This window comes from Ranitomeya variabilis, chromosome 1, assembly GCF_051348905.1.
Source record: "Ranitomeya variabilis isolate aRanVar5 chromosome 1, aRanVar5.hap1, whole genome shotgun sequence".
Classification (NCBI taxonomy): Eukaryota; Metazoa; Chordata; class Amphibia; order Anura; family Dendrobatidae; genus Ranitomeya; species Ranitomeya variabilis.
The window spans coordinates 205,130,320-205,202,408 of NC_135232.1; positions in this window are offsets into that span (position 1 = coordinate 205,130,320).

A 72,089-nucleotide genomic window follows, 5' to 3' on the forward strand; every position below is an offset into this window, starting at 1 on the left:
AGGAAAACCGCTTTTGAAGCTGGAGCAGCAGGAACAAGTATTGGCTTTCATTGCTGACTCTGCCTCTAGCTCTTTCGCCTCCTCCTCGTAAAGTGCCAAATGTCAGAGCAGTGCGTCGTCAGTGGATGCTCCCGGTCAGGAACAAGTCACTTCCTTGTGTCCTTCACCCAGAACAACAGTGAAGGATGCATCAGGCGACACAACTGGTTACTTCATGGAGGTCTTTACACATACCGTGCCTGGGTTAGAAAGGGAAATTGTTAACAGGCCATGCCCATTACAAGATGAATCGGACATGGAGTGCACAGATGCACAGGCACAGCCAGATTATTATACTGTTCCTTTGACTCAGATCAGAACATTGCCCTCGCAGTGTACTGATCCAGAATCTGACCCCGATGAGACTATGGAGCCCCGTCATGAACGCTATAGCACCGGCTTACACGGTGACCCAGAGGAAGGTGCACAGAACATAGAAGAGGAGGTCATAGATGACCCAGTTGTTGACCCCAATTGGCGGCCATTGGGGAAACAGGGTGCAGGCGGCAGTAGCTCTGAAGCAGAGGAGGAGGTGGCGCAGCAGGCATCAACCTCGCAACAGGTTCCATGTGGCAGGCCCATATCTGGCCAAAAACATGTGGCAAAACCAAAACCAGTTGTAGGACAGCGTGGCCATCAGGTTAAAGTAGCTCAGTGTGCAATGCCTGAAAAGGTATCCGATAGGAAGAGTGCAGTCTGGAATTTTTTTAACCAAGATCCCAATGATCAGCACAAAGTCATCTGTAAGAAATGCTCAAGGACCTTCAGCAGAGGTCAGAATGTTAAAAATTTAAATACAAGTTGCATGCATAGACATTTAACCACCATGCACTTGCAAGCCGTGACAAACTACCAAACGTCCCTTAACGTTGTAGCACCCTCTCACAATGAAGCTAATCAGCAAGGCGACATCCCTTCTCTCACTGTAAGCCCACCGTTTACCACACCACCTGCCGGTAATGTTGCGGTTTCGTCGCAAGGCCAAAGCAGTCAGGGAATCACCAGGTTCGTGGTCGGAAAAACTGTATGTAGGGCACCATCAAGAATACCATCACCAACCCTCTCTCAGTCACCCATGTCCACCGGCACCCCCGCTAGTTCCACCGTATGCAGCTCTCCAGTCCAGCTCGTTAGGAAAAGGAAGTACTCATCCTCGCATCCGCGTACACAGGGTTTGAATGCCCACATTGCTAGACTAATCTTGTTAGAGATGATGCCCTACCGGTTAGTTGAAACCGAAGCTTTCAATGCCCTGATGGACTACGCTGTACCACGCTACGAGCTACCCAGTTGACACTTCTTTTCGAGAAAAGCCATCCCAGCCCTCCACCAGCATGTAAAAGACTGCATTGTCCATGCGCTTAGGCAATCTGTGAGTAGAAAGGTGCACCTGACAACAGATGCATGGACCAGTAGGCATGGCCAGGGGCGTTACGTCTCCATCACGGCACACTGGGTTAATGTGGTGGATGCAGGGTCCACAGGGGACAGTAATATTGGGACAGTTCTGCCTAGCCCACGGTCTAGGAAACAGTTGGCTGTAGGCGTTCGTCCCCATTCCTCCTCCTCGTCCTCCAGCAGAAGGCGAGAGCTCGTCCACAGACCGCAGTCGCACGACCACTCCATCCGCAGCTGCCACTGTTGCACACGAGGTTATGGAACAGCTAGTGGCAAGCGTCAGCAGGCTGTATTGGCAATGAAGTGTTTGGGCGACAACAGACACACCGCGGAAGTTCTGTCCGAGTTCTTGTAGCAAGAAACTCGGTCATGGCTGGGCACTGTACATCTGGAATTTTATGGCTGCCATAGCCCTTTCACAACTGAAACACATTCCTTGCCTGGCTCACACCTTAAACCTGGTGGTGCAGTGCTTCCTGAAAAATTATCTGGGGTTACCCGACCTGCTGCTGAAAGTGCGCAGACTTTGCTCTCACATCCGCCGTTCGCCCGTACACTCCAGCCGTATGCAGAACCATCAGCGGTCTTTGAATCTTCCCCAGCATCGCCTAATCATCGACGATGCAACAAGGTGGAACTCCACACTGCACATGCTTCATAGACTGTGCGAACAGAGGCGCGCTGTTATGTATTTGTGGGAGGATACGCATACATGGGCAGGCAGTTGGATGGCAGACATGGAGTTGTCAGCTGTGCAGTGGTCGAAGCTCCAAGACCTGTGTCAAGTCCTTCAGTGTTTTGAGGAATGCACACGGCTGGTTAGTGCAGACAATGCCGTAATAAGCTTGAGCATCCCCCTAATGCATCTGCTGATGCAAAGTTTGACGCACATAAAGGAACAGGCGTCTGCAGCCGAGGAGGAGGGAAGCCTTGATGACAGTCAGCCATTGTCTGCTCAGGGAAGTCTACAGGACGAGGTGGCGGGCGAAGAGGAGGAGGATGAGGAGGATGATGGGGATGACTATTTTTTGGATGAGGAAGCTTCTCAGGGGGCAATAGAAACTGCTGGCGGTGCAACGCCGGGTTCAGGGTTTTTGAGGGAGACAAGTGACGTTGATTTGCCAGAAAGTGCTCCTCAACCCAGCATATGCACTGACTTGACAACTGGAACATTGGCCCACATGGCGGATTATGCCTTGCGTGTCCTCAAAAGGGACCCACGCATTATAAAATGATGACAGATGACGATTACTGGTTGGCCTGTCTCCTTGATCCTCGCTATAAAGGCAAAATTGCAAAATATCATGCCACATGAGAACCTCGAACAGATATTGGCAACCAAACAAGCTACTCTAGCAGACCGTTTGATTCAGGCATTCCCAGCACACAGCGCCGGTAATAGTTCTCACATGAGCTGCAGGGGGCAACAGGGCAGAGGTGTTAGAGATGCACAGATCAGAAGTGGCGTAGGACAGAGGGGTTTTCTGACCAGGTTGTGGAGTGATTTCGCAATGACCGCAGACACGACAGGTACAGCAGCATCCATTCAAAGTGACAGGAGACAACCTTTGTCCAGTATGGTTACTAACTATTTTTCCTCCATTACCGATGTTCTCCCTCAATCGTCATTCCCCTTCGATTACTGGGCATCCAAAATAGACACCTGGCCTGAATTGGCTGAATATGCATTGCAGGAGCTTGCTTGCCCAGCAGCTAGTGTGCTATCAGAAAGAGTATTCAGTGCTGCTGGTTCAATACTGACCGAAAAAAGGACTCGTCTGGCTACCCAAAATGTTGATGATCTAACCTTCATTAAAATGAACCACTCATGGATTTCAAATTATTTTGCCAAACCTTTCCCGGCTGACACCTAGCTTTCCTGTAAAAAGGTCTTGCTTTTGGACTGGTGTTACTGACTGTTCCAATCTCTTAATTTGCAGCTGCTGTTTGTCCAGCATATGACATGTTTACACCTCCCTAAATGGCCTAACTCCCCCCACGGGGCCGTGGTCTCGCCACTTGTCGCAAGCACCCGTCAGAGTGCCGTTTGTCTGAAGAGGTGGGTGTGCCCACTTTTGGTCGACGGCACTGGCACTAGGTCCCTCATAGTACAATGAAGTGTCTCTGGCGCGCACCCAACATCAGACACACCATTGTAACATGAGGAGCCCTGGGCTTGTACCGCCGGCCAGGAGAGAGTGTCCCCCCCCCCCAAGGTCAAACAGTGCTCTACCACTTGCAAAATTATCTGTCGCTGCTCCACCATTGCTTAGTCTATGCGCTGAAATCCTTCCATGCCTGGCACAGACAATAACAATTTGTTGACATGTATGATGCTAGTTAAAATAGTCAGGGGCCCTGTCCTACATTTACACCAGTAAATACTTTGCGCCAAATTACAATGTCTGAAAGTCAGCATAGGAGCACACCCCTGTACCTAAGTATGCCACCCTTTTTTTTTTTTTTTTTTGGTTTTGTTTTTGTTTGGGATACATTAACATCAATTTAGGTTTTGGGACTCGGAGTACTTACTGTGTCAGACACTCCTTCCAATTGTCCTCCGCTGACCACACCAATGCTGCCTGTGTACCCCTGCCACCTAATGGAAGCTGCATAGAGCCTATTTTATTATTTTAGGCCTAGGAAGTCTGTCTGCGGTCCCTCCTTCCAATTGTCCTCCACTGACCACACCAATGCTGCCTGTGTACCCCTGTAGCCAAATTTAAGCTGCATAGAGCCTATTTTAATATTTTGGGCCTAGGAAGTCTGTCTGCGGTCCCTCCTTCCAATTGTCCTCCACTGACCACACCAATGCTGCCTGTGTACCCCTGTAGCCAAATTTAAGCTGCATAGAGCCTATTTTAATATTTTGGGCCTAGGAAGTCAGTCTGTGGTCCCTCCTTCCAATTGTCCTCCACTGACCACACCAATGCTGCCTGTGTACCCCTGTAGCCAAATTTAAGCTGCATAGAGCCTATTTTAATATTTTGGGCCTAGGAAGTCTGTCTGCGGTCCCTCCTTCCAATTGTCCTCCACTGACCACACCAATGCTGCCTGTGTACCCCTGTAGCCAAATTTAAGCTGCATAGAGCCTATTTTAATATTTTGGGCCTCAGAAGTCTGTCTGCGGTCCCTCCTTCCAATTGTCCTTCACTGACCACACCAATGCTGCCTGTGTACCCCTGAAACTAATTTAAAAATGCATAGAGCCAACGTTTTAAGTTAACACATACTACCTTTGTCTGTCTGCGGCGCCACTCAATCACGCTGTCCTCCACTGAAAAAGCTGAACTTCAACCTTCAGGCTCTCATTAAGTAGTTGTTAATATAAGACAGCAGTTGTCCTACTACTTTGGTTGGGGCCTAGTAACGGTGTCTGCCGCTCCTTGGTGTTCTCCTCCTCCTTGGTGTTCTCCTCCAGGTTTCCTTGTCTGAGCTTCAACCTTCAGGCTCTCATTAAGTATTTTTTAATGTCACACTGCAGTTGGCCTACTACTTTGGTTGGGGCCTAGTAACGGTGTCTGCCGCTCCTTGGTGTTCTTCTCCTCCTTGGTGTTCTCCTCCAGGTTTCCTTGTCTGAGCTTCAACCTTCAGGCTCTCGTTAAGTATTTTTTAATGTCACACTGCAGTTGCCCTACTACTTTGGTTGGGGCCTAGTAACGGTGTCTGCCGCTCCTTGGTGTTCTCCTCCTCCTTGGTGTTCTCCTCCAGGTTTCCTTGTCTGAGCTTCAACCTTCAGGCTCTCATTAAGTATTTTTTAATGTCACACTGCAGATGGCCTACTACTTTGGTTGGGGCCTAGTAACGGTGTCTGCCGCTCCTTGGTGTTTTCCTCCTCCTTGGTGTTCTCCTCCAGGTTTCCTTGTCTGAGCTTCAACCTTCAGGCTCTCATTAAGTATTTTTTAATGTCACACTGCAGTTGCCCTACTACTTTGGATGGGGCCTAGTAATGGTGTCTGCCGCTCCTTGGTGTTCTCCTCCTCCTTGTTGTTCTCATCCAGGTTTCCTTGTCTGAGCTTCAACCTTCAGGCTCTCATTAAGTATTTTTTAACGTCACACTGCAGTTGGCCTACTACTTTGGTTGGGGCCTAGTAACGGTGTCTGCCGCTCCTTCCTGTTCTCCTCCTCCTTGGTGTTCTCCTCCAGGTTTCTTTGTCTGAGCTTCAACCTTCAGGATCTCATTAAGTATTTTTTAATGTCACACTGCAGTTGGCCTACTACTTTGGTTGGGGCCTAGTAATGGTGCCTGCCGCTCCTTGGTGTTCTCCTCCTCCTTGGTGTTCTCCTCCAGGTTTCCTTGTCTGAGCTTCAACCTTCAGGCTCTCATTAAGTATTTTTTAATGTCACACTGCAGTTGGCCTACTACTTTGGTTGGGGCCTAGTAATGGTGTCTGCCGCTCCTTGGTGTTCTCCTCCTCCTTGGTGTTCTCCTCCAGGTTTCCTTGTCTGAGCTTCAACCTTCAGGCTCTCATTAAGTATTTTTTAATGTCACACTGCAGTTGGCCTACTACTTTGGTTGGGGCCTAGTAACGGTGTCTGCCGCTCCTTGGTGTTCTCCTCCTCCTTGGTGTTCTCCTCCAGGTTTCCTTGTCTGAGCTTCAACCTTCAGGCTCTCATTAAGTATTTTTTTTAATGTCACACTGCAGTTGGCCTACTACTTTGGTTGGGGCCTAGTAACGTTATCTGCCGCTCCTTGGTGTTCTCCAGGTTTCCTTGTCTGAGCTTCAACCTTCAGGCTCTCATTAGGTATTTTTTAATGTCACACTGCAGTTGGCCTACTACTTTGGTTGGGGCCTAGTAACGGTGTCTGCCGCTCCTTGGTGTTCTCCTCCTCCTTGGTGTTCTCCTCCAGGTTTCCTTGTCTGAGCTTCAACCTTAGGGCTCTCATTAAGTATTTTTTAATGTCACACTGCAGTTGGCCTACTACTTTGGTTGGGGCCTAGTAACGGTGTCTGCCGCTCCCTGGTGTTGTCCTCCACTGTATAAAGCTGAGCATCAGTCTTTAGGCTTTCGGCCTATAGTAGCAGATATTAAACTGCATTTGGCCTTCAACTTTGGTTGGGCCCTACTAACGGTGTGTGCCGCTCCCTGGTGTTGTCCTCCACTGTATAAAGCTGAGCTTCAGTCTTTAGGCTTTCAGCCTATAGTAGCAGATATTAAACTGCATTTGGCCTTCAACTTTGGTTGGGCCCTACTAACGTTGTGTGCCGCTCCCTGGTGTTGTCCTCCACTGTATAAAGCTGAGCTTGAGTCTTTAGGCTTTCGGCCTATAGTAGCAGATATTAAACTGCATTTGGCCTTCAACTTTGGTTGGGCCCTACTAACGGTGTGTGCCGCTCCCTGGTGTTGTCCTCCACTGTATAAAGCTGAGCTTCAGTCTTTAGGCTTTCGGCCTATAGTAGCAGATATTAAACTGCATTTGGCCTTCAACTTTGGTTGGGCCCTACTAACGGTGTGTGCCGCTCCCTGGTGTTGTCCTCCACTGTATAAAGCTGAGCTTCAGTCTTTAGGCTTTCGGCCTATAGTAGCAGATATTAAACTGCATTTGGCCTTCAACTTTGGTTCGGCCCTACTAACGGTGTGTGCCGCTCCCTGGTGTTGTCCCCCACTGTATAAAGCTGACCTTCAGTCTTTAGGCTTTCGGCCTATAGTAGCAGATATTAAACTGCATTTGGCCTACTAGTGTGGTTGGGCCCTTAAAACGGTGTCTGCTGCTCCTGGGTTTGCTACTCCACTGAACAAAGCAATGCCGCCTGTTTAGTCCTGTTACCAATTTTGAACTGCATTTAGCCTACTTTATTCTTTGGCCCTGTATCTGTGTTTCCTCCTCATCCTGCCCATTGCCCAGCCACTGCTAGGTGAGTCTGCTGGTACATTGACCCAGACCACTACATTCCCCTTGCACTCTTCACAGCCAGAATCTGACCCTGCTGAAAGTAAGGTTCCCCTTCCCGCATGCTATACCACCTTACACAGGGACAAAGAGGAAGGTGCAGATGAAAGTGCAGGTTCCTTCATCAGGTGGGGGGGCATACTCATTGGTGACGTCATTGGCACAGGGCCCCTCAGAGTACGCAAAAGTGTCGCTGCCGGTGGGAGGCGCCCCCGCCATGCAAACACACCGCTGTACTTTGAGGGGCCCTGTGCCAGTGCCAATGCCAACGAGTGGGCCCCCCTGCTTGCTCAGGATCACAGCACTTGCAAACTTGACATACTTACCTCTCACTGCTCCACCGCCGTGACGTAGTCCACGTTTCCTGGGCCCACTAGAAACTTGAACCAGCCCTACCCCCCACAACTTTAGCCAAATGACCCCCAATTTCCAATGCCTATCTATTATTATAAAGTAAATTAAGATTGACAAGCTTGAGTAACAAGAATGGATGTTTTTGCCATTAAAATGGGTACTGTAGGTGTTTTCCTGGCCTCCACTCACTGCCGACTATGCTTCCCCATTGACTTGCATTAGGTTTCATTTTTCGGTCGACCCCCGACTTTTCGCGATCATCGGCCGACTTCACTCGACTCGACTTTTGACAAAGTCGGGTTTCGCAAAACCCGACTCGACCCCAAAAAAGTGAAAGTCGCTCAACCCTACTTATCAGAGCTCTCGTGCCTGGCGTTTTTTCCACATCCCCGTTCGCACACCCAGCAGGCGCCGAAATTTGATAAGTGACGCGGTTCACTTATCAGAGCTAGGGTCTGCTGTTTTAGACTTTTCCTTTCACAGGTATTTTTTTCTCCCCATTTGCTTTTTTTTTCCTTTAGCTTTTTCTTTTCAGAATAGTTTGCACCAAACACTATCCCCCCACACGTACACATAGTTACCACATAGTTACCAATAAAGTACACAAAAGCACCATACTCAGCGGAGGAGGCATATTCTTTCCTTGCCTCCGACACTGATAGCGAGGGAGAGGATCCCACTTTTCTTTATTTTTCTGATTCTTCCTCATCCTCTTCCTCATCCTCTTCCCCCTCCTCATCTTCCTCCTCCGGCTCTGCGGAACTGCCACGCAGACGCCGCAGGACAGAAGCAGTGCCCATCATTCATGAAGATGAAGATGAGGCAGGGCCCACTCCTGAAGATGAACCAGCGCGCCACTCTTCGGACCCCGTATGGACCTTGCCGCCTGAAAATTGCGAGCCACTGATTCCTGATTTTGTGGCAGAATCAGGAATCAGGTTTAACACCACCGGCCTCACAGAAATAGACTTTTTCAAAGTTTTTTTTCTCTGAGGATTTTGTTAACCTCATGGTGGAGCAAACTAATTTGTACGCTCGTCAATTTTTGGAGCAAAACACCGGTTCATCATATTCTAACTGGTCTCCTGTAGACGCAGTTGAAATGATGCAGTTTTGGGGCCTGATGCTTCATATGGAGCCCCTGAAGAAGCCAGAAATTTGGCAATATTGGAGCGTTGATATTTTATACAACACTCCAGTGTTCCGAATGGTCATGGTCCGAACGCGTTTTGAGGCCATCCATAAGTTCCTGCATTATTCCGATAATGCACAGTGTCCCGCATGAGATGACCCCAACTTTGACCGTCTGTTCAAAGTTCGGCCGGTCATCGAACACTTCAACAAAAAGTTTGGTGTAGTGTAGTGTTGAGCATTCCGATACCGCAAGTATCGGGTATCGGCCGATACTTGCGGGTATCGGAATTCCGATACCGAGATCCGATACTTTTGTGGTATCGGGAATCGGTATCGGGATTAATATCAATGTGTAAAATAAAGAATTAAAATAAAAAATAGGGATATACTCACCTCTCCGGCGGCTCCTGGACTTTACCGCCGTAACCGGGAGCCGTTGTACCTAAGAATGCGCGCTTGAAGGGCCTTAGATGAGGTCACTGCGCTCTGATTGGTCCGTAGCGGTCGCGTGACCGCTACGCGACCAATCACAAAGCAGTGACGTCACCTAAGGTCTTTCAAGTGCCTGAAATACCTTAGAAGACGTCACTGCTTTGTGATTGGTTGCGTAGCGGTCACGCAACCGCTACGCGACCAATCAGAAGCTGCGGACGTCTTCTAAGGTATTTCAAGCGCTTGAAAGACCTTAGGTGACGTCACTGCTTTGTGATTGGTCGTGTAGCGGTCACGCGACCGCTACGGACCAATCAGAGCGCAGTGACCTCATCTAAGGCCCTTCAAGCGTGCATTCTTAGGTACAACGGCTCCCGGTTATGGCGGTAAAGTCCAGGCTGCGTCGGAGGGTGAGTATATCCCTATTTTTTTTTTTTATTCTTTCTTTTACACATTGATATGGATCCCAGGGCCTGAAGGAGAGTTTCCTCTCCTTCAGACCCTGGGAACCATACAGGATACCGTCCGATACTTGAGTCCCATTGACTTGTATTGGTATCGGGTATCGGTATCGGATTAGATCCGATACTTTGCCGGTATCGGCCGATACTTTCCGATACCGATACTTTCAAGTATCGGACGGTATCACTCAACACTAGTGTAGTGTATGTGCCCAAAAGGGACATCTGCGTGGATGAGTCCTTGGTTCATTTTAAGGGGCGGCTCAGATTCCGTCAATACCTGCCCAGCAAGAGGGCCAGGTACGGAATCAAACTCTACAAGCTGTGTGAGAGTACCTCAGGGTACACCTACAGATTTAGAGTCTACGAAGGGAAGGACACCAGGATTGAACTGCCTGAGTGTCCCCCTGTCCTGGGAGTGAGTGGGAATATAGTGTGGGATTTGGTGCACCCACTGCTGGATAAAGGTTATCACCTCTACACTGATAACTTTTATTCCAGCATCCCACTCTACAAATCCCTCACCGCAGCCTGTGGTACTGTCCGCAAAAATCAGAGAGGCCTCCCAAAGACGCTACTTGGGCAGATGCTCAGAAAAGGTGAGAGCAGAGCCCAATGTAGCGACCACCTGCTGGTGGTCAAGCACAAGGACAAGAGGGATGTCCTTCTCTTGACTACCATGCACGGTGATGGCAGTGCCCTCAGCACTGTATGGGGTACCTCTACACAGGTCAGCAAACCTGACTGTGTACTGGGGTACAACAAAAACATGGGGGGCGTTGATCTCTCTGATCAACTCCTCCAACCGTACAGTGCTTTGAGAAAGGCCAAGGTGTGGTACAAAAAGCTGTCCGTGTACATCGTACAAATGGCAATGCTAAACGCTTTCCTGCTGTCACGATGTGCACGCCACACCGATACGTCGTACCTTCAGTTCCAGGAGGTAGTGATTAAGGCCCTGATATTTGGCACGAGGGAAGGAGAGGGCCCCAGTACTTCCGGAACTGAAGGTGCTCGTATCGTACCAGGTCAGCATTTCCCGGGGGAGGTCCCGCAAACTGGAAAAAGAGATAAGTCGCAAAAAAGGTGCCGAGTGTGTTACAAAAGGGGAATACGCAAGGACACCATTTATCAATGTGACACCTGCCCCGAAAAACCTGGCCTGTGTATGAAGGATTGCTTCAAATTGTACCACACCTCCATGCACTACTAATTTACTTTACAGGAAACAGTAGATTAGTTCCAAAAAGGGGGCACATCTATGTAAGTTCATTGGGGGTCTAGTTTACAAAATGTCACTTGTGGTTTTTTTCTCTGCAAACGGAACATGATGCCTGCAGACCATTCCATCAAAGTCTGCTTTCCAAATGTCACCACATCCCTTCCGAGCCCCGATGTGTGCCCAAACAGTATTTTTTCCCACATGTGGGGTATCAGCATTCTCAGGTCAAATTGGACAACAACTTTTGGGGTCCAATTTCTCCTGTTACACTTGGAAAAATTAAAAATTGGGGACTAAATGATCATTTTTGTAGGAAAAAATAGGATATTTTATTTTCACGCCCGGGCATTATAAATTTAAGTGAAACACTTGGGGGTTCAAAATTCTCACCACACACCTAGATAAGTTCCCAATTAGGTCTAGTTTCCAAAATGGGGTCATTTGTGGGGGATTTCTACTGTTCAGGCACATCAGGGGCTCTGCAAACGGAACATGATGCCTGCAGACCATTCCATCAAATTCTGCTTTTCAAAACGTCACTACTTCCCTTCCGAGCCCCGAAGTGTACCCAAACAGTAGTTTTCTCCCACATGTGGGGTATCAGCGTACTCAGGACAAATTGGACAACAACTTTTGGGGTCCAATTTCTCCTGTTACACTTGGGAAAATTAAAAATTGGGGACTAAATAATCATTTTTGTGGGAAAAATAGGATTTTTTTTTCACGCCCGGGCGTTATAAACTTTTGTGAAGCACTTGGGGGATAAAAGTGCTCACAACACATCTTCCTTAGGGGGTCTAGTTTCCAAAATGGGGTCACTTGTGGGGGTTTTCTACTGTTTAGGCACGTCAGGGGCCCCCGGAAGAAGCTACTTGCGAAACGCGCGTTGGGGTGAGGTGGGACGCAGAACCAGCTACAGGTAGATGTGGACATTGCTGTTACACGTTACATGTTTGGTACTTATAGGATGTAATATCGGGTGCACTATGTATGTTTAGACCATGGTTAACTATTCTTATGTATACAGCGTTATTTTGTCTCGCACTACAGGTGCTTTTTAGCATGATATATATGGTGGTTCCCCACCTCTTGTTTAGGTGCTTGTGCACTATGGCATGGAAGATGTATTTCCACTAATAAAGCCTTGTTTTAATTAGCCCCTGGATCTCTTCATGTGTTTCGGTTGCCCAGAAGGGCAGATCGAAGTTTTGTGTATAAGCCCTAAAAATTATGTTTCAAAAATGTACTGATGTAAAGTAAACATTGGATTAATGTAGTTTATTAGCTATTTTGTGTGATATTACTCTCTGATTTAAGAGCATATAAATTAAAAGTTTAAAAACTGAGATATTTTCAAAATTTTTACCAAATTTCCAATATTTGCACAAATATATGCAATTCCTATTAAACATATTTAAAACTATCATGAAGTACAATATGTCGCAAGAAAACATTCTCAGAATCACAAGGATCCGTTGAAGGGTTCCATAGTAATAACCTCATAAAGTGACAGTGGTCAGAATTGTAAAAATTTACCTGGTCAGGAAGGTGAAAACATGCTTCAGGGTGAAATATTGAAAAAAGAGAGTCAGAAATTTGTTAAAAACAATTTTCGCTTTTCTCATCATTTTCTGAGACCTTGCTCATTTTTCAGAATCTAAGGCTTATATTTTGCGCTCTGAGCTGACGTTTTTACTTACACAATTTTGGGGTAGATATGATGTTTTGATCACCTCTTATTGCATTTTATTGCAATATTGTGGAGACCAAAAAACATAATTCTTTTTTTCTTGTTATGCCAGTTAGGCCGGTTTCACATTTGCAGTTGTGTCCGCAGCAATTCTTCCGCAAATATCCGCATGCGTTGTGTATTCCTATATTTAACATTAGGAAGCAGCTAAGGCTTGTAATATAACTTGCCGTGTCCAAACCCTCAGAATAAATATGAAAATAGCTTTGGAGGATGTTCACTAAATTAAAACATAACTTTTAATAAATATGTAAAATACTTGGGCCCTTAACAAAACACATACATAGACAGTGTAACAAGGTGCTAAAGTGAACCAGTGCTGAAGATATAAAAAAATTGGAACAGTCTTACCAATTTAGACGGACTAATGGAGGAGGTCTCACCAATTCTGTGGGGTAGGTGGTTCCAAAACGAAGAAAAACAAGCCAAGGGTAGGGAAATGTAATATTGTCACTATCTTCCCTGTGAACCCTTGAAGAGCTCCTGTCCTCACAAGGACAGGCCCCAAGTGAGTCCTGCTATGGCCACCCACCAACCACAGTAAGCCCTAATTGTCTCTTATCGCGTTTTGCCGCGTTTGACGACGCATGCGTCATTCCGTTGTCTGTGGTTTAGCACGGAAATGCAACATGTAGTAATTTTTAGAGGCGTCAATTTGCCGCCTGGAAACGTATGCGGTTGATTGCGGCAAGAAAGCGCCAAAAAAACGCATTGCTGTCTACGTTTGTGAACGAATGCGTTGCACCAGAGAAAAACATGTCTAGACACTAATTAGCCACCCCCCACATACAAGGTGATAAAGGGAGGGAGTGGGCATTTGCAGGTCACTACTCAGCAGACAGCCAAGAAGACGAGATGCAGGCTACATCCTTGGAGGAAAACAAAACACTGAACAATGTGAGTATATCCTAGCCAATGCCAATATTTTCTATTTTCTGTCTCTACATGTCCTAATTTCTGACATTTCTTTCTTTCTGCATGCATCAGAATGTCTTCTTCTTCTGATGGGGATCAAACGCCTGGGCCTGCACAAGCGGAAAATGTCAGCGAAGTGAGTATTCACCTCCTCAGATTGGTAAGTATTCACTGTCACATCTACACATATGACAATTTATTTTTTCCTTTTTTCAGAGCACTTCTTCTACTGCGGCAGAGACTGGGCAGGAGCAGTGGAGTCACGGTCGGGTGACACGGCGGCAGCGTGTAATTATACCTGGCTGACTGTTTATTGTAGCCTCACTTTACAATTCCTGAATCTTCATTTCTTTACTTTTCTCTTTCTTTACCTTTTGCTTCTGCACTCCTTTTTTTTGCATGTCAATATTCATGCCATTTCTCTGCTTCTGTTTTCTTTCTTCCTTCTGTTAATGTCTCCAACATTAATGTCCTTTTTTTTTTTTTTAGGTTCCAGAACGGGATGAGGACCTCATAGACAATGACCACCTCATCTCCCTGGTCCAAGAGCGAGTCCCGTTGTGGGACACCCGGGTTCCCCAGCACTCGGACAACGTGACGATCCGGCGCCTATGGAATGAGGTGGCCAAAGTGATGTGGGTTGGCTGGGACAACGCCCCGACTCAGGTCGGAAATGCATTTGGTAAGTATTGCAATGCAGTGTGATGCAGCAAAGACCTTGGCCATGCTCACACAACTGTGTATGATGAGAGAAAGTCATGAGATTTTCTCTCAGCACACACAGTTGTGTGAGCACGGTCAAAAGACCATTGTCTAACCATTATGTTTTGTTTTTTCAACAGTGGCCAGAGTCAAAACACGTTGGCGATCGATGAAGGACCGCTTCAACAAGGACCTGCGTCAAGAGAGCCGGCTTCCTAGTGGTTCTGGAGCAAGGATCCGAAAATACAAATACCACCGCATCCTTGCATTTTTGAGACCGGTCCTTGCCCAGAGAACGTAAGTATATTTTTAGAGAAAAAAAAAGATGTTTTGTACTGCATTGGGCTACCTGTCACACTAGCATTTGTTGGTCACTATTTTGCATCAGTATTTGGAATCCAAACCCAGGAATGGTTGATAAATGCAGAAGTGGTGCATATGTCTTTATTATACTTTTCCTCACATTGTTCCACTACTTTTTTTGGCTTCCAATAGTGATGTAAAATACTGAGCAAATACTGTCAGTGTGATGGCAGCCTACACAACAGATCTATAGTCATCAAGTCAGGTGACAGAAATAATGAATTCATGATGCACAAATAAATGCCTCATGAAATCATTATTTCTGACACATGTCCTGGTGAGTATAGATATGCCTTGTATCACCTCCATCGTCCCTTCATATTTTACATCAGTATTTTGGAATCCAAAACCAGGAGTGGGTGATTAATGCAGAAGTGGTGCATATGTTTCTATTATACTTTTCCTCGTACTGTTGTACTCCTTGTTTTGGCTTACAAAGTCTGATGTAAAACTCTGAACAAATACTGCTAGTGTGACCTCAGCCTTAATCTGTATGTTTATATTCCACAGGACTTTGCGTTTTGTAAATCTTTGGTATTAATTATTTGTCTTCTTTTTTCACAGCACATGGAGCACCACTGTTGGCCCAGGTTCAGGAGCGGTCCTTCATCAGACAGCCACGGACCCGTTCCAGCCATCCTCCAGTGCTGCAGCAAGTGGGCCTGCCACACTAACTGGAGACCAGGAAGCTGGTCCATCAGGTGATCCCCTTCCCCAGTCCCCTGCCTCTGCCCATTTTTTGGGGGCTCCTCCCGGCAGCAGCAGAGGGCCGCGGACAGGTCACTCATGCCCGAGTTTTTGCACTTGAGCTCGGTTTTCCACGAGGGACTCAAGGCGATGGGTGACCGACTGGATACTGCCATTAGCCATATGAGTACACGTATCCAGGAGGTTACCACAGCCCTTGTCCAAGTGAAAGCCGACCTCCAGAGGCCAGCACATCATTTTTTTTATCAAATTGAACAGGGCATGTCGGAACACCTTACTCCCGATCTCCAGATTAGTGTTATACAGGCCTGCAATGCTCCTTACGTGCAGGCTATGCAGCAGAGTCATTTTTTTCAGCAGACAGTGGAGGCATTTCCACCTGTGCCCACACTGTCATGCCTTACCTCTATGCCGACCTCTGCTGCAAACCACTGCACGGCCACCTCCATTCCAAGCACTGCCGGACACCGCTATAGCACCACCACCATGCCAAGTGCTGTAGGACAGCCCTCCACTGCCACCACCATGCAGCAGCCGCAGGACCCTGGCATGGCCTTCACTACCGCCACCACAAGAATGCCGCTGCCGGACCCTGGCATGGCCTTCACTACCGCCACCACAAGAATGCCACTGACGGACCCTGGCATGGCCTTCACTACCACCACCACAACAGCAATGCTGCTGCCGGACCCTGCCCTGGCATTCCCCGCCACCACAACAGCAATGCCACTGCCGGACTCTGCCCTGGCGTTCCCCGCCACCACAACAGCAATGCCGCTGCCAGACACTGCCCTGACTTTACCAGCCACCACAACAGCAATGCCGCTGCCGGACACTGCCCTGACTTTACCAGCCACCACAACAATGCCGCAGCACAGGCACACAGACCGTGACAGGTCGGCCACCACGGCCAGGCCAATACCAATGAGCCCAACGAGGCTCCCAGGACAGCTGCGCCAATCCAAGAAAGGGAAAGGCAAAAAAAAACAAAAGACGATAGCTATCCCTCCCCCCTCACCTCCCAATGTGTCTGTAATGTCTGGTTTGTCTCACCCTTCCAGTGTGTCTCTGCCCTCTCATGTGTCTAGCCCAATCCCCGAATTTCCAGACCCCAATAATTTTATACCACCTTCTCCAGCCACCCCTGCATCGTCGACAGTTAGCCAGCCCTCACAGCTCCACACCCCCCATTTCCGTCAATCAACCCCAAGCAGGCGCAGTTAATTTTTTATTTTGGTTTGTTTTGTAAAAATAAATATTCATGTTTTTTGCTTCTAAAAGGTTTGGTTAATTGTGTATTTCGAAGCCTGCAACACACACCGTGCGCCAAATAAATAAAATGCGCCAAACACTTTTTTGGGGGCCACCTCCTAGCTCCAGTAGTTAGTTAGTACAACACTGAAGCTTTGTGTGTGTTTGGTATAGAGCTATGAGGTGACCCAAAAAAATAATACTTGTATTTTCTCCAAAAACTCTTCTTTTTGTTTACTCTGTGACTTTTTGTTGCAGACTGAAGATAAAATGGTGGGAACTATACTCAGCAGGTCATGTGTTCAAAAAATGATTAGTTATGACACCTGACCTGGTCAGTTGAGAAATCCTTGTATTATCTCCATTTTATCTTCTTTGTACATTAAATCTATTTCACACAAAGTGAAGGGACGATGGAGGTGATACAAGGCATATCTATACTCACCAGGACATGTGTCATAAATAATGATTTCATGAGGCATTTAGTTGTGCATCATGAATTCATTATTTCTGACACCTGACTTGATGACTATAGATCTGTTGTGTAGGCTGCCGTCACACTGTTATTATTTGGTCAGTATTTTACATCACTATTGGTAAGACAAAACCTGGAATGGAACAATGTGAGGAAAAGTATCATAAAAACATATGTACCACTTCTGCATTTATAAACCACTCCTGGTTTTGGCTTACAAATACTGATGTTAAGTACTGCACAAATACTGCTAATGTGACGGCATCAAACAGCCATCGTCTCTTCAGTCTGCATCAAATAGCTACTGGAGAACAGAGTCAGGACGCAATGACGTCAACAACCTAAGCCCAAAAAACCAAAGTGGTTTGTAAAGGAAATACATAGGAGACATGGTGAAGATAATAAAACACTTTTTTTTATTACAACAAACATTAGTAACATTTAAAACATAACTGTTACAGACCAGAAGCCAACAGGACATTTTACACAATATTGTCCTGCCATGCCACACGTCCATTCTCAGAATCAAAAAAGGCAGCAAATTGGTCTCCCATGTGGCCAACTTCAACAGTTGATCGCAGCGGGTGATGCCGGTAATCAGGCAAAGGGTTTGCAACTTGTTCATCAAGTTCAATGGTGGGTCGCTCCTTAGCCAGAATGTAATTGTGGAGAACCACACAGGCTTTTACCACCTCATCGACTGTCTCCATTTTTAGATTTATGGCTGTTGCAAGAACGTGCCATTTGGACACCATAATCCCAAAGGCACACTCTACTGTTCTGAGGGCCCTGGTTAGTCTGTAGTAATAGATCCGTTTTGTGCGGTTCAAGTCCCAACTTGAATAGGGCTTCAGTAGATTTTCACTCATCTGAAATACCTCATCCCCAACCATTACAAATGGCATCGGTGGGCCTTGAGTGTTGGGGAAAGGTCGTGGCTGTGGAAAATTAAAATTTTTGCCATAAACACGTCGGCCCATATCTGAGTTTTTGAAAGTCTGGGAATCGTTGCCACGGCCAAAAGCACCAATGTCCACGGCAATGAAGCAACAGTCCACATCGGCTATTGCCATGAGAACTACTGAAAAATATTTTTTGTAGTTGAAGAAAGGTGATCCCATTCTGGATGGTTTGATAATCCGGATATGATTCCCATCCACCGCACCTAAACAGTTGGGGAAATCACACACAGTCCAGAATTTATCAGCTATTTCCATCCACATGTCCTCGGTGGGTATGGGTATAAATCCTTCATGGAGAACATTCTACAAAGCCGGCAGGTGTCTAAAACTATTCCGGACAGGGTGGAAATTCCAAGCCGGTACTGGAAGTGGAGGGAGGGCAAGCTCTCTCCGGTTGCCAGAAATCTGTAATAAAATTAAGAAAAAATAAATTACAATCAATTCTATTTATGGTGTTACTCCGCTAAAGACATAAAGGAAAATATAAAAAATACATGTCAGACTAACAATAATTATGACTGGCATTTGTTTAGAATTATTACGCACATTAAGGCAACCAGGAGACGTTCCTCTGCTGGAAATGCTCTATGGAGCTGGGTGTCCTGTCTCCGGATCACTCCCTGAATACGAGCAAGCAACTCCAAAAAAGAGTCTTGCGACACCCTGGTATATCCTGGGAATTTGTCCGGGTTGTCATTGAGCTCACCATACAGTGTGTGATATGCACCACGGCTCTCCTGCAGTTCTATAATGGGGTGTTGCCAAAAACGCCTACGCTGTGTCCTTCTCCGTCTTTCACGGTTTCGGTGTTCCTCCCAAGCAAACGCACAGGCAATAAAAAGCTTGATGCTTAGATCCAGGTTGAAGTAAAAGCTATCCATGTGAAGATCCATCATGACACAGGATACAGTAGCACACTGGTAAGATTTCAGCAGTCCTAGGGTCTACATATAGATATCCCATAATACACGCCCTCTGTAGTCCCATTGGCAGGGTCTGGTTATCTAGATTTTTCTCCTGTAAAATTATCCACCATGCGCACTAAAATGCAAACGCATGAAAAAATGCATGAAAAAGCATGGAAACGCAGCGTTTTTTAACCGCATGCGTTCACGCATGCGCCTAAAAACCGCTGCGTTTGTACGCGCTTCTATGTGTTTTCCGGGACTTGCACATGCGGATTAAACGCTGCGGATTTTAACGCAAATGTGAAAGTAGCCTTACAGATCAAATTAATTTATTTTATATTTCTGAGTACGGACATTTGTTTGTTTTTTATTTTCTTTATTTTAATGGGGAAAACGGGGGTGATTTCAACGTTTTGTGTTTTTTATTTTTTTATATTTTTAACCTTCTTTTAGTATTTTAACTGCTTTGAATAGGCCTCTTAGGAGACTTGAAGCTGCAATCATCCAATTCAGCAATGCTATGTATAGCAGAAATTTATGATCTCCTATAAACGCCGGCTACGGGCAGACCCCAGGCTGTTAAGACAACCCACGGCGCCCCGTGATCACATAATGGGCACACTGATGGGTGGGATCATTAAAATGCTTCCTGTCTATTAAATGTCAGTGATTAACAGCGACATTTATTGGTTAACAGCCGCAAGTGGATTTTCAATCCACCGGTTGCTTTGAGAGACACTTGATGGGTGATTAAATCAGCTTCCAAATGTGGGGAAAGATGCGGGCTCAGCATGTGAGCCCGTGTAAAAGGCTTGGGCATGTGAAGGGATAAAACTGTACACATGATGATATAGTCGCTGCAGAGCAGAATAAAGTGTTTTGATTTATTTTTATTTTCTCATATTCGTCTCTCCATTGCAGAGATATTAGCAATTAAAGTATTTGGCACATAAACAGTTATTTTTTTCAAGTCCAAGTGGGAATTACTAGAGACCTTTCATTGGTCTGGATTAGTGATGAGCGAGTATACTCGGTACATGAGATTTCCCGAGCACTCTCGGGTGTCTTCCGAGTATTTGTAAATACTCGGAGATTCAGTTTTCTGCGCCGCAGCTAAATGATTTACATCTGATAGCCAGCATAAGTACATGTGGGGGTTGCCTGGTTGCTAGGGAATCCCCACATGTACTTATGCTGGCTAACAGAAGTAAATCATTCAGCTGCGGCGCAGAACACTAAAACTCCGAGTACTTACAAATACTTGGAGGACACCCGAGCGTGCTCGGAAAATCTCGAGTACCGAGTATACGTACTCGCTTATCACTAGTCTGGATCAGTTTTTGTAGACTAATTTCACATCTGCATTTGGAATTAGCTTTTCTCTGTTCCATAACAGACAAAGCTTTACCAAATTCAACAGTTTTGCTTTGTGATGCTGAAATCCTATAATTTTAAAAGTGCTAAGTAAAAAATAAAAATTTTAACATGTTTACCATCCATCTTCATCTATAGTCTAACTTCATACAGTATTTTGGTACAGCACTCAATATTATGATTAATAGCTACCATACAAAGACTGAAGTTCCTGCCTTTACCAATAATTCACATGTCCATAATATAACTTTAACTCTATATTTTCAATTACACTGTGATAAATGGAGAATGTACTATACCTGCCGCAGCAAATTAATGTTATTAAATAAACTACTGCTACTGGCAGTAATACCAAAATGTACATAGCGCAGAGCCGCCTGGAAAATTCTAATTCCCTGTGGTTTTATTTTCACCAGAAAGTTATGGTCCACTCACTTCTACTACAGTGAAAATGGAATGTAGCCATTAAATATACAGTATATATATAAATATATATATATATATATATATATATATACATATATATATATATATCTTGCTAATAAGCAGATGTTAGGAGCTTGACATTCGTACAAGTACCTATTCTATTTTCAGTATGTTCTCAAATTATATGCATGACAAAGATTAACTACAAATATAATAAATCCAATTTAAGAACCAAATGTATTCATTATACTAATCTAGACTTTTTGTGACTAAAGAAAATATACATAAAAAACAAAAAAAAAAAGTAGGTACCAATGGAATAACTGTTGATTCTCTCTAGCAAGCTGCTATAAACATTTGCAGACTTCTAATGTCAGGTATTTTTTTTAAATTGGTGCATGAAATTGTAAAACTGAAATAAGATTTCTTCACTTCATTAAGATTCATGTTTTGTAGGGAACTTCTCAATAGAGATCTTGCTGATCTTGCAATAGAGATCTCATCTCCCAAGATCTTGGTAAAGAGATCTCCATCTGCGCATGCGCCGTTTCCCGGCGGCCATTTTCCTGGAGTCCACCACCCAGGAAACCATGGAACTGTGGGGGGCTCTGGCCTTTCACAAAATAGAGGCAGAGCTCCCTACAGCACCGGAGACACTGGCAGCAGCACCGGACACCCCCGCAGCACCGCCGGGCACCCCTGCAGCTCCAGGTACCAGCAGCAACACCGCCGGACACCTGCAGCAGCACCGCCGCACATCAGAACACCCCCTCATCCCAGCCCGCTGCCTGCCGCATCACCCCACTCCTGCCTCCTCCAGCAGCGACCCTGGGACCCCGCTTCACCGCAGCCTCCACCTCCGGTAAGCAATAAGATGCATGGATTATAAGAAGCACCACCATTTTATTAAAAAACACTTTTTTTCCGATTTTTTTCCTCAGAATTTTGGGGTGCGTCTTATAATCCGGAGTGTCCTACAATCCGAAAAATCTGGTACGTCTGCTCGAGACAAACATCAGGTGAGGGCAGTCCTGTAAGGTATCATGAATTCGCATTCCTCTGTTCATCAAACCAGACAGGACAAGCGGAGGAGCAAGTGCAGATTAAAGCAGGAGATAATCTTTCTGTCTGACTGAGATTCAACATTTATCTCATCAGCCTGACATGTTAATTGGAGGGCAGGAGAATGCTGCGGAGCTGCTGGAATAAACCATACAAACTGTCTTCAGCCTATCCTAACTAAAAATGTATGTCACACTGTATATGCTGCCACACCACTTGGTGTGTGTGTATGTGTATGTGTGTGTGTGTGTATATATATATATATATATATATATATATATATATATATATATATATATATAAAATGTATCAATAGACAACCTTGGCACAATAACACCACTAAAAAGCTCCGGCAAGTGTCCAGGGTTGCAGAGCGGCGTTGGAAGAAAACACACTCACAAGATGACTTCACTGTATTCAAACAAGCAACAATCGCTTTTAAATCTGCTCTCACCTCTGCTAAACAGGCCTACTTCACAACCCTCGTATCTTCCCTATCCTACAATCCCAAACAGTTATTCAAAACCTTTAACTCCCTCCTCCGCCCCCCACTGCCCCCTCCAACCTCCCTCATCTCTGCTGAGGACTTTGCCACACACTTTAAAAATAAGATCGACCAGACAAGGCAAGTCTTCATTTTCAACCATCACAACCCCTTTGTATACCAGACCAATGCCCAAATCCCTTAACCTCCCTATCCAACATCACTGAATGGGGGCTTAATTGTCTCCTCTCCAAAACGCACCTCACCACCTGTGCGCTCGACCCCATCCCATCCCACCTCCTCCCCAACCTCACCACCACACTTATACCATCCCTAACCCACCTCTTTAACTTATCACTAACTTCTGGCACCTTCCCTTCTGCTTTCAAACATGCCACAATCACGCCTATCCTTAAAAAGCCAACCCTCGACCCAACTGCTATGTCCAGCTATCGCACAATATCGCTGCTCCCATTCACTTGCAAACTCTTGGAGCAGCACGTCCACTCTGAACTTTCCTCCCACCTCTCATCTAACTTGCTCTTTGACAATCTACAATCTGGTTTCCACCCCCATCACTCAACTGAGACAGCCCTGACCAAAATCACTAACGACCTACTTACCGCCAAAGCTAACGGACAATACTCTGTACTCCTCCTTCTAGACCTGTCCTCTGCTTTCGACTTAGTTGACCACTGCCTCCTACTACAGATCCTCTCCTCCTTTGGCATCAAAAACCTCGCCCTATTCTGGATCTCCTCGTACCTTTCCACTAGCACATTCAGAGTCTCCCACTCCCACGCTACCTCCTCATCCCACCCTCTCTCTGTTGGAGTCCCCCAAGGCTCTGTTCTAGGACCCCTACTCTTCTCAATCTATACACTTGGCCTGGGACAACTCATAAAGTCCCATGGATTCCAGTACCACCTCTATGCTGATGACACTCAGATCTACCTCTCTGGCCCAGACATCACCGCTCTGCTGTCCAGAATCCCAGAGTGTCTATCAGCCATATCCTCCTTCTTCTCCTCTCGCTTCCTCAAACTCAATGTGGACAAATCTGAACTCATCATCTTTGCTCCATCCCATAGATCTTCCATACCTGACCTATCTATCGCAATCAACGACATCATGCTTTCCCCCGTACCGGAAGTCCGCTGCCTCGGAGTAACCTTTGACTCTGCCCTGTCCTTCAAACCACACATCCAAGCTCTGTCCACCTCCTGTCACCACCAGCTCAAAAATATCTCCAGAATCCATCCTTTCTTCAACCGTGAATCTACTAAAATGCTTGTGCATGCCCTCATCATCTCCCGTCTTGACTACTGCAACATCTTTTTCTGCGGCCTCCCTGCTAACACTCTTGCACCTCTCCAGTCCATCCTTAACTCTGCTGCCCGACTAATTCATCTCTCTCCTTGCTACTCCTCCGCTTCCCCCCTCTGCAAATCTCTTCACTGGCTCCCATTCCCTCAGCATATCCAGTTCAAATTACTAATACTGACCTACAAAGCCATCCATAACCTGTCTCCTCCATATATCTCTGAACTAATCTCCCGATATCTTCCCTCACGTAATCTCTGGTCCCCCCAAGACCTCCTTCTCTCCTCCACACTTATTCGCTCCTCATCCAACTGCCTCCATGACTTCTCCAGAATATTCCCCATCCTCTGGAATTCTCTGCCCCAACACGTCCGACTATCAACCACATTCGGATCCTTCAGACGAAACCTGAAAACCCACCTCTTCAGGAAAGCCTACAGTCTGCACTGACCCCGCTGCCTCCTCATCACTACCAGAGATACTTCCCCACCAACACCGGAGCTCCTGCAACCCTCAACCTATTGTCTCCTTCCCCATAATCCTGTAGAATGTAAGCCCGCAAGGGCAGGGTTCTCGCCCCTCTGTATCAGTCTGTCATTGTTAGTTTGCTTACTGTAAGTGATATCTGTAACTTGTATGTAACCCATTCTCATGTACAGCACCATGGAATTAATGGTGAGATATAAATAAATACTAATAATAATAATATTTTATATATATATATATATATATATATATATATATATATATATATATAATATGTGTGTGTACTAGATGAGTATAAACTGTATATATCTGGAATATATATATACATATATATATATATATGTATATAAATTCTCCTTTCAAGACAGTCAGTGTGGAGTGGTAAGGCAGAAAAACACTTCCAGATATTCTCTAATAATGACATCAGTGTGATAGAGTTTTTAACGCTATCATAGGAAAGCTGCAGTTGCAGAGGTGTTTGTAATCTCACTTAATTTTGCTGTACAAAACTCCCCCCTCTCTAACTGCTGTGAAAGGAGATCTAGAAATGTTTTTAATTACATTCAGCGCCTATTGTAGCATAGCGCCTACTACGTGTCTTGGGGGACACTCGCTTGGCACGGGATTAAAGCACTCGGGCACGGTTTTCTATCAAAACACAGTCTTTTAGGTTTATTTTACACAACTAGTGTTGAGCGATACCGTCCGATACTTGAACGTATCGGTATCGGATAGTATCGGCCGATACCCGAAAAGTATCGGATATCGCCGATACCGATACCCGATACCAATACAAGTCAATGGGACACCAAGTATCGGAAGGTATCCTGATGGTTCCCAGGGTCTGAAGGAGAGGAAACTCCCCTTCAGGCCCTGGGATCCATATTAATGTGTAAAATAAAGAATAAAAAAAAAATATATAGATATACTCACCCTCTGACGCGCCCTGGTTGTAACCGCCAGCCTCCATTCATAAGAATGAGCGCTTGAAAGTCCTTAGATGACGTCGCGGCCTGTGATTGGTCGCGGAGCAGTCACGTGACCGCAACGCGACCAATCACAAGCCGTGACGTCATCTAAGGTCTTTCAAGCGCTTGAAAGTCCTTAGATGACGTCGCGGCCTGTGATTGGTTGCGGAGCGGTCACGTGACTGCTCACGCGACCAATCACAGGCCGCGACGTCATCTAAGGTCTTTCAAGCGCTCATTCTTAGGAACGGAAGCTGGTGGTTACATCGGTAAGGTCCAGGCTGCGTCGGAGAGGTGAGTATATCAATATTTTTTAATTTTTATTCTTTATTTTACACATTAATATCGATCCCGATACCGATTCCCGATATCACAAAAGTATCGGATCTCGGTATCGGAACACCGATACAGCAAATATCGGCCGATACCCGATACTTGCGGTATCGGAATGCTCAACACTATACACAACATAAACCACATCCACAGGAACTTAGTAACAGCTTGAACAGTATCTGGACATATTCAACTTTACCACAGTTCGTCTCTGACCCCGGTCAGCATTATATACGGTTTTGGAGACCGTTACCCGTTGGCAACCTTCACGGGTTCCTGGACACCTCTTGGCCTCTGAGGTGCCTATACACAATGTCTCTCACTCTGACCCCGGTCAGTAAAAACACGAATCTCCATTCGTTACCTGTTGGTGCCGCACAGGTTCTCGGATACCTTTCTCCACTAGAGGCATCCACTCAGTCTTCCCTTTTCTCTGACCCCGGTCAGTAATATACACGAATCTCTATTCGTTACCTGTCATTGCTGCACAGGTTGTCGGATACCTCTCTCCACTAGAGGCATCCTTCCGACATTCTCACACTGACCCCGGTCAGTACAAACACGGATCTCCATCCGTTCCACAGCCTGGTCTGTGCGAGGTCCAGAGCCCCCGCCATGTGCTCTTCAGGGAGCCGCCACTCCCAACACATGGGGCTCTGTCCATGACCTTCCAGCACAAAACCATTCAGATCCACACTCAGAGCCCATGTGACCAAACCTCAGTCACATTATATGCTACTAACCACTCCCCTAGATGGGAGTGTGTTTGGCTAGTCTGACCCTCCCATCTCTCAGATCAAGCCCTGCCAATCTCCCTAGCTAAACAACACACACAATTCACTTGTCATCATCATCATCCTTGCTTCAGATTGACAGTGCAGAGTGTCTCCCTCTGCGACACATACACCGGCCATTCACCATAATGCCGGACTTTGACTCACCACCACACTTATATCTGTGATTATCATGCATTCCTATGGCCTCCATATGCCTCTATGCACACTCTGGGAAGCTCATACAGCGCCCCCTACCTACAACATTGGTCACTATACTACACTATCTATATTGCACAGTAGCTGCAGAAGTCACGGTTAAGAGCAGGGTTTATTCTGTATTCCTGTATGTCACTTGTGTTACCTTGATTGTGCAAACCTTTGGGCATTTGCAAGTGTTTTTATATCTTTGGTACAGTGGGTATGGAAAGTTTTGAGACCGCTTTAAATTTTTCACTCTTTGTTTCACTGCAGCCATTTGGTAAATTCAAAAAAGTTCATTTTTTTAAATTTATTAAAAAAGAAAAAACTGAAATATCACATGGTCATAAGTATTCAGACCCTTTGCTCAGTATTGAGTAGAAGCACCCTTTTGAGCTAATACAGCCTTGAGTCTTCTTGGGAATGATGCAACAAGTTTTTCACACCTGTATTTTGGGATCCTCTGCCATTATTCCTTGCAAATCCTCTTCAGTTCCGTCAGGTTGGATGATGAACATTGGTGGACAGCTATTTGCAGGTCTCTCCAGAGATGCTCAATTGGGTTTAGGTCAGGGCTCTGGCTGAGCCAGTCAAAAATGGTCACAGAGTTGCTATAAAGCCACCCCTTTGTTATTTTAGCTGTGTGCTTAGGGTCATTGTCTTGTTGGAAGGCGAACCTTCGGCCACGTCTGACATCCAGAGCACTCTGGAAGAGGTTTTCATCCAGGATATCTCTGTACTTGGCCACATTCATGTTTCCTTCAATGGCAACCAGTTGTTCTGCCCCTGAAGCTGAAACACACCCTCATAGAATAATGCAGCCACCACCATGTTTCACTGTTAGGATTGTATTGAGCAGGTGATGAGCAGTGCCTGGTTTTCTCCACACATACCTCTTAGAATTATCACCAAAAAGGTCTATCTTCTTCTCATCAGACCAGAGAATCTTATTTCTCATAGTCTGGGAGTCCTTTATGTGTTTTTCGCAAACTCTATGCGGGCTTTCATATGTTTTGCACTGAGGAGAGACATCCGTCGTGCCACTTTGCCATAAAGGCCCAACTGGTGGAGGGCTGCAGTGATAGTTGACTTTGTGTAACATTCTCCCATCTCCCTACTGCATTTCTGGAGCTCAGCCACAGTGATCTTGGGGTTCTTCTTTACCTCTCTCACCAAGGCTCTTCTCCCACAGTTGCTCAGTTTGGCTGGATGGCCAGGTCTAGGAAGACTTCTGGTGGTCCCAAACCTCTTCCATTTAAGGATTATGGAGGCCACTGTGCTCTTAAGGAATCTTGAGTACTGCAGAAATTCTTTTGTAACCTTTGCCAGTTCTGTACCTTGCCACAATTATTAGTAACATAGTAACATAGTAACATAGTAACATAGTTAGTAAGGCCGAAAAAAGACATTTGTCCATCCAGTTCAGCCTATATTCCATCATAATAAATCCCCAGATCTACGTCCTTCTACAGAACCTAATAATTGTATGATACAATATTGTTCTGCTCCAGGAAGACATCCAGGCCTCTCTTGAACCCCCTCGATTGAGTTCGCCATCACCACCTCCTCAGGCAAGCAATTCCAGATTCTCATTGTCCTAACAGTAAAGAATCCTCTTCTATGTTGGTGGAAAAACCTTCTCTCCTCCAGACGCAAAGAATGCCCCCTTGTGCCCGTCACCTTCCTTGGTATAAACAGATCCTCAGCGAGATATTTGCATTGTCCCCTTATATACTTATACATGGTTATTAGATCGCCCCTCAGTCGTCTTTTTTCTAGACTAAATAATCCTAATTTCGCTAATCTATCTGGGTATTGTAGTTCTCCCATCCCCTTTATTAATTTTGTTGCCCTCCTTTGTACTCTCTCTAGTTCCATTATATCCTTCCTGAGCACCGGTGCCCAAAACTGGACACAGTACTCCATGTGCGGTCTAACTAGGGATTTGTACAGAGGCAGTATAATGCTCTCATCATGTGTATCCAGACCTATTGTCTCTGAGCTCCTTGGCCAGTTCCTTTGACCTCATGATTCTCATTTGGTCTGACATACACTGTGAGCTGTGAGGTCTTATATAGTTAGGTGTGTGCCTTTCCAAATCAAGTGCTATCAGTTTAATTAAACACAGCTGAACTCCAATGAGGGAGTAGAACCATCTCAAGGAGGATAACAAGGAAATGGACAGCATGTGACTTAAATATGAGTGTCTGAGCAAAGGGTCATAGTATTTATAAGACAATGGGAAATTTCAGTTTTTCTTTTTCATTAAATTTGCAAAAATTTCTACATTTCTGTTTTTTTTTTCAGTCAAGATGGGGTGCAGAGTGTACAGTAATGAGAAAAAAATGAACTTTTCTCTATTTACCAAATGGCTGCAAAGAAACAAAGAGTGAACAATTTAAAGGAGTCTGAATACTATCCGTACCCACTGTATATATACTTGTTCTGATTTAATATTTTTCATATTTTCTGTTCCTTACCTTATACATACTGCGTTTTTTCTTTGTATTGTTCAGTATGTTTTGAGTTGACCACCTTCCTGGCATATAGCACACATTTTTCAAAATAGTGCAATCAAATTAATTAGTTTTGTTCAAAATCAAAGATGCTGTTGTGTTTGCCTTTTTTAACCTGTTTAGGGAAAAAAAGTCACGATTTACATGCTAATCTTCATCTTTGCTAAAATTTAATTAGACAGATATTGTACACAAGTTGGGTACTGTAGTACAACTGATCAAAAAAGTGTTAAATTTGAATGACACAAATGATGAAGTACATTAATACAGTGATGGGGAATATCTGGCTCATGGGCCTTATACAGCCTATGATATTCTTTGGTCTGGCCCTGTGCTGCACACAGGCCTGGATTCACAATCTCTCAGATTCCTAGTGTGCCACAAAGCTCAGCTGCATAATGGGCCACCAGCCCTGCTTTTTTGTCTGCCATCTCTTTAATTTACTCTGGCCTACTCAGACTATTAAAGACTGCAGCCACAGTCTGAGCTAAATCATCTTCTCAGGGTACTAGGCCTTTCAACCATCTTCAAGGTCTGGATGAGTTAGTGAGATGTAGCATATGTGATGTATACAACATAATCTCGGTGTATCCTATGTGATGTATACACAGAAATTAAGCATATCCTATGTATTGAATGTACAGCAGTGCCAGTGTATCCTATGTCATGTATGCAGAATTTTCAGTATATCATGCGTGATGTAAACAGCAGTCTCGGTGTATCTTAAGTGGTATATACAGCAACGCTCAGTGCATCTTATTTCATGTATACAGCAAAATCTCAGTGCATCTTATGTAATAGGAAGAAAAATGGTGGAGTCAGCATACCAGCATGTGTGCATGTGCTCCCCGATGCCGAACAATGCCTCGCATGGATCAAGGTGAGTAGCCACAACGAAATGAAAAAGGAATGAGGATCCAGCGGTAAGCGGAGGTGGCTAAAAAATAACTTTTATTGCAAAGCTATTATAATAAGTTGTACATATGATCATTACTAAAACACAAGTCAAAACGCATTGATCTTTCCTAACAGTGTGTGAGTGATCAGCAATATGTGCAACTTATTTTAATAGCTTTGCAATAAAAGTTATTTTTTAGCCACCTCTGCTTACCGCTGGATACTCCTTCCTTTATCTTATGTAATGGATAGATAACAGTCTTAGTATATTCTGTATGATGTACACAGCAGAGTATCAGTGTACTCTATGTGATGGATATAGCAGTCTCAGTGTTTCCGTTGTGATGTATATACAACAGTCTGAATGTAAAATATGTGTCTTAGTGCATCCTCTGTGATATGTACAGTATTCCCAGAGGTTCCTATGTGCTGCAGCAGTCTAGATGAGTGACGCATATACAACAGTATCGGTGTATCCTATGTGTTGAATATACATTAGTCTCAGTGTATCCTTGTGACTTGAGTCTGTTAGTGATTTACCGGCAACACTAAAATGGCTTAATACAAGTCAGTCCATTTAGAAGATCCCAGGAGTTGACCTTGGCTTCACCCTTTAACTCCTGTGTAGGAATCTAGACTTACACAGAGCCACCAATGATGCAGGATGGCAGGAGTGATCAGATAGCCAGGTCAGAACTAGGAGTGCAGGAAAAATACAAAATCAGAAAGTAAAAGAATTATCCAGAAACAGGTGATCAGACATCAGGATTACAAAACAAGCAAAACAGGAGCTGAATGTTTAGGACTGAATCAGGCAGCTCTCACCTTTGAGCTGGGTGTATTAGTAGTGTATGATGCTGTTCCATTCACTAAACCAGGGAGCTAATTATTCCAGCTGGATAGCATACTCATACTGCCAGACTGGAAAGCACTACAGGTCTCATGCCACTGTGGTCTCCGTGGCTGCAGAATGCCTGTACATCTGATCCCAACATGTCTTATCCCAACATTTTGGTGACAGAAGTAGATGCCTAGTGACAGAAGCAGACATTCCAAGTGAAAGTCTTGGAGGAGATGTGACAATCCTGTATGATGTTTATACAACAGTCTTGGTGTTTCCTATGTGATGCATATACAGAGGTCTTGGTGAATCTTATGTAATTCATTTAGCAGAGTCTCTGATATTTTATATGTAGTCTTTGTGTGTTCTATGTGATGTTTACAGTATCTCAGGTTATATATATGCTGATACTCCTTCCTCCCACCATGTTGAATCCCAGGAGATTAGTGATCCCAAACTAGCACACTCTGAGGATCTCTTTACAGCATCATTTCTTGATTGTAGCCTCTCAACCTGCATGATCCAAGAGGAACAGCAGGACATGCTGTTTGGTGATGCACAAAACTTAGAGGAGTCATAGCCACAAGAACATGATGGTGAGGAATAGCAAATTTGGGATAAGGAGGAAGATGATGATGAGACACAGTTGCCACTAAGTCAAAAGGACCAGGGTGCAGTGGGGGATGAAGTCACAGACCCAACCTGGGAAGCTGGCATGCAGAGGGAGCTCAGCAGCACTGAGAATCTTTCAATCAAAAAGTTAGGTGCTTCCCTGTCTAGGACTTTATTAAAGAGCAATATGAGACAAATAAAGTGTCCATTTGCACCCTGTACCATGCCAATATCAGCAGGGCCTGATCACTAAGTACCTAATTACCACTAGCATAATCAGGCATATGTCATTTAAGCACCCGACTTGATGGGCCAATCGCCTGGGTACACAATCTTTGACATTGGGTGTCACCACTGGGTCTACCTCTGTGCTAGGTACTTCCCAACCCCCTGTCCAAAACACTGGCATAGATGCCTCCTTCCCTACACCTATCTTTGCAGATTCTGACTTACCATCATCAGGCATTTTAAATCCTTTTCCCATCACAGCATGCAGCTGTGCCTACCCCAGGCCTTGGAATTAAAAAAAAAGTTCCCAGCCACCCACCCACAGGCCTAAATGCTAAACGGGCACACTTCCAGGCTGCTTGCCATAGAAATGTTGCCATTTAGGCTGGTAGACATGGAGGATCTCCAGCGACTCATGTCCCCTGGCACTCGGTCCCAAGCCGCCACTTTTTCTCCTGGTGTGGCGTCCTCGCCTTGTACCAGCACGTGTCCAGTAACATCATTCATGCCCTTACCAATGCGCTTATTGGCATTGTCCACTTAACAACCAACAAGTGGACAAGCGCTTGTGGACAGGGTTGCTACATTTCTCTGATGGCACAATGGGTAAACATTGTCGAGGCTGGAGCTGAGTCACACCCTGGCACAAAGAACGTGCTCCCGACAATGAGGATTGCTGGACCTTCTTCTATCAGGGTTTCCTCCACCTCCTACATCAGTTCCTGCACCCGCTCCTGCTACTCCTCTTCCTCAATCTCCGGTGTGCTATCTCAGAGCTTGTCGTCCACATCAGCCAGAAGCTGGAAGCTCCTGCAGCACTGCCTCAGCAAAGTGGCAACAGGCTCTGCTGAAGCTAATTTGTCTAGGAGACAAACCGCACACCACATAAAACAGACGAGATAGATATGTGCCTTTTTTCTGCTGAACCTTCAACCAGGCATGGTGGTGTGTGATAATGGGTTTAACCTGGTTGCAGCTGTGAAGCTTGGCAAGCTCACACATGTACCATGCTTGGCACATGTGCAGCGCCCCAGAGTCCTGGTCGTTGCAGTACTGTGGCTCCGCCACTAAGGGGAGCCATGGTGCGTTCGATGGCACTGAAGGAGTTCCTCCAATCAGGTATCACAGACACCAATATGTTTCACAGCTGGACCTCCGGGGGGAGCTAAGGGTGCTATTCATTAGGCCACTCCCCACCATAGTGGGTAAACTGGGGGTCAGGCAGGAAGTTAGTAGAGAAAGCTGACTGGATCGAACGAAGCAACACCTAGTGAGAGAGGGTGTTGTGGAGGAAGAGACAGTAGGGTCTCTGCCAGGGGTGGGATCCTGGCAGAGGCTTGGCATTGAAAGAACGTAACGGGACCGTGCCTGCTCAGAATAGCGGCGGTGCCCTAAGAAAGGATTAGAAGCGAGATAGATTGTGCTGAGTGAGAAACGAAATCAAGCAGAAGGAGAATACCAGCAGGGGTTTTGTTGAAAGAGGCAGCACCTTGCTGAGGCGCATTACCGGTGGCCGGAACGCCGAGGGAGTGGAATAATATACAGCTTTAAGCCATACTCCAAACAGCGGCAGGACAGTCAGTCTCAGGCGGGCTGTCTACCACATATCACCTATGAAGTCTTGGGGAGCAATTGCGGGAGAGGGGCGTCTCTAGGGTCCCGGAAGAACTCCAGGCCTACCTGACAAACGGGTGCCATTCTTACTGTAACTTCAGGAAGGGACGGAAGATTAGCAGAAGATCAGTTAATCGAGTTGTGAGGGAACTTAAGAAACAGACACAACAGTTGTGGGGTACTTTCCGTAAGCACAGCAGGGAAGGACTACAACACAAAGCGCTAAGAAGGAAGGCACTGATTTCCACCTGTGAGGAGAACTCTGGAGGTGCCATTGAACCGGCCGGACTTGCGCAGCCTGGTGGACCGGATTCTGGACTGAGGACCGAGAGATCTCCAGTAAAGAGGTAAAGAGACTGCAACCTGGTGTCCTCGTTATTTACCGCGACCTGCACCCCACAACTGCACCGCTATACCACCGTTAACAGCACCTATTTGCAATGGACGTCCCCCACTGACAGACAGGGCCACGGACCGGGTCTAGCCACCGTGACAACCCCAGGACTGAGATCCCAGAGGCCCGGCTCCGGGTACCCCTCGGCCCTGCGGCGGTGTGGGGGCGCTCCAAAAGTTGGCGTCACGAACAGGATCTACTTAAGCCTGAAGAATCAGGTCATGTGTGCCTTGGAACTGTGATTTATCGTGCTTGGACTGTGCTTTATTACAAGGACTGTGTGTTGCCACTTGCCGCCAGAAGTTCCCGCCAAAACCGCCGCCATTACAGCGCTAAGGAGAGCGCAGGAGAAGAAGAAGGGCGTGGAAGTGGGCGTGAACAAGCTGAAGAGCGCGAAAGACAATGGCCGCCCAGTCTAAATATCTCGGCCCCTTGAGGACGTGTCCGTCAGCAGCCGAGATCCGCCTCCTGATCCTCAATGGTGGGCAGAGACAGAGAAAACGAAACCGCCCACGAAGGAGAGAGCGGGAAAAGGACCAGGAAGAAGGAGCGAGCGACATGGAGGACGCCATGGCGAGCCGACCGGAGCCGGAGCGTGGGGTCGGAGCAGAGGACTCCCCCAGCCACCCGGAGGGGCACCGCAACCAGGCGTCCACCGCTGATGCTGAATTCCTGCAGGCCGGAGTGGACGAGCTCAGGGACCGACCCCGGCGGACGCAGCTGAGCACTGAGGCCGGGTGGAAGAAGGCCATCATCAGGAGCCTCACCAGACATCTGTCGGCAGCCTCATCTGGTCCGGAGCAGGAAAGAAGTCCCAGCGCTCCGAAGCTGGAAAGCAAGGCCCTGCCGGAAAGCGAGGTGCTGCAAGCAGAGATGACAGCGTCGCAGCACAAGGCCCCGCAGCCAGCGTTCCAGACCCCAGCGGAGACGGAGCAGACCGGCACCGGGAGAACCACATCTGAAGCAGGTAGGAAGAGCCACCCTGCCCTGACGACCGACACCACTCCAGTGACTGCTAGTGCCACAGCTGCTGACTCGGTTCCAGTGACTGATCTTGCAGCAGCCGCTACCTTTGCTGCCACAAATGCCCATACTCAAGCTGCGCAGACCTCCATCGCTGCGCATGATTTAACCATACATGAAAGACGGATTAACGGCGTGTGTCCAGCACTGGGTGTAGCCCTGGACCTCACTTTTCCCAGGCCAGGAAGGGTTAAGTGCCAGGTGCTGCCCTGGAAGCCGTCCAACTAAGCCTCGGAAACCTGAAACTGTAAATAGTTAACTGTTTATTTCCTTGCTGTTTTGCTGCTAAAACCCGTCCTGGGTTAACTCTTAAAGGGATCCCTTTGTTTACCCGGGATCCCTATTGCTTTTTATTTTTGCTTTCACTTTCATTTTTGCTTTGTGTTCCACAATGTTATAAAAACTGCTGAATCATGAACAATGCATGATACAAACTTCCTGTATATAGTTTGCACCTTATTAAAGGCGCTTCCTACTGGTTTTGTTTAAAGACATTTTGTGAAGATACCATTCCGGAGCCTTTGCATGGACTGGTAGGCTGAGAAGAAGAGCTACCTCAGAAAGACTTGATCTCCTCTTAAAGGGGAGGTTAGAATTGAACTTGAAAGTGATACTGTTTTAGAACAGTAATGTCAAGATAATGCTTTAAAGGAAATGTAACTGTTTTTCATGGAAAAGTTATGTGTGTTTAATTTGTTTAAAATGTGAAACCTAGATAATGTTCTTTGAAGAGAAAGATGCAGAAAGCCCGTAGGGGTAGATGTAGAGTTCCGTTTAACTGAAAGTAAAGAAGTAATAACGAAGGTGAGGATAGAAGGTAAACCCTGCGTCCCCATAGAAAGTTAGTTCGTTACTAAGGACAGAAAGTAGACCCGTAGGGGTTAGTGAGTGAGTCCTTATAGGAGCCAAGCAGAGTGTGCTCCATGCTATCAAATTGAAAGGAATGTTATGTCTATACTATGTATAGTAGAGAAAGGCAGTAGGCCCTGGCTGAACGGGGCGGTCCTGTAAAAGAAAGGAGAGGCAGTAGGTCTGGTGCCATAGGGACAGGCGGTCCTGCAGGTTCAAAGTAGGAGAATGTGAAGTTACCTTGCCCTGTAATGTGATTATAGGAAGGCCTTTGATAAACTAAGAGTGTATGTTTCTTAAAGGCAATGTTAATTTATTGTTCCAGCATTTGCACTTAGTAGAATACCCGGTTGGGTAATGAGAGTTAATTGTAGCCTGTTGCTATGATATTTGATTATGTTTTGTAACATTAAAGTGTCCTCACCTCCCATAAAGGGAAGCCTGTTCAAGTATGCTTATTGTTTTGCACTCAACAAATTTGTATGTCTTTTTGCTAACCTGTATTGTTGTTTTCTTCCCAGTCCCGGAGTACTGTGTTTAACCAGGGGGGAGTGCAGCGCCCCAGAGTCCTGGTCGTTGCAGTACTGTGGCTCCGCCACTAAGGGGAGCCATGGTGCGTTCGATGGCACTGAAGGAGTTCCTCCAATCAGGTATCACAGACACCAATATGTTTCACAGCTGGACCTCCGGGGGGAGCTAAGGGTGCTATTCATTAGGCCACTCCCCACCATAGTGGGTAAACTGGGGGTCAGGCAGGAAGTTAGTAGAGAAAGCTGACTGGATCGAACGAAGCAACACCTAGTGAGAGAGGGTGTTGTGGAGGAAGAGACAGTAGGGTCTCTGCCAGGGGTGGGATCCTGGCAGAGGCTTGGCATTGAAAGAACGTAACGGGACCGTGCCTGCTCAGAATAGCGGCGGTGCCCTAAGAAAGGATTAGAAGCGAGATAGATTGTGCTGAGTGAGAAACGAAATCAAGCAGAAGGAGAATACCAGCAGGGGTTTTGTTGAAAGAGGCAGCACCTTGCTGAGGCGCATTACCGGTGGCCGGAACGCCGAGGGAGTGGAATAATATACAGCTTTAAGCCATACTCCAAACAGCGGCAGGACAGTCAGTCTCAGGCGGGCTGTCTACCACATATCACCTATGAAGTCTTGGGGGGCAATTGCGGGAGAGGGGCGTCTCTAGGGTCCCGGAAGAACTCCAGGCCTACCTGACAAACGGGTGCCGTTCTTACTGTAACTTCAGGAAGGGACGGAAGATTAGCAGAAGATCAGTTAATCGAGTTGTGAGGGAACTTAAGAAACAGACACAACAGTTGTGGGGTACTTTCCGTAAGCACAGCAGGGAAGGACTACAACACAAAGCGCTAAGAAGGAAGGCACTGATTTCCACCTGTGAGGAGAACTCTGGAGGTGCCATTGAACCGGCCGGACTTGCGCAGCCTGGTGGACCGGATTCTGGACTGAGGACCGAGAGATCTCCAGTAAAGAGGTAAAGAGACTGCAACCTGGTGTCCTCGTTATTTACCGCGACCTGCACCCCACAACTGCACCGCTATACCACCGTTAACAGCACCTATTTGCAATGGACGTCCCCCACTGACAGACAGGGCCACGGACCGGGTCTAGCCACCGTGACAACCCCAGGACTGAGATCCCAGAGGCCCGGCTCCGGGTACCCCTCGGCCCTGCGGCGGTGTGGGGGCGCTCCACATGTGCTCAACTTGGTGGTTCAGCGGTTTCTGAAACTATATCCAGATTTGCTAGAGCTGCTGGTCAAGATAGGCTGCATTAGCGCACATTTCCTCAAGTTGGCTATAGCTGCAGCCGCTCTAGCAGTGCTGCAGCAGCGCAAGCAAGTGCCAGCTCACCAACTGGTGTGCGCCCCCACCACGCTCTGGAACTCCACATTGCACATGATGGCAAGGCTTTATATGCAGAAAAGGCCAATGGTTGAGTACCAGGTTGTTGGTACCTTGGTAAGCCTCCGCATATAACAACTGAACAGTGGGAATGGACGTCTGACATTTGTGAAGTTCTTCAAGACTTTGAGGACTCCACAAAGATGGTAAACGCAGATGATGCCATAGTCAGCACAAATATCCCACTTCTGTGCCTACTTAAACATGAAGCTTTGCAAGCGGACCAGGTGGGGATGGAAGAAGACATAACACAGAGAGATTGTAGCTAGCTCAACCTCATCTCATCTGCCCAGCGTTATTTAGTAGCAATGAGGAGGTGGACATTGAGGAGTAGGAAGGAGTAGGAAGAGGAGGATCAGGATCTGGTAGCTAGTGCAACAGAGACTAGTAGCCACTAGTGTTGAGCATTCCGATACTGCAAGTATCGGGTATCGGCCGATACTTGCTGTATCGGAATTCCGATGCCGAGATCCGATATTTTTGTGATATCGGGTATCGGTATCGAAACAACATTAATGTAAAAATGTGTAAAAGAGAGAATTAAAATAAAAAATATTGCTATACTCACCTCTCCGACGCAGCCTGCACCTTACCGAGGGAAGCGGCAGCGTTCTTTGTTTAAAATTCGCGCTTTTCTTTCCTTTACGTGAGTCCCGGCTTGTGATTGGTTGCGTGCCGCCCATGTGACCGGCACGCAACCAATCACAGCAAGCCATGACGTAATTTCAGGTCCTTCAGGATTTTAAAATTACGTTCCGGCGTTGTGATTGGTTGCGTCGCAGTCACATGGGAGACGCAACCAATCACAGCAAGCCGTGACGTAATTTCAGGTCCTTAAGGATTTTAAAATTACGTCCCGGCTTTGTGATTGGTTGCGTCGCAGTCACATGGGAGACGCAACCAATCACAAGCCGTGACGTCACGGGAGGCTGGACACGCGCGCATTTTAAAATGGGCGCGTGTCCAGCCTCCCGTGACGTCCCGGCTTGTGATTGGTTGCGCCGCGATCAACCAATCACAAGCCGGGAGGCTGGACACGCGCCCATTTTAAAATTTTAAAATGCGCGCGTGTCCAGCCTCCCGGCTTGTGATTGGTTGACCGCGGCGCAACCAATCACAAGCCGGGACGTCACGGGAGGCTGGACACGCGCCCATTTTAAAAAGCGCGCGTGTCCAGCCTCCCGTGACGTCACGGCTTGTGATTGGTTAATGGCGGCCATGTTGCCGGGACGCGGACCAATCACAGCAAGCCGTGACGTAATTTCGTCACGGCTTGCTGTGATTGGTCCGCGTCCCGGCAACATGGCGCCGTGACCAATCATAAGCCGGGACGTCACTGGAGGCTGGACACGCGCGCTTTTTAAAATGGGCGCGTGTCCAGCCTCCCGTGACGTCCCGGCTTGTGATTGGTTAATGGCGGCCATGTTGCCGGGACGCGGACCAATCACAGCAAGCCGTGACGTAATTTCGTCACGGCTTGCTGTGATTGGTCCGCGTCCCGGCAACATGGCCGCCCTGACCAATCACAAGCCGGGACTTCACGTAACCAAGTAAAAGCGCGAATTTTAAACAAACAACGCTGCCGGTTCCCTCGCTGAGGTCCAGGCTGCGTCGGAGGGTGAGTATAGCGATATTTTTTATTTTAATTCTTTCTTTTACACATTTATATGGATCCCAGGGCCTGAAGGAGAGTTTCCTCTCCTTCAGACCCTGGGAACCATCAGGAATACCGTCCGATACTTGAGTCCCATTGACTTGTATTGGTATCGGGTATCGGTATCGGATTGGATCCGATACTTTGCCGGTATCGGCCGATACTTTCCGATACCGATACTTTCAAGTATCGGACGGTATCGCTCAACACTAGTAGCCACACAACCTTCGTCCTCACTCTCCTATGTGGATAGGCTGAGAATGGGAATGAGGAGAAAGAGAGGGAGGAGGAGGATACGGGGAATCATCATCATGGTGGAGACATGGAAGTGTTGGCTGTATGGAGGTCGGCTCATATGGCAGACTTTATGTACCACTGCCTTTCCTGTAACCCTCGCATTACATTAATTTTGGCAAAACTGGTTGTTCGCCCTGCTAGACAAGGAGAACTTTGTATCTCTTCTTCTTCAGGTGGAAAGATCTTCTAAAATGATGCTATATCAGAAGACTATTGTGGAAAATATGTTGCAAAAATTCCCATCAGACAACGCTAGCAGTAGGGGGCAAGATTCCTATCCCAACCAAGGAGGAGAGTCCAGGGATACACACAGCAGAGGCAAGGGTACACTGTCAAAGGCATGGGCCAATTTCATTACACTAGCCAGTGCCCAGGGCCTGATGACTGGATATTTTTGACACGGAAAAGTTTTTAAAGATGTTCAAGTGATACCTGGCCCACAAAACCAGCATTCTCCCTGTGACTTTCAACTATTGAGTCTCAAAGCTGGATACCTGGCATGAGCTCTATGCCTTGGAGGAGTTGTGCTGCCCTGCCACTAGCATCTTGTCTGAGTGGGTTTTCAGTGCCTTCAGGGGCATCATAGCAGACAGGCGCTTTCGCCTGTCAACAGATAATGCAGACAGGCTCACTCTCATATAAAGGAACAAAGCTTCAATAAGCCCACACTTTTCCACACAACCAGATGACAGCAGCACATAAAGTCTTTATAATATTCAACATTTTAATGAGGACCACCAGTTGTTGCCTTTCAGGGGTCTATGGATAATCCTTATCATACTTCCTGCAAAGTCTTTATGACTGTATAAGTACATCAAATACACTTTCAAAATATTTTCGTTCAAAATTTTGGTATGGAGTCAATGACTCATCCATATAGTTTAACACTAGATTTGAGCGACTTTTACTTTTTTCAGATCGAGTCGGGTTTCGCGAAACCCGACTTTGTCAAAAGTCGGGTCGGGTGAAATCGGCCGATTATTGCGTAAAGTCGGGGGCCGACTGAAACACGAAACCCAATGCAAGTCAATGGGGAATCAAAGTCAGCAGTGAGTGGAGGACAGGAAAACACCTACAGTGCCCATTTTAATGCCAAAAACATCAATTCTTATTACTGAAGCTTGTCAATCTTAATTTACTTTATAATAATAGTTAGGCATTAAAAACCGGGGGTCATTTGGCTAAAGTTGTGGGGGGGTAGGGCTGGCTCAAGATATTTGTGGGCCCAGGAAACGCGGAATACGTCACGGCGGTGGAGCAGGGAGAGGTAAGTATTTCAACTTTGCAAGTGCTGTGATCCTGAGCAAGCAGGGGGGACCCACTCTTTGGCATTGGCACTGGCACAGGGCCCCTCATAGTACGGCGTGTGTTTGACGGCAGGTGGCGCCCCCCACCAGCAGAGACACTTTTGCGTACTATGAGGGGCCCTGTGCCAGTGACGTCGCCAATGAGTATGCCCCCCACCTGATGAAGGAACCTGCACTTTCATCTGTACCTTCCTCTTTGTCCCCGTGTAAGGTGGTATTGTATGCGGAAAGGGGAACCTGACTTTCAGCAGGGTCAGATTCTGGTTGTGTAGAGTGCAAGGGGAATGTAGTGGCCTGGGTCAATGTACCATCAGACTCATCTAGCAGTGGCTGGGCAATGGGCAGGATGAGGACGAAACACAGATATAGGCCCAAAAAATAAAGTGGGCTAAATGCAGTTCAAAATTGGTAACAGGACTAAACAGGTGGCATTGCTTTATTCAGTGGAGGACAACTGTAATGAGGGGCAGACACAGTTATTAGGCCCAAATAATTAAATAGGCTAAATGCAGTTCAAAATTGGTAACAGGACTAAACAGGCGGCATTGCTTTGCTCAGTGGAGGACAACTGCAATGAGGGGCAGACACAGTTAGTAGGCCCAAAAAATAAAGTGGGCTAAATGCAGTTCAAAATTGGTAACAGGACTAAACAGGCGGCATTGCTGTGTTCAGCGGAGGACAACTGTAATGAGTGGCAGACACAGTTAGTAGGCCTAAATAATAAAGTGGGCTAAATGCAGTTCAAAATTGGTAACAGGACTAAACAGGCGGCATTGCTTTGTTCAGCGGAGGACAACTGTAATGAGGGGCAGACACAGCTAGTAGGCCCAAATAATTAAGTAGGCTAAATGAAGTTCAAAATTAGTAACAGGACTAAACTGGCGGCATTGCTTTCTTCAGCGGAGGGCAACTGTAATGAGGGGCAGACACAGTTAGTAGGCCCAAATACTTAAGTAGGCTAAATGCAGTTCAAAATTGGTAACAGGACTAAACAGGCGGCATTGCTTTGTTCAGTGGAGGACAACTGTAATGAGGGGCAGACACAGTTATTAGGCCCAAATAATTAAATAGGCTAAATGCAGTTCAGAATTGGTAACAGGACAAAACAGGTAGCATTGCTTTATTCAGTGGAGGACAACTGTAATGAGGGGCAGACACAGTTATTAGGCCCAAATAATTAAATAGGCTAAATGAAGTTCAAAATTGGTAACAGGACAAAACAGGTGGCATTGCTTTATTCAGTGGAGGACAACTGTAATGAGGGGCAGACACAGTTATTAAGCCCAAATAATTAAATAGGCTAAATGCAGTTCAAAATTGGTAACAGGACTAAACAGGCGGCATTGCTTTGCTCAGTGGAGGACAACTGTAATGAGGGACAGACACAGTTAGTAGGCCCAAAAAATAAAGTGGGCTAAATGCAGTTCAAAATTGGTAACAGGACTAAACAGGCGGCATTGCTGTGTTCAGCGGAGGACAACCGCAATGAGTGGCAGACACAGTTAGTAGGCCTAAATAATAAAGTGGGCTAAATGCAGTTCAAAATTGGCAACAGGACTAAACAGGCGGCATTGCTTTGTTTAGCGGAGGACAACTGTAATGAGGGGCAGACTCAGTTAGTAGGCCCAAATAATTAAGTAGGCTAAATGCAGTTCAAAATTGGTAACAGGACTAAACTGGTGGCAGTGCTTTGTTCAGTGGAGGACAACTGTAACGAGGGGCAGACACAGTTAGTAGGCCCAAATACTTAAGTAGGCTAAATGCAGTTCAAAATTGGTAACAGGACTAAACAGGCAGCATTGCTTTGTTCAGTGGAGGACAACTGTAATGAGGGGCAGACACAGTTAGTAGGCCCAAATAATAAAGTGGGCTAAATGTCTGCCAAAAATTTGTTCATAAATAAACAGATGGCATAGCTAGGTACAGGGGTGGGCTCCTCTGCTGGGTAGCAGACAGTGGTAGTATTCGCAAAGTATTAACTGGTCTAAATGGAGGCCAGGACCCCTGTATATTTTAACTATCATCTATCATTTCAACAAATTTGTATTGGCAGTGCCATTGAAGGATTTAACAGCCCAGACTACACAGTGGTGGAGCAGGGAGAGGTAAGTATTGCAAGTGGTAGAGCACTGTTTGAGCTGGGGGGGAACACTCTCTCGTGGGCAGCGGTACTGGCACAGGGCCCCTCATATTACGACCGTGTGTCTGATGTTGGTTGTGCACCACCACCGTCAGAGACACTTCATTGTACTATGAGGGACCCTGTGCCAGTGCCGTCGCCCAAGAGTGGGCACACCCACCTATCCAGGCAAACGGCACTTGCACAGGTGCTTGTGCCAGGTGGTGACCACGGCCCTGTGGGGGGAGTCAGCCCATTTAGGGAGGTATAAAAATGGCCTATGGTGGACATTCAGCAGCTGAAAATGGAGGAATTGGAGCAGTCAGTAAGAGGAGGCCAAAAGCAAGACATTTTTCAAGCAAGCTACGTGTCAGCAGGGGAAGGTGGGTCCAAATAATTTGAAATCCATGATTGGTTCATTTTAATGAAGGTTAGATCATCAACATTTCGGGTAGCCAGACGTGTCCTTTTTTTGGTCAGTATTGAACCAGCAGCACTGAAGACTCTTTCTGATAGCACACTAGCAGCAGGGCAAGCGAGCTCCTGTAATGCATATTCTGCCAATTCAGGACAGGTGTCTATTTTAGATGCCCAGTAATCAAAGAGGAATGACCTGTGAGGGAGAACATCGATAAGGGAGGAAAAGTAGTTCGTAACCATACTGGAGAAATGCTGTCTCCTGTCACTTTGAATCGATGCAGCAGTACCTGTCATGTCAGCGGTCATTGCAAAATCACTCCACAACCTGGTCATAAAACCCCTCTGTCCAACGCCACTTCGGATTTGTGCACCTCTAACACCTCTGCCATGTTGCCCCCTACGGTTCGTGTGAGAACCATCACTGCCGCTGTGTGCTGGAAATGCCCGAAAAAACCGGTCTACAAGAGTTGCTTTTTTGGTAGCCAATGTTTGCTCAATGTTCTCATGTGGCATGATATTTTGTAATTTTCCTTTATATCGTGGATCCAGGAGGCAGGCCAACCAGTAATCATCATCGGTCATGATTTTGATAATGTGGGGGTCCCTTTTTAGGATACGCAAGGCATACTCAGCCATGTGGGCCAATTTTCCAGGTGTCAATTCACTGCTTGTGCTGGGTTGAGGAGCACTTTCTTGCAAATCAACATCACTTGTGTCCGCAAAAACCCTGTACCTGACCTTGCAACGCCACCAGTTTCTATTGCCCCCTGAGAAGCATCCTCCTGCCATAAACATTCATTCCCATCATCCTCCTCCTCTTCGTCCGCCACCTCATCCAGGAGAGTTCCCTGAGCAGACAATGGCTGACTGTCATCAAGGCTTCCCTCCTCCTCGGCTGCAGACGCCGGCTCCTTAATGTGTGTCAAACTTTGCATCAGCAGACGCATTATTGGGATGCTCATGCTTATGATGGCGTCGTCTGCACTTACCAGCCATGTGCATTCCTCAAAACACTGAAGGACTTGACAGAGATCTTGTAGCTTCGACCACTGCACACCAGACAACTCCATGTCTGCCATCCAAGTGCCTGCCCGTGTATGTGTATCCTCCCACAAATTAATTACAGCATGCCTCTGTTCGCACAGCCTCTGAAGCATGTGCAGTGTGGAGTTCCACCTTGTTGCAATGCCGATTATTAGGCGGTGCTGGGGAAGATTCAGCGATCACTGATGGTTCTGCATACGGCTGGAGTGTAAGGGCGACCGGCGGATGTGCGAGCAAAGTCTTCACACCTTCAGGGCTGGTAACTCCGGATAATTTTTGAGGAAGCACTGCACCACCAGTTTCAAGGTGTGAGCCAGGCAAGGTATGTGTTTCAGTTGTGAAAGGGCTATGGCAGCCATAAAATTCCTTCCGTTATCACTGACTACCTTGCCTGCCTGAAGATGTACACTGCCCAGCCATGACTGCGTTTGTTGCTGCAAGTTCTCGGCCAGTACTTCCTCGGTGTGTCTGTTGTCGCCCAAACACTTCATTTGTAACACAGCCTGCTGACGCTTACCACTAGCTGTTCGATAATGGGACACCTCGTGTGCAACACTGGCAGCTGCGGATGGAGTGGTCGTGCTACTGCACTCTTTCACTGCTGTAGGAGGAGGAGGAGGGGTGGCAGAACTGTCCCACTATAGCTGTCCCCTGTGGACCCTGCATCCACCACATTAACTCAGTGTGCCGTGATGGACACGTAACGTCCCTGGCCATGCCTACTGGTCCATGCATCTGTTGTGAGGTGCACCTTTCCACTCACTGATTGCCTCAGTGCATGGACAATGCGGTCTTTGACATTGCTGGTGAAGGGCTGGGATGGCTTTTCTCGCAAAGAAGTGCCGACTGAGTAGGTCATAGCGTGGTACTGTGTAGGCCATCAGGTCTTTGAAAGCTTCGCTTTCAACCAACCGGTAGGGCATCATCTCTAACGAGATTAGTCTAGCAATGTGGGCGTTCAAACCCTGTGTACGCGGATGAGAGGATGAGTACTTTATTTTCCTAACGAGAGTCTCTTGTAGGGTGAGCTGGACTGGAGAGCTGCATATGGTGGAACTAGCGGTGGTGGTGGTGGTGGTGGACATGGCAGATTGAGAGAGGGTTGGTGATGGTATTCTTGATGTTGGCCTACATACAGTGTTTCCTACCAATAACTTTGTGATTCCCTGACTGCTTTGGCCTTGCGACGATACCTCCACATTTGCTGCTGGTGGTGTCCTAATCGGTGGGCTTACAGTGAGGGAAGCAATGTAGCATTGCTGACTACCTTCATTCTGAGCAGGTGCACCAATGGTACGTGACGTTTGGTAGTTAGTCCAGGCTTGCAAGTGCACGCTGGTTAAATGTCTACGCATGCACGTTGTATTTAAATTTTGAAGATTCTTCCCTCTGCTAAAGGTCTTTGAGCATTTCTTACAGATAACTTTTGACTAGTGTTGAGCATTCCGATACCGCAAGTATCGGGTATCGGCCGATATTTGCTGTATCGGAATTCCGATACCGAGTTCCGATATTTTTGCGATATCAGAAATCGGAATCGGAAGTGTGCGGTGCGTATGGTTCCCAGGGTCTGGAGGAGAGGAGACTCTCCTTCAGGGCCTGGGATCCATATTCATGTAAAAAATAAATAATAAAAATACAAAATATTTATATACTCACCCCTCCGGCGGACCCTGGCGCTTAGCGGTGCCTCCATTCCTAAGAATGCAGGGAGTGAATGACCTTCGATGACGTCGCGGCTTGTGATTGGTCGTGTGAGCGGTCACATGAGCGGTCACGCGACCAATCACAAGCAGCGACGTCATCGAAGGTCCTTCACTCTGCATGCTTAGGAACGGAGGCAGACGCTTGGACCGGTGAGAGCCGGGGCCGTCAGAGGGGTGAGTATATCAATATTTTTTATTTTTATTCTTTATTTTATACATGAATATGGATCCCAGGGCCTGAAGGAGAGTTTCCTCTCCTTCAGACCCTGGGAACCATTCCGATATTTTGTGTCCCATTGATATGCATTGGTATCGGGTATCGGTATCGGCGATATCCGATACTTTTTGGATATCGGCCGATCCAATCCGATACCGATACCTTTGCATATCGGAAGGTATCGCTCAACACTACTTTTGACTGATCATTCGGATCTTGGTTAAAAAATTGCCACACTGCACTCTTCCTACTATCGAATACCTTTCAGGCATTGCACGCTGTGCTACTTTCACCGGATGGCCACGCTGTCCTAAAATTGTTTTTGTTTTTGACACACATTTTTGGCCTTATAGGGGACTGCCAGATGACAGCTGTTGCGATGTAGATGGCTGCTGCGGATCATCCACCTCCACTTCTGAGCTACTGGCAGCGGCACCCTCTTCCCCCAATGGCTGCCAATCTGGGTCAACAACTGGGTCATCTATCACCTCCAATTCAATGTCATGTGCACCTTCCTCTGTGTCACCGTGTAAGGTGCTATAGCGTTCAGGACGGGGCATAGTCTCATCAGGGTCAGATTCTGGCTGAGTACAGTGCGAGGGCAATGTAATGATCTGAGTCAATGGAACAGCATAATAATCTAGCTGTGGCTGTGCATCAGTGCACTCCATGTCCGAATCATCTTGTAATGGGCAGTTAACAATTTCCCTTTCTAACCCAGGCACGGTATGTGTAAAGAGCTCCATGGAGTAACCTGTAGTGTCGCCTGACGCATCCTTCACTTTTGGTTTGGGTACAGGACACAAGGAAACATTTTGTTCCTGACTGGGAGCATCCACTGACGACTCGCTGCTTTTATATTTTGAACTTTCTGAAGAGGAGGAAGGAGCGCTTCATTTGGCTCCGAAACGTGCGTTGGGGTTCGTCCAGCTGTCCCACCAGTATACCGGTCCTGCAGGTTTTGGTATGTAATCACGCCGATTCGGCTATGATCTTCTGACATTATGTGCAATATACACCCATGATAGAAATATTTATTCAAAGTAGCACTGTCTCTCAATATCATGGGTTGTTATATTATGCTATTCTGCGTTATGTTGTACCCCTGCTAGTGATTCGGTTGCGGGTGGGCACCTGGTCTTTTATTGTACCTGGTTATGTCCCAGTGGTTGTCCCCTTTCCATGCCAGTTGCTTGTTCATGTCTGGTGTTTATATGGATATTTAATAAAATCATGTATATAGGATTTTTATGGCTGTTTTTTCCTGTTTGTTCTTGTGTTTCATAGTTTCACAGCTGATCCTTTATAGTCCGCCATGCATATTTACTTAGCTCCATATAGGAGATACAATGGTAGTAATTGTCTATTCTAATATGCTTGCCTCAATATTTTTGTGAAAGAGCTAGAGGCTGAGTCAGCAAGGAAGGCCAAAACTTTTTCCTGCTGCTCCGGCTTTAAAAGCGGTTTTCCTACTCCCTGATAAGGGAGCCTTCAAGGCCTTGTGTAGCCAGACGATGACGCTGGCTCAACACCTCCAGCCTTAGGTGCTATTTTGCTTTTCCCACTACCACCAGATGCTCCACCACCACCACCATCAGTACCAGCTGGCATCGACAGCCCACGGCCTCTTCCACCAGACTTCCTCATTTTTGGGAAAATCTAACCAAAATAACAACCGTTATATGGTACTGTAAAACAGGGTAGAAGGTGTATATAAACTTGTTGAGAATTTAAATCTCCCTTTTTTTTGGGAGACTGCACCAAAACTCAGGCCCAGTGTATAACACAACACAATGTAAGTGGCAGAACGTGGCTGGCTGATATACGACAAAACTAACAGAACTGACGTATATCCACTTTGTGATAATTTGAATCTCCTTTTTGGGGGGGAGACTGCACCAAAACTCAGGCAGCCCAGTGTATAACACAACACAATGTAAGTGGCAGAACGTGGCTGGCTGATATACGACAAACTAACAGAACTGACTTATATCCACTTTGTGACAATTTGAATCTCCCTTTTTTGGGGGGGAGACTGCACCAAAACTCAGGCCCAGTGTATAAAACAACACAATGTAAGTGGCAGAACGTGACTGGCGGCTATACGACAAACTAACAGAACTGACGTATATCCACTTTGTGACAATTTGAATCTCCCTTTTTTGGGGGGAGACTGCACCAAAACTCAGGCAGCCCAGTGTATAATACAACACAATGTAAGTGGCAGAACGTGGCCGGCTGATATACGACAAAATAACAGAACTGACGTATATCCACTTTGTGACAATTTGAATCTCCCTTTTTTGGGGGGGAGACTGCACCAAAACTCAGGGCCAGTGTATAACACAACACAATGTAAGTGGCAGAACGTGGCTGGCTGATATACAACAAACTAACAGAACTGACGTATATCCACTTTGTGACAATTTGAATCTCCCTTTTTTGGGGGGGAGACTGCACCAAAACTCAGGCAGCCCAGTGTATAACACAACACAATGTAAGTGGCAGAACGTGGCTGGCTGATATACGACAAAATAGCAGAACTGACGTATATCCACTTTGTGACAATTTGAATCTCCCTTTTTTGGGGGGGAGACTGCACCAAAACTCAGGCAGCCCAGTGTATAACACAACACAATGTAAGTGGCAGAACGTGGCTGGCTGATATACGACAAACTAACAGAACTGACGTATATCCACTTTGTGACAATTTGAATCTCCCTTTTTTGGGGGGGAGACTGCACCAAAACTCATTTGAAAAAACTGACCGTCACATCCAAACATAGATCAAGTGTGAACAGGTGCTGAACCTTAGAGTCACCAACTCCTATACAGTCAAGCAAAAAAGGCAGCACACTGCAGCGCTAACACATGCAAAAATGAAACACAGAAATTGAACTGCATTACTGCACTAAAAATATGAAAAATGAGAGCGTTTAGCGCATAAAAAAGGCCAATTTTATGTGTACCTGGTAGCCACTTTACGGCATCTCTCTTATACCAGGTCCTGCACTATCCTTCCTCGCTGAGAATAGACGTCTCCATGTGAATGGGCACCTATGAAAACCTCTCATGAGACTAACATTCTCTTTCTCTGTGGAGGGGTACTGGACCTGCTGCAATTAAGACACTTGTGACTAGGAGGCGGAGTGCTCGGTCAGAAGGCTAGACAATACATTTGAAAAAACTGACCGTCACATCCAAACATAGATCAAGTGTGAACAGGTGCTGAACCTTAGAGTCACCAACTCCTATACAGTCAAGCAAAAAAGGCAGCACACTGCAGCGCTAACACATGCAAAAATGAAACACAGAAATTGAACTGCATTACTGCACTAAAAATATAAAAAATAAGAGCGTTTAGCGCATAAAAAAGGCCAATTTTATGTGTACCTGGTAGCCACTTTACGGCATCTCTCTTATACCAGGTCCTGCGCTATCCTTCCTCGCTGAGAATAGACGTCTCCATGTGAATGGGCACCTATGAAAACCTCTCATGAGACTAACATTCTCTTTCTCTGTGGAGGGGTACTGGACCTGCTGCAATTAAGACACTTGTGACTAGGAGGCAGAGTGCTCGGTCAGAAGGCTAGACAATACATTTGAAAAAACTGACCGTCACATCCAAACATAGATCAAGTGTGAACAGGTGCTGAACCTTAGAGTCACCAACTCCTATACAGTCAAGCAAAAAAGGCAGCACACTGCAGCGCTAACACATGCAAAAATGAAACACAGAAATTGAACTGCATTACTGCACTAAAAATATGAAAAATGAGAGCGTTTAGCGCATAAAAAAGGCCAATTTTATGTGTACCTGGTAGCCACTTTACAGCATCTCTCTTATACCAGGTCCTGCGCTATCCTTCCTCGCTGAGAATAGACGTCTCCATGTGAATGGGCACCTATGAAAACCTCTCATGAGACTAACATTCTCTTTCTCTGTGGAGGGGTACTGGACCTGCTGCAATTAAGACACTTGTGACTAGGAGGCGGAGTGCTTGGTCAGAAGGCTAGACAATACATTTGAAAAAACTGACCGTCACATCCAAACATAGATCAAGTGTGAACAGGTGCTGAACCTTAGAGTCACCAACTCCTATACAATCAAGCAAAAAAGGCAGCACACTGCAGCGCTAACACATGCAAAAATGAAACACAGAAATTGAACTGCATTACTGCACTAAAAATATGAAAAATGAGAGCGTTTAGCGCATAAAAAAGGCCAATTTTATGTGTACCTGGTAGCCACTTTACGGCATCTCTCTTATACCAGGTCCTGCGCTATCCTTCCTTGCTGAGAATAGACGTCTCCATGTGAATGGGCACCTATGAAAACCTCTCATGAGACTAACATTCTCTTTCTCTGTGGAGGGGTACTGGACCTGCTGCAATTAAGACACTTGTGACTAGGAGGCGGAGTGCTCGGTCAGAAGGCTAGACAATACATTTGAAAAAACTGACCGCCTTTTTTGCTTGACTGTATAGGAGTTGGTGACTCTAAGGTTCAGCATCTGTTCACACTTGATCTATGTTTGGATGTGATGGTCAGTTTTTTCAAATGTATTGTCTAGCCTTCTGACCGAGCGCTTGTAACCAGGGTAAACATCGGGTTACTAAGCGCAGGGCCACGCTTAGTAACCAGATGTTTACCCTGGTTACAATCGTAAATGTAAAAAAAAAAAAACAGTACATACTCACATTCCGGTGTCCGTCAGGTCCCTTGCAGTCTGCTTCCCGCTCTGACTGACTGCCGGCCGGAAAGTAAGAGCAGAGCACAGCGGTGACGTCAATGCTGTGCTCTGCTTTCACTTTACGGCGGCACTCAGTCAGAGCGGGAAGCAGACTGCAAGGGACCTGACGGACACCGGAATGTGAGTATGTACTGTTTGTTTTTTTTACGTTTATGCTGGTAACCAGGGTAAACATCGGGTTACTAAGCGCGGCCCCTGCGTTTACCCTGGTTACCTGGGGCCTTCGGCATCGTTGGTCGCTGGAGAGCGGTCTGTGTGACAGCTCTCCAGCGACCACACAACGACTTTCCAACGATCACGGCCAGGTCGTATCGCTGGTCGTGATCGTTGGAAAGTTGCAGAGTGTGACAGTACCCTAAGTGTTAGCTGATTGGAGCTGTAGTCCCATCAGCTGACACCAGTGACCTGAGGTAACCTCTATGACGTCACCACTGGTCACTGACGCTGCTCATTCACCAGTGGTTTTCAGCCTGGATGGTCACACCTTGGCACCATCCAGGTTTAAAACTATTAATCCTCCAGACATGGATTTCGGCATGGTACAGAACAACAGACAGGTATGGTATATTGTTTTTTTTTTAATTTTAGTTTTATTAGAGGAGAATGAGGGCTTTGGTGGAATTAGGAGAGGTTGTAAGTATGGTTTAATTAAGATTATTAAAGGAGTCTGTGTCATTTTTTCAATTAAAGGACTTTATTCTTGGTGTCTGTGTTTTTATACAATGTGACTATGGGGTTAGTAATAGATAGGTGTCTTATGGATGCCTCTCCATTATTAAACCATCGGCTTGATGTCACCTGAAAATACAAAGGTGACATCAATCCCACAAATATGAACACCACTTGCCACCGCTACAGTGCAAGTGGGAAGAGACGAGAAAAGTGCCAGATTTGGCGCATCTATTAGATGTGCCTTTTCTGGGCAGCTGTGGGCTGCTATTTTTAGGTTGTAGTGTGCCAATATCCATTGCCCCTTACCAGCCTGAGAATATCAGCCCCCAGCTGTCTGCTTTAGCAAGGCTGGTTGTCAAAAATGGGGGGACCCCTCTATTCTTGATAACTAGCCTTGCTGAAGCTCACAGCTGAGGGTTGTAGCCCCCAGCTGTGGGTTTTTCCTAGCTGGTTATTCAAAATAGGGAGGAACCCACACAGGATTTTCTAATTATTTATTTACAGCTAGTGTTGAGCATTCCGATACCGCAAGTATCGGGTATCGGCCGATACTTGCCGGTATCGGAATTCCGATACCGAGATCCGATACTTTTGTTGTATCGGGAATCGGTATCGGGATTAATATCAATGTGTAAAAGAAAGAATTAAAATAAAAAATAGGGATATACTCACCTCTCCGGCGCAGCCTGGACTTTACCGCCGTAACCGGGAGCCGTTGTACCTAAGAATGCGCGCTTTAAGGGCCTTAGATGAGGTCACTGCGCTCTGATTGGTCCGTAGCGGTCGCGTGACCGCTACGCGACCAATCACAAAGCCGTGACATCACCGTCACGGCTTTGTGATTGGTCGCGTAGCGGTCACGCGACCGCTACGCGACCAATCAGAAGCTGCGGACGTCTTCTAAGGTATTTCAAGCGCTTGAAAGACCTTAGGTGATGTCACGGCTTTGTGATTGGTCGCATAGCGGTCACGCGACCGCTACGGACCAATCAGAGCGCAGTGACCTCATCTAAGGCCCTTCAAGCGCGCATTCTTAGGTACAACGGCTCCCGGCTACGGCGGTAAAATCCAGGCTGCGCCGGAGAGGTGAGTATATCCCTATTTTTTTTTTTAATTCTTTCTTTTACACATTGATATGGATCCCAGGGCCTGAAGGAGAGTTTCCTCTCCTTCAGACCCTGGGAACCATACAGGATACCGTCCGATACTTGGTGTCCCATTGACTTGTATTGGTATCGGGTATCGGTATCGGATTAGATCCGATACTTTGCCGGTATCGGCCGATACTTTCCGATACCGATACTTTCAAGTATCGGACGGTATCGCTCAACACTATTTACAGCGCAGGTGCGGCTGATGAATACTCCCATCATCCGCACCTGCTCTTACTGTTATTAGCGGCAGCAAGTGTCAACTGATGTGGGCTGTAGTCCTATCAGCTGACACCAGTGACCGGAGGTAAACTTTTTACCTCTGATCACAGCTGAGTGCTCATGCTGTCTTCAGACAGTGTGGAAACCATGGCTCTCTAACCGATGGGGATGGTTTCACCACCGATCAGCAGTGGTGTTTGCCGCGCTGTCATGCATATGACAGTGTCAAACACTGTATTGTCGAGCCCCCCCCCAAGTGAATGGGGTTTGGGTCCACTCTGCTGTTTTTTTTTAAATTATTTATTTACAGCGCAGGAGTGGCTGATCAATTCTCCCATCTGCCGCTCCTGCTCTCACTGTTATTAGTGACAGCAAGGGTCAGCTGATGGGAGCAGTAGTCCATTGAGCAGAGTTAAACTTTTTACCTCCGATGATAGCTGCAGGCTCACGCTGTCTTTTGACAGCATGGGAACCGTGGCTTTCTGATGATTTCACCTCCAATCAGAAGTGCTATGCCAGTGTTTCCCATGCTTTCAGACAGCGAGGGAACAACAGGCTTTCATGCTGTGTATGTTTGGCTAAATTTGGCGATTTAATAGCTAATTAAATCAGCGAACATTGCAAATTCGGGGATTGTGAGTAGAGATGAGCGGTGTTCGAGTCGAACTGTTCGCCAATTTCAAATTCGAGCTGTTTTGGGCGGTGTTCGAGTCTTCGACGAACCCGAACAATTTGCTTAAAATTCGGCTGTTTGAGTTTCTGTTCGATAACTGTTCATTCACCAAAAGGCTAGCTTGATTTGCACATTAAAACTGTTTATCATTGTTAATGGACTGTTTCAGTGTATAGTGGGCGGGGGGGGTGCAGGGGATAGATCTGTGCTGAAATAACGCCGATCTCCATTTTTTTTTTCTTTCCCGCATTTACAGAGGGGCGGTGCAGTCTCTCAGCCTATCAGCAGTGCCTACACACACAGCAATGTGCATGTGATGCAGACAAGCAAGGGCATGTGTCATTGGCTGTGTATGTCACATGTCACTCCTTGCCCAATGAGAACCAGCCATTTGCCCCGTCGTCACCATTTCCTCACTGCTGCAGCTTAGTGTTAGACGGCACCGCTGCTGCTGTGGGTGCTATACAGTCAAAGAGTCTTTTTTTGCCAGCAAATTTTATGAGAGATAGGTTTAGGGAGTCGGGAGTTGGGACTAGTTGTAATATCAGCCCTTTTCAGGGTAGGTTACAGCAGTTCATAGCACTGTTTGCCAGGCAGGTCTGAGCCAGTGCTGTGCAAGTGTTAGGCTAGGTTCACATTGCGTTAATGGGTGTCTGCTAGCAGACTCCGTTACATGGTGAAATTGTCGCAATTGACGCTATGTAACGCGTCCGTTAGCGCACCCATTGACGTCAATGTGCTAACGGGTCGCTAACGCATCGCTGACGCATGCCATTTTTGGCATGCGCTAGTGATGTCCCGTTATTTTCGAACGGACCTCGAACGCTGCTTGCAGCGTCCGAGGTCCGTTCCTCGCTAGCGCAGATCGGGCATCTGCGCTAGCGGGATCGCCAAACGCGATCCCTTTTGGGACATTGCGTTAGCGCAATCCGCTAGCGTATGCGCTAAATGGATTGCCCTAACACAATGTGAACCTAACCTTAGTCACAGCATTTGGTGTAATCTAGCTCAGCCAATCCTTTTGGGCTAGTAGCATTGTCTGATAGTCATCTGAGTAGCCCGCCTGTGAAGCTAGCTACACCGCCTGTGTATCTCAATTTTTACGGCATCTAACCCAGTAAATCGTTTTGGGGTTTTGGGCTTAGTAGCAGTGTCTGCACGTCAGCAGAGTAGCCCGCCTGTGAAACAAACTAAACCGCCTATGTATCTCTATTTTCACTGCATCTAATCCAGTTGACAGTTTTGGGGTTTTGGGCTTAGTAGCATTGTCTGCACGTCAGCAGAGTAGCCCGCCTGTGAAACAAACTATACCGCCTGTGTATCTCTATTTTCACTGCATCTAATCCAGTTGATAGTTTGGGGCCTAGTAGCATTGTCTGCACGTCAGCAGAGTAGCCCGCCTGTGAAGCTAGCTACACCGCCTGTGTATCTCAATTTTTACGGCATCTAAACCAATAAATCGTTTTGGGGTTTGGGGCTTAGTAGCAGTGTCTGCACGTCAGCAGAGTAGCCTGCCTGTGAAACAAACTATACCGCCTGTGTATCTCTATTTTCACTGCATCTAATCCAGTTGATAGTTTTGGGCCTAGTAACATTGTCTGCACGTCAGCAGAGTAGCCCGCCTGTGAAACAAACTATACCGCCTGTGTATCTCTATTTTCACTGCATCTAATCCAGTTGATAGTTTTGGGCCTAGTAGCATTGTCTGCACGTCAGCAGAGTAGCCCGCCTGTGAAGCTAGCTACACCGCCTGTGTATCTCAATTTTTACGGCATCTAACCCAGTGAATCATTTTGGGGTTTTGGGCTTAGTAGCATTGTCTGCACGTCAGCAGAGTAGCCCGCCTGTGAAGCTAGCTACACCACCTGTGTATCTCTATTTTCACTGCATCTAATCCAGTTGATAGTTTTGGGCCTAGTACCACAGTTTGGCCACTCAGTTCTGCTCGGTTTTCATCCATCGGTTGTTGTGCCAACAACTTCAGATACAGAGTTGCCAATTAAGCACTAAAATGAGTGGCAAAAGGCCTGCTGCTGGTGGAAAGGGGAATAGGCGTGTTGGAAAGGGAAAAAAAGGTTGTGTCCGTGGGGTAGGTGGTAAAGCAACAGTAACATCTGCAGAAGAAAGACCATCCTCCAGCCAAAGTAAGGTGTCTACTTCTTTTAGTGGACAATCTGATATGATCCCTTTCTTACGACCATCACTACAAGCATCGCCAAAAATTCCAGATGAGGCACAAAAACAGCAGGTGCTTGAACGGATATCAAGTGCTCATTCAAGTGGGCTCTCCTCCATGTCAACTTCAACATCACAACTACTCCAGTCCTCAGAGTTGTCACCCCAATCGCACTTGCTTCCTCACAGCTCCCAAGTCTTCAGCTGCCCGTCTGAGCATGGGGTAGCACACATGGTTGAGTCTGTAGAGCTGTTTACGCATACTATAGCCTGGGAATCAGAGGTCTGCTCCAGAGCTTCTGTGAATCCAGACGAGGAAATGATCTGCACTGATGCCCAGAATCTTTGTGAGTCGGATCCAGGCCCAGATGAAGAAGGTTCTGAGCATAATGTAGACCCTCGTTCCCAAACTGTAACTCCTGTTGGTGGAGACAATGAGGAAGATGATGATGAGACTGAGATACCTGATTGGAACGAAAACTTGACTTTTCGGTCGGGGCAGGAAGAGGTTGGCTCTGAGGACGCCGGGTGTGAGAACACACAGGATGATGATGACGAGGTTGTAGACCCCACTTACTGTCAACCCCCAGTCCGCCAGTCCATGAGGTCAGCAGAGGAAGTGGAGGAGGATGCTAGTGACGAGTCTGACGACGAGGTAATGGTGCGCCTTCCTGGACAGAGACGGAGTACTGGAAGCACGTCAACAACTGCATCCTCAACCCCAATTGTGCCTCAGACCAGAAGTCGTGGTGGCTCTTCAGGTCGCACGGGCTCTAAGTCTTGCATAGCCTGGGCATTTTTTGACATCGCAAAGGATGACCCAACTCATGTTATCTGTCAAATTTGTCAACAAAATCTCAGTGGAGGCCAAAAAATCACTAGCTTGAGTATTTCATGCATGAACCGTCACATGGATATGAGGCATAAGTTGCAGTGGGAAGCTCACTGTGCTACAATGCGGCCTAGTGGTCCGGGTCAACCACCGTCTGCTCCATCAAGTGCATCCGTGCCCTCTTCATCCTCTGTGACTGTGGGGACAGCAGTCGCACATGGTTTTGGAAGCAGACCTTCCACCTCTTTACCCAAAACAGCCAGTGTGATTGCCAGGTCGTCAGGACATTTGCAAGTGGAAACACCTGCTGGTGTTGAGCGCTCTCCGACATCGACACCACATTTTGATCAAGGCAACATAACATCTCCGCCTGCACCTTCCTCACAGACCAGCAGTTTGCCGGGGACACCCTACTCAACTCCGTCTAAGCACGGCAGCCAGCCCTCAGTCCCTCAGATGTGGACAAATAAAAGACCATTTCCTCCTAGCCATGACAAAGCTAAGAGGTTGAATTTCTCCATCTGCAAGCTATTGGCTACAGAAATGCTGCCTTTCCGCCTGGTGGACACAGAGGATTTTCTAGACCTTATGTCCGTCGCAGTGCCCCAGTACCAGATGCCCAGTCGCCACTACTTCTCAAAGAAAGCTGTGCCTGCGCTACACCAGCATGTCGCACACAACATCACCGCTTCCTTGAGAAACTCTGTGTGTGACAGGGTGCATTTCACCACAGACACTTGGACGAGTAGACATGGACAGGGGCGTTACATGTCAGTGACTGGGCACTGGGTAACTATGACAACATCAGGAGAAGGGGCTGCTGTCCAAGTCTTGCCGTCCCCACGAGTTGCTCGTCAATCCTCTGTATCTAGAAGTTCCTCCACTGCTTCTGCCTCCTCAACCTCCTCTCGGTCCTCCACCTGCACCCAAAGCCTGTCTGGTAATGCCACCCGCATTGTTACTGCGCAGAAGGAATCCTTCACACCTCCTCACTATGCTGTCACCAGGGCTCAACGGCATCAGACAGTGTTTACATTGAAATGTCTGGGAAATGTGAGTCACACAGCTGAGAAGTTGTGGTCAGCTCTGGAGACCGAGTTCCATCAATGGTTGTCTCCACTCAACCTGCAGCCAGGGAAGGCCGTGTGCGACAATGCTGCAAACCTGGGTGCGGCCCTTCACCGGGGCAATGTCACACACGTGCCTTGTATGGCTCACGTTTTGAACCTGGTTGTCCAGCAATTTTTATCCCGGACTAGATGGGCTTTTGCAGAGGGCACGGTCGCTGTGTGCTCACTTCCGCCGTTCGCATCCCACAGCTCGACGACTTGCATCTCTACAGAAGTCGTTGGGCCTGCCAGTTCACCAGCTGAAATGCGATGTGCCCACACGGTGGAATTCAACTCTGCACATGTTGCAGCGACTGTGGCAGCACCAACGAGCCCTGGTGCAATACGTTATGACATATAGCCTGGGCCAATGAGATCAACAGGTGGGGCAAATCACGCTGCAGGAGTGGTCTCAGATCAGGGACCTATGCACCCTTCTGCACAGTTTTGAAATAGCAACGAAGATGTTTAGTGCTGACGATACCATTATCAGCATGACCATTCCAGTGATTTACATGCTGGAGCACACCTTACACAGTGTTCGGAGTCAGGTGGTGGAAAAAGAGGAGGAGGAAGAGGAACAGGAGGAGTTGTATGCGGAAGGGATAATATCTCCAAGGTCAAGAAGGTTGGCAGCACCAAGGCGGCTGGCATTGGAGGCTGGGGGAGAGGGATTAGCGAGGAAGGTGCAGGAGGCGAGGAAGAAGTGGAGGACGAACTGGCGCTGGGCATGGAAGACTCATCAGATGAGGGAGACCTTGATCAAATTTCTGTTGTGCGAGGTTGGGGGGAGAGGGCAGACGATGGAAGCATGATTCTCACCTCGCCACCACCAAGACAACAAGGACTTGGTCCTCCTGGATGCGCAAGACACATGAGTGCCTTCTTGCTGCACTACCTGCAACATGACCCTCGGATTGTCAGAATCCGAAGTAATGCCGACTACTGGGTTGCCACACTCTTAGATCCCCGGTACAAAAGCAAATTTGACTAAATAATTCCTGCCATAGAAAGGGATTCAAGCATGCAGGAGTATCAGCAGAGACTGTTACAGAATCTAACATCTGCTTTTCCACAAAACACCTGTGGTGCACGTAGTGAATCTCTGAGTTCTAACTTGCCAACCGTGGGACTATCGAGTCATCACTCAAACCGTAACAGTAACATCGTATCTGGTGGCAACAGCAATTTTTTCCAATTGTTTCAAGATTTTTTTACACCATCCTTTGCAAGGCCACAGGAGACAAGAAGTCTGACGCACAGCCAACGCCTAGAGAGGATGGTACAAGAGTATCTCCAAGTTAACATCGATGCCATGACTGCGGAACTGGACCCTTGCTCATTTTGGGCTTCCAATCTTGGAAAATGGCCTGAGCTCGCCACTCACGCCTTGGAGATCTTGTCGTGCCCCGCAGCCAGCGTTCTCTCTGAACATGTGTTCAGCGCTGCTGATGGTGTGCTGACAGATAAGCGCACGCGGTTGTCCAGTGACAATGTAGACAGACTAACGTTCATCAAGATGAACAAATCTTGGATCCGCAAGGACTTTTCTACCCCTGTGTCATCTTGTGGAGACTAAAAGCTTGATGATTTTTGAAAATGACCTCACCAACCGTTTTAAAAAACTCTGGAGAAATTGATGCCACTTAAGTGGTGTCTGTGGCTGAATTTTTGGAAAAAATGGAGACTCTTTGATTTAGTCTCCTTGCTGAGTTTTACATGACGTTGCCATCGTCAGTTCCAGGTGGGTGGGGTCGTCTGCAGAGTTGTTTACTCATACTATGGCCTGGGATTCAGAGGTCTGCTCCAAAGCTTCAGTGTCTGCTAGTCAGCAGAGTAGCCCAGCCACCCACCGCCTGTTTACCTAAGCACTATTTTTAACAGCATCTGGCCCAGGAAATCCTTTGGGGCCTAGTAGAATTTGGTGCTACTCAGCAGCGTACTTCACCCATGAAGCAAGCTACACCGCCTGTTTACCTAACTACTATTTTGTAACGGCATCTAGCCCAGTAAATCCTTTTGGACCTAGTAGAATTTAGTGCTACTCAGCAGCGTACCCCACCCATGAACTAAACTACACCGCCTGTTTACCTAACTACTATTTTGTAACGGCATCTAGCCCAGGAAATCTTTTTGGGCCTAGTAGAATTTGGTGCAACTCAGCAGCGAACCCCACCCATGAAGCAAGCTACACCGCCTGTTTACCTAACTACTATTTTGTAACGGCATCTAGTCCAGGAAATCATTTTGGGCCTAGTAGAATTTGGTGCAACTCAGCAGCGTACCCCACCAATGAAGCAAGCTACACCACCTGTTAACCTAACTACTATTTTGTAACGGCATCTAGCCCAGGAAATCCTTTTGGGCCTAGTAGAATTTAGTGCTACTCAGCAGTGTACCCCACCCATGAAGCAAGCTACATCGCCTGTTGATCTAATTACTAATTTTTAACTGATCTAGCTCAGAAAATTGTTTTGTACCTAATAGCATTTTGTGCTACTCAGCAGAGTACCCCACCCATGAAGCAAGCTACACTGCCTTCTTTCTTTCTCAATCTAACCCCTCGGCTCTGGGGTGTCCACTCTCCCTCCAGCTATCTCCTTCTCACAGGTGGACTACCGCGTGTTTTCACACTGTGGTGAATCTTTTGGGCCCAGGCATAAGAAGTCGTCGAGGTAATGGATAATATGTGCCGCCTTACAAACGTCCATGACGGCACATTCGAGGAAGCAACTAAACGCCTCAAATAGTGAGCAGGATATGGAGCACCCCATGGGCAAACAGCGATCTATGTAGTATGCTCCTTCACAGAAGCAGCCCAACGGGAGGACACTATTCGGAGGCACAGGTAGTAACGGGAACACCCCCTCAATGTCTGTTTTGCCCATTAGGGTGCCCCTTCCCAACTTCTTGACCCACCTGATTGCCTCGTCAAAGGAGGTACAGTACATAGTACTGTACTTGGTTCCACATCGATGTTGTCGTTTACTGACCTGCCCCTTGGATATGACCAATGGTGGATTAGTCTGCATGTATTGGGTTCATTTTTTGGCACAACTCCCTACGGGGGTACCACTACGTCTTCTAAGGAAAGTGTTCTGAATGGACCCGCCGCCATTCTACATAAAGATGTTTCTTTTTTTTGTCAAGACATCTGGGTGTTGGTAGAGTGAGTTTAGATTTTTACTCCAGCCTTTCTTACCTTTAGAAGGGCATGACATGCCTATATCTGTGTCTCCTCCTCCTTTTACTCCTCCACCTCTTTTCTTTTCGCATGACTATGTGTAGTTGTGACTTTTCCATGTGTTTGTTGTGTCTTCTGAGCAGTTTGTCAGCTTTTGGACACCTTTTAAGGTGCTTTCTATGTGTTTTCCATGTGTTTGTATGTGTTTGTGTTTGCCTGCCATTGGTTTCAATGGGGTTCGACGGTGTTCGTCGAACAGTTCGGTGAACATCTCCCTGTTCGACGAACCGAACTGAACCCGAACACTAGGGAGGTGGCTCATCTCTAATTGTGAGCCTAACCGAACATTGAAATATTCGCTCATCTCTAGTCTCTACGGGTTCCACGGTCCCAGTTGCAGATGCCACCACACATTGACTGACAGAGTCTGAGTCAATTTTTAATATATTAACTTTACTCAATAAGTTCAGTTCAGTCACAAATATCACACAGTAATTTTCACTGGTCACATCTTCTTCCATCTGTGCTGACCCTTGCTCTCCTGGAAATCCTATTCCTTGAATCGTACCATCTGGTACCTCTGCCTCCCAATTTTCTGATCTACTTCTTGCTTGGTGATCAGCACATGTTTTCCCCTCCAAGGGTGAAATTAAGGATGGCACTTCCATACCTTTTTCAGACCGTAGGACTTTGACGTTTTGTGATATCACACTGAAACTAGTTGCTGCCATTCTCATGCTGCTCCCACTTCCTTGTATCCATGTGACTTTCAGCCCTATGACCCTGAACTGTTGCTCCCATTGAACTCATTTCTGGAACAATCTCACTGATCTCCATCCAACTCACTAACTACTCTAAACCAGGCAGTGTCCCAACTATAACTACTCCTACCATCCCAACTGGGAAAATCCCTCATAACATTAACTGCTTCTATTCTGATCATATCTAATTTCCTGCACTACAGTGTCCCCATTGTAATAAACCCAATCTTAACCATTCTTACTACTCTAACTAAATCCTACACACATACTCTAGTTTTCTAACCCTGTTCCTAGTCTTATAAAAATACACAACTGTACATTACATACAAACCTTGGCAAAAATTATGGAACCACCGGCCTTGTTGATGTTATTCAGTAGAAAAAAAGCATATCACAGACATAGCACAAAACTAAAGTCATCTCAAATGGCAACTTTCTGGCTTTAAGAAACACTAAAAGAAATCAAGAACAAAAAATGTGGTAGTCAGTAATGGTTACTTTTTTTAACCAAGCATAGGGGAAAATTATGGAATCACTCAATTCTGAGGAAAAAATTATGGAATCATGAAAAACAAACAAACAAAAAACATTCCAAAACATCACTAGTATTTTGTTGCACCACCTCTGGCTTTTATAACAGCTTGCTGTCTCTGAGGCATGGACTTAATGAGTGTCAAACAGTACTCTTCATTAGTGTTGAGCGATACCGTCCGATACTTGAAAGTATCGGTATCGGAAAGTATCGGCCGATACCGGCAAAGTATCGGATCCAATCCGATACCGATACCCGATACCAATACAAGTCAATGGGACTCAAGTATCGGACGGTATTCCTGATGGTTCCCAGGGTCTGAAGGAGAGGAAACTCTCCTTCAGGCCCTGGGATCCATATAAATGTGTAAAAGAAAGAATTAAAATAAAAAATATCGCTATACTCACCCTCCGACGCAGCCTGGACCTCAGCGAGGGAACCGGCAGCGTTGTTTGTTTAAAATTCGCGCTTTTACTTGGTTACGTGAAGTCCCGGCTTGTGATTGGTCAGGGCGGCCATGTTGCCGGGACGCGGACCAATCACAGCAAGCCGTGACGAAATTACGTCACGGCTTGCTGTGATTGGTCCGCGTCCCGGCAACATGGCCGCCATTAACCAATCACAAGCCGGGACGTCACGGGAGGCTGGACACGCGCCCATTTTAAAAAGCGCGCGTGTCCAGCCTCCAGTGACGTCCCGGCTTATGATTGGTCACGGCGCCATGTTGCCGGGACGCGGACCAATCACAGCAAGCCGTGACGAAATTACGTCACGGCTTGCTGTGATTGGTCCGCGTCCCGGCAACATGGCCGCCATTAACCAATCACAAGCCGTGACGTCACGGGAGGCTGGACACGCGCGCTTTTTAAAATGGGCGTGTGTCCAGCCTCCAGTGACGTCCCGGCTTGTGATTGGTTGCGCCGCGGTCAACCAATCACAAGCCGGGAGGCTGGACACGCGCGCATTTTAAAATTTTAAAATGGGCGCGTGTCCAGCCTCCCGGCTTGTGATTGGTTGATCGCGGCGCAACCAATCACAAGCCGGGACGTCACGGGAGGCTGGACACGCGCCCATTTTAAAATGCGCGCGTGTCCAGCCTCCCGTGACGTCACGACTTGTGATTGGTTGCGTCTCCCATGTGACTGCGACGCAACCAATCACAAAGCCGGGACGTAATTTTAAAATCCTTAAGGACCTGAAATTACGTCACGGCTTGCTGTGATTGGTTGCGTCTCCCATGTGACTGCGACGCAACCAATCACAACGCCGGAACGTAATTTTAAAATCCTGAAGGACCTGAAATTACGTCACGGCTTGCTGTGATTGGTTGCGTGCCGGTCACATGGGCGGCACGCAACCAATCACAAGCCGGGACTCACGTAAAGGAAAGAAAAGCGCGAATTTTAAACAAAGAACGCTGCCGCTTCCCTCGGTAAGGTGCAGGCTGCGTCGGAGAGGTGAGTATAGCAATATTTTTTATTTTAATTCTCTCTTTTACACATTTTTACATTAATGTTGTTTCGATACCGATACCCGATATCACAAAAATATCGGATCTCGGTATCGGAATTCCGATACAGCAAGTATCGGCCGATACCCGATACTTGCAGTATCGGAATGCTCAACACTAGGGTTGAGCGACTTTCATTTTTTTAAGATCGAGTCTGGTTTTGTGAAACCCGATTTAGTCCAGAGTCGAGTCGAGTGAAGTCGGCCGATTATCGCTAAAAGTCGGGGATCGACCGAAACACGAAACCCAATGCAAGTCAATGGGGAAGCATAGCCGGCAGTGAGTGGAGGCCAGGAAAACACCTACAGTGCACATTTTACTGCCAAAAACATCCATTCTTGTTTTCTGAAGCTTGTCAATCTTAATTAACTTTATAATAATAGTTGGGCACTGGAAATTGGTGGTCATTTGGCAAAAGTTGTGGGGGTAGGGCTGGTTCAAGGTTTTAGTGGGCCCAGGAAACATGGACTACGTCATGGCGGTGGAGCAGGGAGAGGTAAGTATTTCAACGTTGCAAGTGCTGTGATCCTGAGCAAGCAGGGGGGGCCCACTCGTTCGCATTGGCACTGGCACAGGGCCCCTCAAAGTACGGCGGTGTGTTTGCATGGCGGGGGCGCCTCCCACCAGCAGCGACACTTTTGCGTACTCTGAGTGGCCCTGTGCCAGTGACGTCGCCAACGAGTATGCCCCCCCACCTGATGAAGGAACCTGCACTTTCATCTGCACCTTCCTCTTTGTCCCTGTGTAAGGTGGTATAATATGCGGGAAGGGGAACCTTACTTTCAGCAGGGTCAGAATCTGGCTGTGTAGAGTACAAGGGGAATGTAGTGGTCTAGGTCAATGTACCAGCAGACTCATCTAGCAGTGGCTGGGCAATGGGCAGGATGATGAGGAAACAGATATAGGGCCAAAGAATAAAGTAGGCTAAATGCAGATCAAAATTGGTAACAGGACTAAACAGGCGGCATTGCTTTGTTCAGTGGAGTAGCAAACCCAAGAGCAGCAGACACTGTTTCAAGGGCCTAACCACACTAGTAGGCCAAATGCAGTTTAATATCTGATAGTATAGGCCGAAAGCCAGAATGTGGAAGCTCAGCTTTGTTCAGTTGAGGACAACACCAGGGAGGGGCAGACACCGTTAGTAGGCCCTAACCACCATTTTGTTTTTTAAAAAACACTTAATGAGAGCCAGAAGGTTGAAGCTCAGCTTTATTCAGTTGAGGGCAACACCAGGGAGGGGCAGACACCGTTAGTAGGCCCTAACCACCATTTTGTTTTTTAAAAAACACTTAATGAGAGCCAGAAGGTTGAAGCTCAGCTTTATTCAGTTGAGGGCAACACCAGGCAGGGGCAGACACCGTTAGTAGGCCGGAACCACCATTTTGTTTTTTAAAAAACACTTAATGAGAGCCAGAAGGTTGAAGCTCAGCTTTATTCAGTTGAGGGCAACACCAGGCAGGGGCAGACACTGTTAGTAGGCCCTAACCACCATTTTGTTTTTTAAAAAACACTTAATGAGAGCCAGAAGGTTGAAGCTCAGCTTTGTTCAGTTGAGGGCAACACCAGGCAGGGGCAGACACCGTTAGTAGGCCGGAACCACCATTTTGTTTTTTAAAAAACACTTAATGAGAGCCAGAAGGTTGAAGCTCAGCTTTATTCAGTTGAGGGCAACACCAGGCAGGGGCAGACACCGTTAGTAGGCCGGAACCAGCAATGTGTTTAAAAACAGCAGTTAATCAGAGCCGGAAGGTAGAAGCTCAGCTTTATTCAGTTGAGGGCAACACCAGGGAGGGGCAGAAGCCGTTAGTAGGCCCTAACCACCATTTTGTTTTTTAAAAAACACTTAATGAGAGCCAGAAGGTTGAAGCTCAGCTTTATTCAGTTGAGGGCAACACCAGGCAGGGGCAGACACCGTTAGTAGGCCGGAACCACCATTTTGTTTTTTAAAAAACACTTAATGAGAGCCAGAAGGTTGAAGCTCAGCTTTATTCAGTTGAGGGCAACACCAGGCAGGGGCAGACACCGTTAGTAGGCCGGAACCAGCAATGTGTTTAAAAACAGCAGTTAATCAGAGCCGGAAGGTAGAAGCTCAGCTTTATTCAGTTGAGGGCAACACCAGGGAGGGGCAGAAGCCGTTAGTAGGCCCTAACCACCATTTTGTTTTTTAAAAAACACTTAATGAGAGCCAGAAGGTTGAAGCTCAGCTTTATTCAGTTGAGGGCAACACCAGGCAGGGGCAGACACCGTTAGTAGGCCGGAACCAGCAATGTGTTTAAAAACAGCAGTTAATCAGAGCCGGAAGGTAGAAGCTCAGCTTTATTCAGTTGAGGGCAACACCAGGGAGGGGCAGAAGCCGTTAGTAGGCCCTAACCACCATTTTGTTTTTTAAAAAACACTTAATGAGAGCCAGAAGGTTGAAGCTCAGCTTTATTCAGTTGAGGGCAACACCAGGCAGGGGCAGACACCGTTAGTAGGCCGGAACCAGCAATGTGTTTAAAAACAGCAGTTAATCAGAGCCGGAAGGTAGAAGCTCAGCTTTATTCAGTTGAGGGCAACACCAGGGAGGGGCAGAAGCCGTTAGTAGGCCCTAACCACCATTTTGTTTTTTAAAAAACACTTAATGAGAGCCAGAAGGTTGAAGCTCAGCTTTATTCAGTTGAGGGCAACACCAGGCAGGGGCAGACACCGTTAGTAGGCCGGAACCACCATTTTGTTTTTTAAAAAACACTTAATGAGAGCCAGAAGGTTGAAGCTCAGCTTTATTCAGTTGAGGGCAACACCAGGCAGGGGCAGACACCGTTAGTAGGCCGGAACCAGCAATGTGTTTAAAAACAGCAGTTAATCAGAGCCGGAAGGTAGAAGCTCAGCTTTATTCAGTTGAGGGCAACACCAGGGAGGGGCAGAAGCCGTTAGTAGGCCCTAACCACCATTTTGTTTTTTAAAAAACACTTAATGAGAGCCAGAAGGTAGAAGCTCAGCTTTATTCAGTTGAGGACAACTTGAATTAGGGACTGCATACAGACTTAGCAGGCTGTCCCCTGTGTGGACCATGCATCCAATACATTAACCCATTGAGCCACAAAGGACACGTAACCTTCCGTGGTCATGCCTACAGGTCCATGTGTCTGTTGTCAGGTGTACCTTTGTCAGTGTAGGCCTATTGGAAGGAGGGACCGCAGACAGGCTTCGAAGGCCTAACACAATAAAATGGGCTGGCTGTAGGCACTTTAAAATTGGTTCCAGGGGTACACGGGCAGCAGTGGTCTGGTCAGTGGAGGCCTAGTGGAAGGAGGGACCGCAGACAGGCTTCGAAGGCCTAACACAATAAAATGGGCTGGCTGTAGGCACTTTAAAATTGGTTCCAGGGGTACACGGGCAGCAGTGGTCTGGTCAGTGGAGGCCTAGTGGAAGGAGGGACCGCAGACAGGCTTCGAAGGCCTAACACAATAAAATGGGCTGGCTGTAGGCACTTTAAAATTGGTTCCAGGGGTACACGGGCAGCAGTGGTCTGGTCAGTGGAGGCCTAGTGTAAGGAGGGACCGCAGACAGGCTTCGAAGGCCTAAAATAACAAACAATAGGCTCATGGCAGTTTTACAGCGGTTACATGGATACACAGGCAGGCAGCTTGGTGGTGAGTGGAGGAGTATTTAAAGTAGGGACCGCAGACAGGCTATCAAAGGCCTAAAATAACAAACAATAGGCTCATGGCAGTTTTACAGCGGTTACATGGATACACGGGCAGGCAGCTGGTGATGAGTGGAGGAGTATTTAAAGTAGGGACCGCAGACAGGCTATCAAAGGCCTAAAATAACAAACAATAGGCTCATGGCAGTTTTACAGCGGTTACATGGATACACGGGCAGGCAGCTGGTGATGAGTGGAGGAGTATTTAAAGTAGGGACCGCAGACAGGCTATCAAAGGCCTAAAATAACAAACAATAGGCTCATGGCAGTTTTACAGCGGTTACATGGATACACAGGCAGCTTGGTGGTGAGTGGAGGAGTATTTAAAGTAGGGACCGCAGACAGGCTATCAAAGGCCTAAAATAACAAACAATAGGCTCATGGCAGTTTTACAGCGGTTACATGGATACACGGGCAGGCAGCTGGTGATGAGTGGAGGAGTATTTAAAGTAGGGACCGCAGACAGGCTATCAAAGGCCTAAAATAACAAACAATAGGCTCATGGCAGTTTTACAGCGGTTACATGGATACACGGGCAGGCAGCTGGTGATGAGTGGAGGAGTATTTAAAGTAGGGACCGCAGACAGGCTATCAAAGGCCTAAAATAACAAACAATAGGCTTATGGCAGTTTTACAGCGGTTACATGGATACACAGGCAGCTTGGTGGTGACTGGAGGAGTATTTAAAGTAGGGACCGCAGACAGGCTATCAAAGGCCTAAAATAACAAACAATAGGCTCATGGCAGTTTTACAGCGGGGACATGGATACACGGGCAGGCAGCTTGGTGGTGAGTGGAGGAGTATTTAAAGTAGGGACCGCAGACAGGCTATCAAAGGCCTAAAATAACAAACAATAGGCTCATGGCAGTTTTACAGCGGTTACATGGATACACAGGCAGCTTGGTGGTGAGTGGAGGAGTATTTAAAGTAGGGACCGCAGACAGGCTATCAAAGGCCTAAAATAACAAACAATAGGCTCATGGCAGTTTTACAGCGGTTACATGGATACACGGGCAGGCAGCTGGTGATGAGTGGAGGAGTATTTAAAGTAGGGACCGCAGACAGGCTATCAAAGGCCTAAAATAACAAACAATAGGCTCATGGCAGTTTTACAGCGGTTACATGGATACACGGGCAGGCAGCTGGTGATGAGTGGAGGAGTATTTAAAGTAGGGACCGCAGACAGGCTATCAAAGGCCTAAAATAACAAACAATAGGCTTATGGCAGTTTTACAGCGGTTACATGGATACACAGGCAGCTTGGTGGTGAGTGGAGGAGTATTTAAAGTAGGGACCGCAGACAGGCTATCAAAGGCCTAAAATAACAAACAATAGGCTCATGGCAGTTTTACAGCGGGGACATGGATACACGGGCAGGCAGCTTGGTGGTGAGTGGAGGAGTATTTAAAGTAGGGACCGCAGACAGGCTATCAAAGGCCTAAAATAACAAACAATAGGCTCATGGCAGTTTTACAGCGGTTACATGGATACACAGGCAGCTTGGTGGTGAGTGGAGGAGTATTTAAAGTAGGGACCGCAGACAGGCTATCAAAGGCCTAAAATAACAAACAATAGGCTCATGGCAGTTTTACAGCGGGGACATGGATACACGGGCAGGCAGCTTGGTGGTGAGTGGAGGAGTATTTAAAGTAGGGACCGCAGACAGGCTATCAAAGGCCTAAAATAACAAACAATAGGCTCATGGCAGTTTTACAGCGGTTACATGGATACACAGGCAGCTTGGTGGTGAGTGGAGGAGTATTTAAAGTAGGGACCGCAGACAGGCTATCAAAGGCCTAAAATAACAAACAATAGGCTCATGGCAGTTTTACAGCGGTTACATGGATACACAGGCAGCTTGGTGGTGAGTGGAGGAGTATTTAAAGTAGGGACCGCAGACAGGCTATCAAAGGCCTAAAATAACAAACAATAGGCTCATGGCAGTTTTACAGCGGTTACATGGATACACGGGCAGGCAGCTGGTGATGAGTGGAGGAGTATTTAAAGTAGGGACCGCAGACAGGCTATCAAAGGCCTAAAATAACAAACAATAGGCTCATGGCAGTTTTACAGCGGTTACATGGATACACGGGCAGGCAGCTGGTGATGAGTGGAGGAGTATTTAAAGTAGGGACCGCAGACAGGCTATCAAAGGCCTAAAATAACAAACAATAGGCTCATGGCAGTTTTACAGCGGTTACATGGATACACGGGCAGGCAGCTTAGTGGTGAGTGGAGGAGTATTTAAAGTAGGGACCGCAGACAGGCTATCAAAGGCCTAAAATAACAAACAATAGGCTCATGGCAGTTTTACAGCGGTTACATGGCTACACGGGCAGGCAGCTGGTGATGAGTGGAGGAGTATTTAAAGTAGGGACCGCAGACAGGCTATCAAAGGCCTAAAATAACAAACAATAGGCTCATGGCAGTTTTACAGCGGTTACATGGATACACGGGCAGGCAGCTTGGTGGTGAGTGGAGGAGTATTTAAAGTAGGGACCGCAGACAGGCTATCAAAGGCCTAAAATAACAAACAATAGGCTCATGGCAGCTTTACAGCGGTTACATGGATACACGGGCAGGCAGCTGGTGATGAGTGGAGGAGTATTTAAAGTAGGGACCGCAGACAGGCTATCAAAGGCCTAAAATAACAAACAATAGGCTCATGGCAGTTTTACAGCGGTTACATGGATACACGGGCAGGCAGCTGGTGATGAGTGGAGGAGTATTTAAAGTAGGGACCGCAGACAGGCTATCAAAGGCCTAAAATAACAAACAATAGGCTCATGGCAGTTTTACAGCGGTTACATGGATACACAGGCAGCTTGGTGGTGAGTGGAGGAGTATTTAAAGTAGGGACCGCAGACAGGCTATCAAAGGCCTAAAATAACAAACAATAGGCTCATGGCAGTTTTACAGCGGTTACATGGATACACGGGCAGGCAGCTGGTGATGAGTGGAGGAGTATTTAAAGTAGGGACCGCAGACAGGCTATCAAAGGCCTAAAATAACAAACAATAGGCTCATGGCAGTTTTACAGCGGGGACATGGATACACGGGCAGGCAGCTTGGTGGTGAGTGGAGGAGTATTTAAAGTAGGGACCGCAGACAGGCTATCAAAGGCCTAAAATAACAAACAATAGGCTCATGGCAGTTTTACAGCGGTTACATGGATACACGGGCAGGCAGCTGGTGATGAGTGGAGGAGTATTTAAAGTAGGGACCGCAGACAGGCTATCAAAGGCCTAAAATAACAAACAATAGGCTCATGGCAGTTTTACAGCGGGGACATGGATACACGGGCAGGCAGCTTGGTGGTGAGTGGAGGAGTATTTAAAGTAGGGACCGCAGACAGGCTATCAAAGGCCTAAAATAACAAACAATAGGCTCATGGCAGTTTTACAGCGGTTACATGGATACACAGGCAGCTTGGTGGTGAGTGGAGGAGTATTTAAAGTAGGGACCGCAGACAGGCTATCAAAGGCCTAAAATAACAAACAATAGGCTCATGGCAGTTTTACAGCGGGGACATGGATACACGGGCAGGCAGCTTGGTGGTGAGTGGAGGAGTATTTAAAGTAAGGACCGCAGACAGGCTATCAAAGGCCTAAAATAACAAACAATAGGCTCATGGCAGTTTTACAGCGGTTACATGGATACACAGGCAGCTTGGTGGTGAGTGGAGGAGTATTTAAAGTAGGGACCGCAGACAGGCTATCAAAGGCCTAAAATAACAAACAATAGGCTCATGGCAGTTTTACAGCGGTTACATGGATACACGGGCAGGCAGCTGGTGATGAGTGAAGGAGTATTTAAAGTAGGGACCGCAGACAGGCTATCAAAGGCCTAAAATAACAAACAATAGGCTCATGGCAGTTTTACAGCGGTTACATGGATACACGGGCAGGCAGCTGGTGATGAGTGGAGGAGTATTTAAAGTAGGGACCGCAGACAGGCTATCAAAGGCCTAAAATAACAAACAATAGGCTCATGGCAGTTTTACAGCGGTTACATGGATACACGGGCAGGCAGCTTGGTGGTGAGTGGAGGAGTATTTAAAGTAGGGACCGCAGACAGGCTATCAAAGGCCTAAAATAACAAACAATAGGCTCATGGCAGTTTTACAGCGGTTACATGGATACACGGGCAGGCAGCTGGTGATGAGTGGAGGAGTATTTAAAGTAGGGACCGCAGACAGGCTATCAAAGGCCTAAAATAACAAACAATAGGCTCATGGCAGTTTTACAGCGGTTACATGGATACACGGGCAGGCAGCTTGGTGGTGAGTGGAGGAGTATTTAAAGTAGGGACCGCAGACAGGCTATCAAAGGCCTAAAATAACAAACAATAGGCTCATGGCAGCTTTACAGCGGTTACATGGATACACAGGCAGCTTGGTGGTGAGTGGAGGAGTAGTGCAAGGAGTGTCTGTCCCAGTACTCCCAAAATATAAATAGATGTTAATGTCTCGCAAAACAACCAAAACAAAAAAAAAGGTGGCATACTTAGGTACAGGGGTGGGCTCATCTACTGAGTTTCTGACATAGTAATTTGGCAGTAACTATTTAATGGTGCCAATATAGGACACAGACACAGACTACTTTAAGTTGCATCATAGATGTCTACAAATTTGTATTGTCAGTGCCAGACATTGAATGATGTCAGCGAATAGACTAAAGATTGGTGGAGCTGTGCGACATAATTTTGCACGTGGTAGAGCACATTTTGAGCTGGGGTAGGGGGGAACTCTCTTGAGGCCGGCGGGACCGCC